Source organism: Hevea brasiliensis, chromosome 12 (assembly GCF_030052815.1).
Source record: "Hevea brasiliensis isolate MT/VB/25A 57/8 chromosome 12, ASM3005281v1, whole genome shotgun sequence".
Lineage (NCBI taxonomy): Eukaryota > Viridiplantae > Streptophyta > Magnoliopsida > Malpighiales > Euphorbiaceae > Hevea > Hevea brasiliensis.
Genome location: NC_079504.1, coordinates 36,073,907 through 36,145,995, shown reverse-complemented (window position 1 = coordinate 36,145,995; position 72,089 = coordinate 36,073,907).

Genomic DNA, 72,089 nt, shown 5'->3' with positions numbered 1-72,089 from the left:
CTCGAAATTTTAATAAATACCTAAAAGAGATCTGAGGAGGACCTCACCCGACCTCCAATTAGAATTTTAATAAATAATCCAAAGAGAGATCGGAGGAGAGTTCTTATCCGGTCTCTATTCAAATTTAATAAATATTAAAAAGAGATAGGAGGAGAGTTCTTATCCTATTCTCACACCAAATTTCAACCCGTATGCAAGATAATCCCAAAACCTGCAACAATGTAACGCCAACTCACTAAGGCTGTCTCATTTACTTATGTATCTGGGTAATCCTAATTAGTGAAAAATCAAACATTCCTTTTACCAAAAGGATTAACATTCCCACTATAGCCCTTCTAACTAATTTATAAATGACACAAAATTAAATCTACTTACCCTTGTTAAGGGACGAGGTGGGGTGCCTAACACCTTCCCCACCCGTTAATGGACCCCGAACCTAGAATCTCTGTTTTGAAGTGGTTTCATTTTTAATTTAACTCCCTAAATGGTTTTCTTTAGTTTCCTCAAAACTAAGGTGGCGACTCTCACTTTTCCCACTTCGTGAGTGATCGTCCGGCACCGCAAAATCCTGCTATGACGACAGCGACTCCACTGGGGAACATGTATCCTAACCCCAGTCTAGAGGTCCAAAAGTAGGCTTAATTTTTGTCTGATCAAATTATAGTTAGAGGGGCTCACTCGGCAATGTCTTATATGCTAATTATTATTGCTGCTAACTATTTTGTTTTGCCTGTTCTACGTCGCTGTTCTCTTCATTTCAAAGAAAAAGGAAAAAAGGAAAAAATGGAAAAATAAAATCCCCCTGAATCGGGAAGAGGTAAAAGTGTCCCTTCACACACCGAACACTTACACAATGTCCTCACACACTATAGTCCTAACCCGGGCTTTCTTACCCTTTTAGGAAAGTAGGAGGGGGTCATGTAGCGGTGCCCGTGGGTTTTACCCCGTTAGTATCCGTGAAGGCTCCTGCTCAAATTGAAACTCGTTCTATCCATTGTGATACTCGTGGAATTTTCCCGACAATATCATGGGGGTAGAATGGGGCTCTACTGCAAAGAGGGGCAATTTGGGAACCCGTGGCTATTAGAAAATTAGATCCCGAGCTAAACTGTCACAATAGCCGAAAGCCGTAGTAAATCGCCTCATAAGATAGAACCATCCGATAGGTAGCGCTACTCCAGATCGTGAGTCTCCTATTATAGGACAAAAGGGACATGTTTACTCTTACCTTACTCTCTTCGATTTCTTTTCGCTCATTTTGTGAGGGTAATCTTGAATTATCAAACACTTACACATTTTCCTACTTTGATAAATGTGTACGTGTCACTCACAACAAGATGATTCAAAATTACCCTAATTTGTCTTACTAACGAATCTTCCCGCAGGCATCACCAAACCGAGGGTCTGTAAAAGGATAGGCATCATTTTTATCATGGCATCCTCGAGTCAGTCGGCAGAAAAGGTTCAGAATGCTAAACTTTGGTCTGAATCGGCTCATGTTCCGGTACCCTCCCAAAATGATGCTTTCAAGGCGCCTGCTAGCTCGCTACCTTCACTGGATTTGGATGAAATAGAGGTCAAAATGAACAACCTCGAGGGTCTGTCTAGTAGATGGAGGTCGCTTCCCGATCAGGTCAAGGTACAGTTTGAAGAAAAGTACGGAAGGATTGCAACCTTAATGCAAGTCAAGGTCCAAATCCCGGCATTAAAAGCCATGTTGTCGGTTTGGAATCCTAAGTACGGAGTATTCTCTTTCAATGATATTGACACGGTCCCCACTATGGAAGAATATCAGGCATTGCTAGGGATCCCATACTCCTTGCAGAACCGGATCTACTTACACCTCGAGCATAGACAGACCTGGAAACGGTTGGCACACATGTTGGGTTTTCCCGTAAGAAGTAAAGTCCAGAGAAACAACAAAGGGAACACGTATGGATGGTATTGACGACCTTGAGAATCGTTTATATCATCGCCTCCAAGAGAAACGATGGGATCAAGCTTCCGTAGCACTCGCCTTTGGGAATCTATGGTCCGATCCTGCTCCCGGCCATTGGGGATCATCACTAGCAAAGGCAAGAGAGGTATTTTGGACAAGAGAAAGCGTGGATCAACCCGATACGGCAATCCTTGTCAAACCTTGTTAACCCTAACTTATCGCAGACAACAGGGAAAGGGTCCATTAAGTGTTGCTCTCGCTATTATACCGACTATCACCACATGTGTCCCGAGGAGACAAAAGGATTGACTTGGTACCTTGACCACCTCCCATTGAGAAGATGATCCGGTTAGTGATAAGCCCAAGAATGAAAAACAATGGCGGAACGGATTCGAGTTTCAATAGCCATGATTACCGTTGGAGGAAGTCAGTGGACGCCAAGCCAACCTGCCTTGATTGGTACAGAGGTATTCACTCGGTGTCCCTAATTGGAATAACCGCATACAAATTACACTCAAATACCGTAACAAGGCGCTTTGGCTCAACACAACTGTGATCAACATTGAAGAATACCACCAAGGACACTTCTACCATGAACTCAAGGAAGAAGAAGGGTTGAAAATGGCTCGCAAGTCTTGGGAAAGCATCGCTCTGATAGAGAAATCACCCAAAGGCCCAAGTGCCTCGGACGATTATCTTAAATGGAGGACCGACAGGACCGAGAACACTCTCATCAGAATTCAAGGACGACAACCTCGCCAAGACGCCTTATTAGAGGAAGTCGATAATCGCTCGTTGACTCGCTACAAAAGGCAAATACCGAGAACTCACAATTGCAGGAACAAATAAAACAGCTGGAGGACCAACAGCAGAAACTTAAGAGAAGGGTAAGAAAGCTCAAGGAAGAGGCAAGGGCCGAAAGGATAGGGTTCGAAGAGCAAGAGGTACAGTGGGAAAAAGAAAGAAACTCTCTCCAAGCTGAGGTCAAAGAAATGAAAGGGCAGAATAGTAAGCTTCAGGAAAGGATGAAGTACCAAGAGGTGCTCGTTGAAGAGTATAAACAGGAAAACAAGAAGAAGAAGCTTGAATTAAAAGAACATGCACTCCTCATCAACGATATCTTGAAAGAGTGTGCTAAAGAAAGAAAAGAAAAAGAAAAACAAGCTGCCCTCTATCAAGAACTGAAAGAGAATGTAGACCAGCTGGAGAGGACAATAGCACAAGGAAAACAAGAATTATTACCAGAATCCGAGTACGCCCTGAAAGCATTCGATTCTGCCAGGCAAGAAGGAAGGTTATATGAGTATCTCAGAAAATGTCATCTCATTATAAAGAACCTCCCAGAGCTTAGGCCGATGTAAAAGATACGATGTACAAATTATTCAGTTAATGAAGTGATTTTTGGACCATTGTTTAGCAAAATTTGTGAATGAATAGTATGACTCCCGTAGGAACTTCCTCGCTAGGGTTATGTGAAAAATTGAAATGCGTTGTATGGACAAGTATCATAAATGCGCACTCAATCTCGTCATTCACGGTCAGACTATCGAACGATGCCATGATAAAGCCGAGGCAATTATCCTTTTTACAGATTTCAACTTGGCTCTCAAATGCCATCAGATCCTTCGCCCGCATCAGACTTTTTAGTTTCTCTGCAATAATCCAAATTTTATTTCAGATTTTCTTTTTACTCCTCCCAGGAAATCAATATTGATTCAAACAAGGCAAGTCTGACCAAGCACACAGTTCAACCCAAGCGAGTGTACTTAACAAGATCTCAACAAGAAAGATAATGGAAAATCAGAGCAAGCAGTAACCTACAGGGTGTCTCCGAATTGAAAGATCACTTTCAAATCATGAGACTAATGAAGGAAATGTCTCGTAACAAACCTACTGTAACCTAACCCACCATTACCTCCTCCGCCTCCTACAACAAATGATCCTCATCAAGCTTCAACCTCTTTACCTTTCGCCTCCCATTCCCATTCGGACAACATCACTAATCCGGTGAGCATGAATAATGACCCACCTTTCTCCTATTACCCTACTGTCTCAAATGCCGAGCCTCACCCTTCAATCCCGATCCATCCAGCTTTACTCCACCCTCGCCTCCGGTTGGAGGAGCATATCACACAATGGAAGGAGAACATAGGGCGAGAGATAACGAGAAACTATCTCGCCCTAGAAGAAAGACTGAGGGCAATAGAGGGGCCGAACATGTATGGTTCAACGATGTGTCGTCACTAAGATTGGTGCCGATGTGGTGGTACCACCCAAATTCAAGGTTCCGGATTTCACAAGTACACCGGAAACTCTGATCCTCGCATCCACCGGCAACCTACATTGCCAAAATGTCCGCTTTAACGGAAGACGATAGACTTCTCATTCACTTCTTTCACGAGCCTCTCCGAGCAGCTCCGAGATGGTGCATACAATTGACAGAGCAAGCTACACTCGGAAGGATTTAGCCGATACTTTTCTCAAGCAATATAAATTCAATTGTGATGCGGCACCCACAAGGAGGGACCTCCGTAACTCGGCATGTAAAGACCGGAAAGTTTCAAGCAAGACGCCCAACGATGGAGGGAGAAGGTCGCAGTATATCCTCCAAAGGACCGACAATGAACTTTGCTCCTATTCATCGAAACGCTGAAGGCTCCCTACTTCAACTTGATGATCGGAAATACCTCCAACAGCTTCTCAGATATCATCCAAGCCGGTGAGAGAATCGAAGCCAATCTGAGAATAGGAAGGCTACAGGAGTTGGCTGAGAACCCTGTAAAGAAAACTGCCAATTTTGGCAAGAAAAAGGAGGGTGATGTACACTCTATCACCCGTCAGAATAATTACCCCCAATTTCCCCAAAATAACTACCGTCCATATTCCCCCTCTCATGGCCAAACCATCGCCAACATTCCACCTCCTTTCCCTAATTATCCACAAACACGCCCACAATACGCCCCACCCACAAATTTCCAACCAAGACCACCTCCTCCACCAACTCAACCACGACCACCACAAAATAACCCGAGACCTCCAAGAAATCCTGATCCACCCCTTCCTCCCTCTCGTGAAATATACCGATACCTTGTCAGATAAACCAAATCGCATCACCCCTTTAGACCCAATCCACCCGCCATATCCTGTGTGGTATGATGCCACACCGTTGTGAGTATCATGGAGGAGCACAAGGGCATTCAATCGACAATCGCGGGCACTCAGAGGAGAGTGCACGCCTAATCCGAACGGGTGGTTGAACATCGAGGGGAATGGGTCCCTCCCCAATGTCACCTCAAATCCACTGCCCAACCATAATGCGGGTAGTGGTGTAAATATGATCGAATCTAAGGGAAAGGGATCAACACCTGAAGTGGATGAGCTGGTTCCATACTTTGAGGAGATTTTTGCTATAGCAATGAGGGAAGGTTATCTTTCCCCGTGCAACGGATTAGAGGAGAATACGGTGTCCTTACCATGGAGGGGCAATGATCATGAGTCATGAGATTGTGAGGGGTTCAGCAAGAGGTCCTAACTTATTGTCTTTAAGGGGTTGAGATGTCGAAGAGGTCAAAACGGAAGGGGAAGTGAACACCACAAGATTCACCAAACCGCTTCTACCTCCAAGCCTAATCACCTTCTCACCCCAAAGAGCCTCACCACCAAGAATAGCTTATTCGACTCCGCCACAACTTCCCATCACCAACACTCATGCTGTCCCTTGGAACTATAATTTCCAAGTTTTTACTCGTGGAGCGCCAAAGACATCCGCTCCTAGCCTCGCCTCACCTCCGCACTACCAAAGCCATGTTTCGCTCCTCACGAGCACTTCAGATGACTTATGCCGACTCGCCACAACATCGCTCCCCAAACAAGTCCTCACCTATTATTGCAATAAAACCCTCTCCACCGAGCAAGAAGTCAAGTTTATAACCCAAGTGGGAGGTGTTACTGAACGAGGAAAGAGAAAAGAGAAAAGGGAAAGTAAAGATGGGAGAGTCATCGAGAAACACTAAGAGGAGGTTGAGAAAGCAGGGGAAGCAGAGCCTATTGAGCATAGAGAAGATGAAGAACTGTTGCTCCAAATAATGAAGCAGAGCGAGTATGACGTGGTGGAACAGTTGAGAAAGACACCCGCTCGGATTTCGCTGTTATCGCTGATTTTGAGTTCGGAAGTGCACCGACAAGCCTTGCAGAGAATCTCGATCAGCCTTTGTCAACCCTGACATTACTCCGGGGCAGTTTGAGAAGTTAGTGGGACAAATCCAGGCATCCAGCTCTGTAGCCTTTTCTGAAGAGGAGGTAGACCCTGCAGGCTTAGGGCATAATAAAGCTCTGCATATAACGGTAAAATGTAAAGGTCAGATAGTGGCCAGGTCCTCATCGATAACGGATCAGCCCTCAATGTATTGCCTAGCGCTACCTTGGCTAGATTGCCGCTTGACCAATCGGACATACGCCAAAGTACTATGGTGGTGAGAGCTTTGACGGAACAAGGAGAGAGGTGTGGGGACGTTGACTTGCCAATCCAGTCGGTGCATGTACTTTCAATATCACGCTTCAAGTGATGAACATTGAGCCACTTACACCATGTCGTTAGGAGGCCTTGGATCCATTCTGCGAACGTCGTTCCTTCTACTTTGCACCGTAAGATCAAATACATTAAGGACGGCAAAATCATCACTGAAGGGCGAAGAGGCCATACTAGTCACCAAGCCGCAATCACTCCCTTATGTGGAAGCAGCCGAGGAGTCATTGGAAAGTTCTTTCCAGGCCCTTGAATTGCAAGATACTGGGAAGGAGGGGGCCATGGCTATGGTGGCCAAAGTAATGTCAAGAAGCGGGTATGAAGAGGGTAAAGGCCTAGGCGCCACATTACAAGGGATTGTCAAGCCTATATACCGCCATTCGTAAGATAGGCCGTTGTGGTTTGGGATATGAGGAGGATGCCTCGTGGATGGGCGATTCTCGATGAGAAAATGCTTCGGATCGTAGATTTGACCGTAAGATAGGAAAGGTGAAAGTAGTCCCGAGAATCACGGAAATCTTCACTAAACCGGCCATTCAACATCCGCAAGTACGTAAGAATCACCGATGATCCATCCATAGATGTCATCCAACCGATTCCTTGTATGAGGCCCTAACTTCGCCAATGGTCAAGAGCAGAGCTTGACAACCGACAACGGAGGATATCCCCGCACTCAATCTCGAGTAAAGTACCTCCGTTATCTACACTTGATCACTTTGTCCATGGTGACAAGTGTAATATCAGAATGGACCTTTTCTTATGGCATTAATATTAATGAATTAATAGCGCATTTTTAATTCAATACTCTTTTTCTTTCCATACTTATAACATGTTCTATTCTTTATTCCTTCAGCACAATTCATCAATTAACACCAAATAATCCAGTAGACTCGTAAATTCCTCCGGTTAATTTTGAAATCCCCATAATCGCCATTACTTCAAGTAATTCGAGGAAGACCTTACGTAAGAAAACAATGAAAAGATGAACCCTCCTCGTGCCTTGTGAAGACGAAACGTGCACAATAAACTTAGGCACTAAGAAGTAAAAAGGGAACTTAAGATAGTGGAGAGTGAGGAGTTGGAAGATATGATCGGTCCGCTTAAGGAATTTCTCGACGTGTTCTCTTGGAGCTATGATGACATGGTCGGTTTGGACCTCGATAGTGACGCACAAGATTCCTTTAATTCCGAACGATCCCGTGAAGCGTAAATCGAGGAGAATGAATACCGATACACTGCTCAAGGTTCGGGATGAATTCAAGAAAAAGAATGACGCAGGGTACTTAGAAGTGGTCAAATATCCCAAATGGGTTGCAAAAGTCGTCCCAGTAATGAAGAAAGACGGGAGAGTCATGGTGTGTGTTGACTACATGGTTCTTAATAAAGCTATTTTGATAGACGATTTCGATCTCCCCCACATTGATGTGTTAGTTGACAATGCCGCGGGTTTGGGCAGATGTTCGTTTATTGATGGGTCATCAGGGTACAATCGATCCCAATGGACGAGGAAGACAAGGATAAATCGCTTTATCACCCAATGGGGGTATTCTCGCTATCGGGTCATGCCCTTCGGGTTGAAGAATGCCGGTGCTACTTACCAACGCGCAATGGTCACATTATTCCACGATATGATGCATAAAGAAGTGGAGGTGTATGTGGATGATATGATCATCAAATCCCGGGGAGAGGAGAGCCACGCTCAGTGATAAGGAGGGTGTTTGAAAGACTCAGAAATACCAGTTGAAGTGAACCCGCTAAGTGCATATTCTGAGCTAGATCGGGAAAACGTTGGGATTCATAGTAAGCGAGAAAGGGATAGAAGTAGATCCAGACAAGGTTCGAGCTATTCAAGAAATGCCGTCCCCAAAAACAGAAAGGGAGGTGCGCAGTTTTCTGGGAAAACTGAACTACATTTCGAGGTTTATTTCTAATCTCACTGCCAAAGCTGAGCCTATTTTCAGATTACTCCGGAAAAACAACTCTACTCAATGGGATTCAGTTTGTCAAGAGGCTTTTGAGAAAATCAAGCAAGATTCACAAACCCACTCAGATTGGTCCCACTGTGGCGGTGTAGGCCTCGATCCCGTACATGGCACCAACAGAATTCCATGGGATGTGTTTTGGGACAAAGATGATGATACCGGCCGAAAAGAGAGGGCCATTTATTACCTGAGCAAGAAGTTCAATGATTGTGAGTCAAGGTACTCTTCCTTAGAAAAGACTTGCTGCGCGTTGGCCTGGACAGCAAATCGCCTTAAGCACTACATGTTAAATCACAAAACATGGCTCATCTCCAGGATGGACCCTATCAGATATGTATTTGAGAGCCCCTTCGTGCCAGGAAGAATAGCCAAGTGGCAGGTTATACTCTCCCAATATGATATAGTCTACATGACCCGGAAAGCGGTGAAAGGTAGCGTGATTGCTGACCTCCTAGCAGAAAACCCTATCCCGGATTATGAAGCTCTGAATTTTGAGTTCCCTGATGAGCATATTAATGAAGTAGATCGCAAGAAGGGAACCAGCCAATGTATGGGAAATGTATTTTGACGAGCGGTCAATTTATCCGAACGGAATCGAGCCGCACTAGTATCCCCGCATGAAAGCACTTCCCAATAGCCGCTAAGTTGGGATTTGATCGCACCAACAATGTCATGAATATGAAGCTTGTGTGATGGGTCTACATGCCGCTATAAAGATGAAAATCAGAAAGTTGGAGGTGTATGGAGACTCGGCTCTGATAATTTATCAGGTTAAGGGAGAATGGCAAACCAAGGATCCCAAGCTAATCCCCTATCAGAAGCACTTACTGGAGATGATCAAGGAATTCGAAGAAATCTCTTTCACTCATCTGAGTAGAGACAGGAATCAATTTGCGATGCCTTAGCTACTCCGCTGTTATGGCTCAAATCAAGAAGGACAGACGCTTCGCACGCTCAAGATTAAGGTAAGGGATGAGCCACCTATTGTCTCATGATTGAAGAAGAGCCCGACGGAAAGCCTTGGTATCATGACATCCCGGTCTCATCAGAGAACCGAGAATTTCTGGGGCAAGCAAGAATGAAAAGAAGATGATTCGAGATTAGCATTAGGTACTTTCCTGGAGAGACCCTATACAAGAGGAGCGCCAACGGCGACCATCGAGATGCGTAGATGCAAAAGAAGCTAAGAGAATCCTCTTTGAGACGCATGAGGGAAATTGTGCCACTCACGCCAATGGTCACATGATGACGAAGCAAATCATGCGACGGGTATTTTTGGACCACAATGGAAAAGGATTGCATCGAGTATTTCCGAAGTGCCACAAGTGTCGACGACGCAGATCCGATAAATATGCCACCTCACAAGTCGCTCAATCTCGTCTCACCGTGGCCTTTTGCAATGTGGGGCATAGATGTGATTGGTCCCATCAATCCCAAGGCATCCAATGGGCACAGATTCATCCTTGTAGCCATCGACTATTTCTCCAAGTGGGTCGAGGCGACATCCTATGCTCACATCACGCAGAACACGTTTCTCAAATTCTTCGTAAACAATATCATCCGCATGGTCTCCCGAATGAAATTGTCACTGATAACGCCAAGAACCAGAACGGTCCGAAGATTCAGAAGCTGTGTGATCAATACAGAATCCGACATCTCAATACCTCCCCATACCGTCCCCAGATGAATGGAGCGGTTGAAGCCGCGAACAAAACCTCAAGAGAATAATCCGAAAATTACAGACACATCTAGGGATTGGCATGATATGCTTCCCTACGCTCTCCACGCATACCGGACTTCCGTAAGAACCTCGACCGGGGCAACACCATACTCACTGGTCTACGGGATGGAAGCTGTATTGCCTATTGAGGTTGAAATCCCGTCCCTAAGAATTTTGAAGGAATCAGGGATCGATGAGTCGAATGGATCCACCAAGGTTGGATCATTGAATTTCTGGATGAGAAAAGGTTAACAAAGAAGATGTCACGGACAATTATACCAGAGAAGAATGGCTGTGGCATTTGATAAAACGCGCGCCACGGAATTTCAACTCGGGACTTAGTTCAAGAAAGTACCAAACCAAAACGATCCCCGGGCAAATGGTCACCAACCTACGAGGGTCCTTATGTGATTAAAAGGCGTTCGAGGAGCCTTGATCTTGACTCACATGGACGGTGAAGAATTCCCGAGACTCGTGGAATGCCGACATCACAAGAGATACTATGCATGAAAAGGAGAAAGGATGAAACCCAAAGGGCGCCTTAAAAAAAAAAAAAAAAACAAAATCTTGGGGTGAAAACCCAAAAGGGCGCCCCAAGAACCGAAGTGGAGGAATAAGGAAGGGGGCATGAAACCACGGATAGAAAAGAGACCGCTACGACATGCACTTCAAAGAACTCAAATAATGGCGCTTAAAAGACTTCAAAATTAACCATAAGGAATATGTGAGATCTATCCCTATGGCCTTTCCCTTGAAAGTTTATCTTCGTTTTTTCAAGACCATAATAAAGTTATACTTTATTCCTTCCGCTCTTATTTTTCCGATCGCCCGCTTAATATCGCTCTTTCTCTTTGTTTAATGTGCTATTAATTAGTTAAATTTTTGCCATAAGATTTGAATTCGAGAATTGATAACCTCACGCACTTTGCTATGAGATTTGCAGGAATGACGGCCTTAAAAAAAAAAAAAAAAAAAAAAACTAGAGGCGAAAACCCGAAAGGGCGCTTCTAGCCAATGGACGAAGAGAAAGTGAAAACCGCAAGGGCGCTTTCGTAGAATAAGAAGAAAGTCGGGAATGAAAAGGGGCATCCGAAAGAATGAGATCATAGGTCGTCTTGCAACTCCTCCTCCATTAATCGTCCGCCGTTATCTTGTTGAGTACACTCTTTCAGGAATAACTTCATATGCCAAAGTCGACTTGTTTTGTAAGTTGATTTTATTTTCTGCAATTCCACCATCAATCTACGGATCCTTGATCCAAGTTGATTTTATTTTCCGCAATTCCACCATCAATCTCGGATCCTTGATCCAAGTTGATTTTATTTTCTCGCAATTCCACCATCAACCTCCGGATCCTTGATCCAAGTTGATTTTATTTTCTGCAATTCCACCATCAATCTGGATCCTTGATCCAAGTTGATTTTATTTTCTGCAATTCCACCATCAATCTCGGATCCTTGATCCAAGTTGATTTTATTTTCCCGCAATTCCACCATCAACCTCCGGATCCTTGATCCAAGTTGATTTTATTTTCCGCAATTCCACCATCAATCTCCGGATCCTTGATCCAAGTTGATTTTATTTTCCCGCAATTCCACCATCAATCTCGGATCCTTGATCCAAGTTGATTTTATTTTCCGCAATTCCACCATCAACCTCCGGATCCTTGATCCAAGTTGATTTTATTTTCCCGCAATTCCACCATCAATCTCCGGATCCTTGATCCAAGTTGATTTTATTTTCCCGCAATTCCACCATCAATCTCGGATCCTTGATCCAAGTTGATTTTATTTTCCGCAATTCCACCATCAACCTCGGATCCTTGATCCAAGTTGATTTTATTTTCCGCAATTCCACCATCAATCTCCGGATCCTTGATCCAAGTTGATTTTATTTTCCCGCAATTCCACCATCAACCTCTCGGTTCCTTGATCTAAGTTGATTTTAATTTCATGCAATTTAAATTTCGTTATCAACCTCTGGTTCCTTGATCTAAGTTGATTTTAATTTCATGCAATTTACATTTCGTTATCAACCTCTCGGTTCCTTGATCTAAGTTGATTTTAATTTCATGCAATTTAAATTTCATTATCAACCTCCGGTTTATAGATCTAAGTTGATTTTAATTTTCTAGGTCATTAACTTAGGTGTGCTTTAGTTCCCTAATTTCAAATACCTAATCGCCCAAAATATGAGTCGAATCTTTACATAATTCCTATACGGAAATTTTTCCTTTAATAGAAATTACGTAAAGAGGGCAAATGTCGACACCATATTTTGGCCGATCCTCAAAATACTTTGAAACCGATCCTGCTAAGTTTCTGAGTAGCTAATCACGCTTCCGATCCTCTTTGGTAGGCGGTCACATTTCCGACCTCTCCTCGCAAAGACGTGAATCAATGATAAGTCCTACGCATCCCTTGAAACTCACCGATCTCTCAAATCATTTACCGATCCTTCAAACCCGCTGCGGATTTCGGACTGGCCAAGAATATTCCCGATCCTCGTTGATAAATGGAGTGAACTAGCACTAGATCTTTTCCTACCGCTTTATTGCCGACCTCCTTTCCGAAAGTTTAAGAGCTAAAGTTTTGGTTCGATTCCGATCTTAAGTGTTCGAGTTAAATTTTCGGTCAAGTTCTGCTCAAAGATTTCTTCCCTACCGATCTCATGTTCAGAGTGCTTTCCGATCTCTCATACTTAGATTAATAATCACATTTAGTTTTTGTTTCTTTGTGCTCATACAATCAAATACTCAGATAAATAATGGTTTAAAATTTTCCGATCACAATCATTCATTGAACAAAAGGCATTTCATTTCATGTCATAATTTGTACAAAGTTATTCGGTGGGATCACCCCACTGATCTACATTTGATCACTCCCTCTCTCCCTCTCACCATCGCCAATTAGGACCATCCAATCACCGGATCGTAAATTTTCCGTCGAGGAAAAGGGAATTCCATCTAAGAGGATCAAAACCACGCTTGTAGCCTAACTTTCCCGAATGTAGAACCAAGAAACAAGGAGAAAGAGAGAAAATCGAATGAAGGAAATGCCACTATCAACAGGGTATATATAGGGAAAATGGGCATTTAATGTCGAAGGAAACGGCGGACGCTCAAAATCGAGATGTAATTAATGCTTGGACCGAATCCAGATCGATCAAGGGATAAAAGAGATCGGAGATAGGAGATCGCATGAGAGATCGGAATGGGAGCTAGGGGAGGATCGGAAGACAAAAAGAATAAGACAAATTCGATAACCGCCGCCGTAATCGTGAGCCGAGGTAGTTAAAGCGTGGCGACGAGATCTCCACCGCACGCCTAAGAATCGCCCGCAATGCCGACAGTGCCGTGGTATGTCATGACATTCCAGACATCCCAATCCCCACCGTTGATCTCACTTGTAAGGATGAATCCGAACCCTTGGATCAAGAGAGAAGACGACAATACCAGGCGTCTTTCACTCTCCCTGCATCGCTCCGACAAAGGATTCAAGACCGCTTGATTAAAAGAGGAAAAGGACAAATATTTTGAGAAGCGATCTCACCATTCGCTTTGATTCTCTTTAATTCCCGAACATCCGATCATGTACTTCAAAATCCCGACCCTCCATCTCCTCAAAATGAATCTCGACCCTTCATGGGGAGCACCCGATTCCTATAAATACCGCATGAAAACTGCTCAAAAAGAAAGGGACGAAAAAAAGAAAGGTCATATTATAGCGAAGAACTCAAAATTTCATTCAGCTTTGTTATTCGCTACTTTGAAGTATTGATTGGAAAGACTTTTGAAACTAGTTTTCTCAAGTGTTTCTTGAAAAGGATTTTGAACATCGAACTCTACATTTCCACTTGTTCATCACCCGATCACGCCTTCACTTTCAACTCTTTATCATCTCTATTTTCATCCCTTCGTTGGAGCTCAAATCCCACTCGGTTGTTATCTTGACCTAATCACATCATAGCTAGGCTCCTCCAGTTCACGGTGAACATCAACTCTCGTGCTAATCACCGCGGGTCTTGTTTCTAGTGGCCACCCCACAATTATTCCTCTGCATTCAGCTCCTCCTGTAAGAGCTCACGTCATTGTTGTATTAAGTGTTTGCGTTCATTTCTTTCGTAGTCTCTCCGTCCTTTTACGTATGTGATTTTTCTCCAAGTTCATCTCAGGCAAAGAGACCTAAATGTTATTCTCGTGTCATCTCTTTAGTGATTAGTGTGCCTTTTATTAATCTTCGTCATTTCTGAATACAAGCTTTTCTGGTTCCTATTAGAGTGTAAATGGTCAGGTAAGACGTAGGTAACTGCAACCTAAAGATCTCTCTTAAAGGGAAAATCTGAATAATACATAAGGAAGATAGTCAAACTATTAGGTCGACGCAAACGATAGTTCGCAAAGATGCCATAAAATGGAAGTAAAAGAAGCAGAGTAGATTGGTCATAAATAAATATTGGTAAAATAAATACATGAGAGGCTCAGAATCAGTCTCATTTTCCCGTCCTAGCCGAAGGATATTGATAAGTCCTATCCCCAACCTCTTTAAACTTCGTGATCCTTATCTCTAGGTTCTTAGGGCACCAAAATTCGGAGATCTAAAAATACCTTTCGTGCACCTTTCTAATTTAAAAGAGATCGGAGGAGAGTTCTTATCCTGCCTTAACTCAAATTCTAATAAACATTTAAAAGAGATCTGAGGAGAGTTCTTATCCGGTCTCAACTCAAAATTTTATTAAATAGGATCGGAGGAGAATTCTTATCCTGTTCCCATCTCGAAATTTTAATAAATACCTAAAAGAGATCGGAGGAGGACCTCACCCGACCTCCAATTAGAATTTTAATAAATAATCCAGTAGAGATCGGAGGAGAGTTCTTATCCGGTCTCTATTCAAATAAATATTAAAAAGAGATAGGAGGAGAGTTCTTATCCTATTCTCACACCAAATTTCAACCCGTATGCAAGATAATCCCAAAACCTGAACAATTAAACGCTAACTCACTAAGGTCGTCTCATTTACTTATGTATCTGGGTAATCCTAATTAGTGAAAAATCAAACATTCCTTTTACCAAAAGGATTAACATTCCCACTATAGCCCTTCTAACTAATTTATAAATGACACAAAATTAAATCTACTTACCCTTGTTAAGGGACGAGGTGGGGTGCCTAACACCTTCCCCACCCGTTAATGGACCCCGAACCTAGAATCTCTGTTTTGAAGTGGTTTCATTTTTAATTTAACTCCCTAAATGGTTTTCTTTAGTTTCCCTCAAAACTAAGGTGGCGACTCCTCACTTTTCCCACTTCGGTGAGTGATCGTCCGGGCGACCGCAAAATCCCGTTGCGACATATATGGAGGTAGGTGTTGATCAAGATGGAATCTGTTCCTCTAAGTAAATAGAGATAAAATCCTATGTTCATTTAATTGTTCTTGATGTTTCAAGTTACTGTACAGGACATATATATTTATTCAGAAAAGAGTTTCTGATGAGAAAATCTTTTTAATCAAGAACTGGAATTAAAAGAGAACATAATATTCATAGCAAATGGAGTTTGACATAAACCATGACTCCAGCTTGAGTTGGGATTTTGTAACAGAGAGATTCTAGTGCATGGTAACATATGATTATAGGTTCATTTAAGGTAAACCTTATTACTAATTGGGTGGCCATGGCATGCTATGCTAGGTGTTAACCATGGTCTATGAGGTTCATAAAATGATTTAGAGAAATCATTTATGGTAAGAAAGAGTTCTGATGATATCAAGAGTTGATATCATTTCTCATTGCCAATTAGTGATGAGCCTAGTAAGTCACACACATACACAAGTTATCACCTAATTAAATATGATTTAATTAATTAATTAAAGAGTTTAATTGATTAATTAAATAGGTTTGGTTTGCAATTAGATTGCAAAGTCCCTAGCATGACTTGAAACCAAATCTAGATTATTGGATGTGTAGTATAAATTAAATTTATATTTAAAGTGTTTAAATATGAATTTAATTGATGAGAAATTAATTAATAGAGATTAATTAATTAATTTATATTTGATATAAATTAATTAGAAGAAGAAAATAATTATTTTGGGTTAAGAACTCAAAATTAAGACACAGGGGCATTTTGGTCATTTCACAGTATGACACGTGGCACCATGAGATGGTGACACATGACATAACACATAAGCTTGCCAAATGTTTTTTAATCATGTAAGATGATTAAAATCAAGATTAAATATAGGTTTGACACTTGGCACAATTTGATTGGGTCACTTAAACCTAGAGCTAATCAAAAGGTGACATGTGGCTAGGGTTTAATGTGTTAACCTAGCTATTTAAGTGTGGTTATGAAAAGAAAACATAACCAGCAGCCTCTCCTCTCATTTTTCACGCCACTTTGAGCCTCTCCAGCCATTCTTCTTCATCTTTCATCAATTCAAAGAGATTAGCCATCAATCTCTTGAATTAAGAACACTAGAAATTGTTTCTAGTGTCCTGTTTACATCTCTAATCTCTTAAAAGGCAGAACTTGAATTTCTAATTAATAGAAAAGGCTTTAGAAGCTGTTCAAGGGCTGCCATAGGTGTTCTTGGTGTGGACAAGCTAGAGGGACAACATCTGGTGTCCTGAAGACGAATCTCAAAGGCGCAGACACGCTGCAGCACATCAAGAGGTTAGTGTAATCGTTCTTGATTTAATCTAGGGTTCTAAAATTAATCTGATTAATTTTAAAATCTTAAATGGCAAATACAGATCCAAAAACATATTAAAAGAGTTTTAATATGTTGTTTATCATTGAAATCAAATAGATAAAAATAAATCTTGCATGGTGCATGTGACCCTAGGTGAAAATTTTTGAATTCAATGGTATAATCTTGTGTTTTTCACGCTTCCGTTCCTTCACCCTAAACCATGTTTCACCCCCCATGCTCACTTTAAAATGACCTATACGGGCCCCTCCAATGATACTACTCTCCAATTCACACCAAAACCTATCCTAACAAATGACTCACCCCTATCAGATCAAGAAGTAGAATTTATCACTAGAAGTGGGAGGTGTTATGGCACTGATGAAAAGAAAAATAAAAGGAAAGTAGAGGCAGGAGAGTCTCCCATGAATGTAGAAAATGGGGGGAAAGTGGTAGAGAAAGGAGAGTCCAGTGAAAAGAAAGAGGAAGATGAACTATTATTTCAAATCATGAAGCAGAGTGAGTATGATGTGATCAAATAATTAAAGAAGACATCTGCTCGAATCTCCTTACTGTCATTAATATTGACCTTAGAAGTGCATCGCCATGCCTTACAGAGGGTTCTGGACCAGGCCTTTATAACCCCCGATATCACACCGCAAGTGCACGAATCGCTAACAAGTAATAAAGTGATGAGTAGAGTATCATTCCCAAGAGGACCGTGTTGAGTACCAAACTACAATGATTTTAATTATCTAGACGATCGAATTATAGAGAAATAATAATTAAATGTAAGCTAAAAAAAATAAAGTCTAAAATAGTTATCTAAACTAAAATAGTAATGGATGAGAACATTCTAGAGCTAGGGGTTCACAGTTCAATCAATTATAAAATCAATCTAATTCATTCAATAATTGGGAGATTATTACTTTGATGGAAATAAACCTAAGTTATCTTAAGTCCTCTCTCAAGGCACTCAAGGTATATTTTAATTAATCTAAACCCTACTTTCGTGGTGATTAAATTAATTAAAACCCTTTAAGATCATTGATTAATTTTGGAATCCACAAAGGTCATCAGCCTATCTTTAGGTTAGATTTCCTAGGTTCAAAATCTCAATTTTCTAATATTAACCTTTATCTTTCAGTCCTTCAATTAATATCTGTAATCAATACTAAGTGGGTACCAACACATAGCATGCATTAAGATCACAAGAGATTGAATTAAATAATAAAATACCCAATGTATTAAATAAAATCAAACTAGATCCATAATGAAATTGAGAGTGTTACACCCTAACCCTAGAATAAAGAACTTACTCACCCATGGTGAGTTTTACAATCAAGTTTACAAAAAGATAAAGAGAAGACATGAGAAGAAAATAGAGTGAAAGAACCCAGAGGATAGTTGCAGCCTTGGACTTTTGGAACTTTAGCTGAGAATCCCTTCTAGCAATCTTGCAGATCTTGTTTCTCCCTTACCTCCCTTGAGCTTGATGTGCCTCCTTGAATGTAAATTGGCTCAATGCAAATTCTCCTTGGTTGTAAATTCTCTCCTCCCCCTTAATTCTTGATTTGTTATATTTATATCTGGTATAAAACCCTAATTTTAGAGTCCTAGAAGCATTAGAAGTCCATCCGGGTCGAATTGGAATGAAGAAAAGTCACATCAGAATTGCTGACAGGGTACTTTACATGGCCTGTGTAGTGTTACAAGCCTCTGCCCCGTGTAACTTTCTGCCACTCTTGTTGTTCAAGTTTTCTTTGATCAGAAGGTTGCATGGGGTCCAGGAAGTTACATGGGGCAAGTTACATGGCCCGTGTAATGTTTTTGGCACTGTATTGTTCACGTTTTGACATCCAAATCTTTTTCAAACTCGTCTTTTATTTGAGAACTACATTAAAACACCTGATAAAATATAAAAATCAATGAATTGAGTTGGATTAATATGTTTTCTAAAATAATAATGAAAACATATAAAAATAAACATAAAAGGATACTAAATGCTAACAAAATGCAATGCATGTTAACCTTAAATGTCTATGTAATTTGATGTAATCAAATACCCCTAAACTCAAACCTTTGCTTGTCCTCAAGCATATTAAAACTTTATAAAAACTCGTTGGGGTACTTAGAAACATAACAGAAAACTTAACTTGCACATAATTAGACACTTTTCAACCTTTATACCAATTCCCACTTTCAAGGCATAGGGACCTCAACAGTTGCCCGCTAGAACCTCATCCCCTTTATGGTGCCTCAACTAATTATTCCTCTATGCAAGGCCATTAATAAGTCACAAATAACTTGTTTTATCAGGATAGACTTGAGAAACACTTACTCTCCCAAATTTGCTTCTATTGTGGGTAATTGTAGTGAAGTGATTCAATTCCAACTCCACAGGCATATCTGTCACATCTTACCCCTCTGTAAGGCATAACATGATCCCGTAGTATACCTAATGAATTATCGAACTTCATCTACCGATAACCCATTAAATATACTATATGGGATTTTAAAACAATTTTCTTACTTTTCGAAGGTGGCGAGCACTTTTGGTAGAAATTAAAAACTTTTACTTGAAGTTTAAAGACCAGTTAAAATTTTTGTACATTTTTATTTTTACACAAATTTTGAAAAATTTTCGGTAGAGTGCCGTCTATATTTGGGAAAAACAGTTCTTCAAAACCTGTGAAAAACACTTCCAAATAATTCATTTCAACCCAATTGTAACCACCAAAACTCAAATCATCACAAATCCAACCAATCTCCATAATTTATGACAATTGCAAAACATTTAAGTAAATTCATTCTCATTGCATTGAAAATATTTGATTTCATTCACAATATAGTTCACAGACATAACAAGCCAAAAGATAATATTTTTACATATGACTATACAACTGCTCAATTACAAAAGAAATACATATGATTATAACATTATTTACATCAACTAATTACAAGGGTATAACTAAATACCCGTACGAAGGTCTCAGTGCAGTCCTAACAATCAGCAGCTCACTCTGCTGCCTTTTTTCTTATTTCTATCTGCGATAGCAAAAAAAGCTATCGCTGAGTATAAAAATACTCAGTGGTGCACAATAAAATATAAAATGCACAATATAAAACATTTGTTATTAATTTACAGTTCAAATATTTCACAATCACATTTCAATTTTCAAATCACATTGATCACAAATCACAATTTGAATATTTCACAATTTTCAAAGCTTAATATAATACAATTTGATCGAATCATTTAATAAATACAATGTTGCCAATCAATAACACAACTTAGGCCATGATAAAAAATTTCCAAACATGCTGTGTGTACATCACGATAAGGCATACTCACTCCACTAATCGAAATCATTGAGGGAGGTGGCTAGCTAGCTAATGAGTACTCATCCAAACTCACCTCCTGACTGGGAAGCCAGAGAGGGAGGAATATAGTCAAACTCACCCCATAAATGGAGGAGGAATATAGTGATATTGCCATGCCCAGTGTGAATCAAAAACAATTTCAAAATCATATTATTCAACATTTCATGCAAAATATTAATCAATTTTCATTTCAAATTTCCATTTACAAAGTAGGCAACACAACATTTCTTAAAGCATTGTTTAGCATAAAATGCTCCAAAGATGTATTTAAATGAATTTTCTAATAGTAAATCGAAAGTGAAAAGTTATTGTGCACAAACCTCTTTTGTCGACTCAACTTACTCAAACTTTCGTTTCTTCTTGGAAGATCCCTTTCCAACTGAAACACGTAAATTTAAAGTGCTTCAATATTCATTTCTAATACTTAAATTCCAACAATTTCTTTCTTATCCTTCCTATTACAATTTATAAATTTTGGATCTTTCACATTTTTGTGTATGGTGGCACTATTCATGTCAAAACGTTGACTTTTCTATACTTAATAGGTTTATTAGTTCTAATTGCATCCATATACTACATTTTGGGTGTCAATTTTGTTGGCATTAATTGCCAATTCAATTTCTAAGTCTCCTAAGAGAAATTACAATTTTTTCAGTTTTGGTCCCCTGTTTTCTAATGTTCCATTGGTCTGGTTCTATGAGAATTTGGCTAAGTATCCTTCATCAAAGTTGCTCCTTATTGTCTTAGCTTTAATTCCCTTTTTTAATCACTCCATTTGGAGTTTTGTAGCCCAAGTTATGCCTATTTGAATGGGGCTGGCCGGATTTGATGTTACCCAGAATTCTGGGCATTTCTTGGGTTTTGGCAATTTTTGTACACTGACTACAGGTGACTTTTTGGACAGGTTATGGTCAAAATTTGGGTTTGTTTCCTTCATGAAAGTTGTAGGGCTATGTCTCAGCTTTTTATCGGTATAAAATTCAGGTCATTTGGACCTTCATAGACCAAGTTATGGTCATTTACGTAACTACTGTTTATTTGGTCATTTTTGTACAGGTCAGTGTGCCCTAATCCGGATTTGGCCTAATTGTTCACTAAGTTATGATCATTTTCTGGGCATGATTCCTAAATGAAAAATGGTCCATTTTTCATTCCCAATTGGCCTCGCACCAATTGGGTTAGTGAATTTTCAGTTTTGTTCCTTAAAAGGGACCTAGGTCAAGCTGCCTGCATATTGACCCTAACCAATCCGAATTGAAACTTATTTCTAACAATTCACACACACCACAAATGGTCACAATTGACCATTTCTCAACTCAAATAAGGTCAACTACATCAATTAACTAATTCTCAAATTTTTCTCTAATTTTTGATAATGCTCAAAACCCTAATTACATAGAATTAAAATCTAATGCATTCAAAACATATATCCATACTTCATATACACAACTCAACCTAAACAACCATTCAAACACCTCAAAATCATTCATATCAAACCCTAACTAAGGCTAGCTAAAATTTCCTTTTTGATCCTCCAACAATTATTTTCTTTTGATTTTAAATTAAGATCTAAGTTAATTGAGTCATAAACACAACAAATAAACTTAAATTTCTAAGTACAAGTGCTTACCTCCACTAGAATTTTCAATTCTTCCCTTTCTTCCTTTTCTTCTTTTCTTTCCTTCTTTTTAAGCTTCCTCAAGTTGATCTAACAAGTTCTTATGGACTAGTTTGGGGCCAAAGTAGGGTTAAGTGGTTGGAAGCAAGCTTAAAGCATGCTTTAATGGAGGTTTTTGGTGAGAAAAGAAATGGGATAGAGAGAGCTATGGGAATTTAGAGAAGAAGAAGAAATTTGTTTATTTAATTTTGTTTTTATCCCTTTAATTGACTTAGTCAAATAGAATAATTAAATGGTAATTATTTATGAGGTAATGCTTAGGTCATGTAGGTGATGTCATTATTCTAATTTTCTTTTCTTTTTCTTTTTCCTTTATTTTTCTATAGCTTCTTAATTTAATTCCCGATTTTGAAATTTTCTTTTCTTCAATTTTATTGGACAGTTAGGTCAGGAGTCAGCTCTATGGGTGAATTGACCAAATCGCCCCTCGCCGGTTCAATTCGGTTTGCAAGTTATTCGATATTTCTTCCAGATCTCTTACCTAATTATTTGACCTGCCTAACAATTCTTTTATGTGATTTTCTCTTTTCCACTGTGTTCGCAATAGTCTTAAGGACCACAACGTCACATTTTCTAGTTCGAAATTTGAGTTTAGACTGACCTCACAGTCATTTCTCGAGAAAATCACCCATCACTGTGACTCTCGGCTCATTTAACTTCTTGTGCTTTGATTTTCTTCTTTATACTTAACTATTTGGCAATTACTAATTATTTTTATTCAGGGCTTTTCTAGGTGTCTTAAATATGGTTCTAATCCCTTTAATTATCCAGACCGATACTGGTCGCCAGAATAGTAACATATACTAGGCTATGCAAATAGGGGTGTTACAATATCTCAATTTTCTATCTCCACTACTGTAGCATACACTTTTCAAAAAATTAAAAGGTCTTTAAAAGGGTTGTAATGGGGCTAAAGGGATAATGATTTGGTTGTCAATGAAAGGTTTTTAGGGAATGCAAATATGAGGATATCATTTATGTATAAAATATCAAGTATACTAAGTTTATTATATTGATTTTGTATGGAGAGGAAGGGCTTTTAGTTTTTATAGTGCCAAGCATGCTTCCATGATACTTTTCTTGGGACTTCTTCTTCTTTTTGTTTTTTTTTTTCTTTTTTTTTTTATTTATGTCCCTTTTGTCCTCTCCCCAAACTCATTGCTTTTGCTGGGTTGGAAAGGCAATTTTTTTTCTTATTATTATTTTCAATTGCACACTTGCGCTCTTTCTTGAGTTCTACATCCTCTCTCAATTTTTTTTTTGTTGCACTTAATATACTTTTTACACATGCATTTAGCTTCCTCAAAAGGGTAGGGTAGGTGTTTAGGCTAGGGGTTAGGTAAATAATATGGGTAAGTAATAAATTCTAAGGGATAAGTATAGGCTTTAAGTTGGCTGCAAGGAACATATATATTTTAATTAAGGGTGGCTAAGGCTTAGTGAGGCTATATCAAAGAATGCCTTAATCATCTCTTCATCAAGCATATACTAGGATTTCACCTCGATAGGTCCAAAAGACATATTCTAGAGTTGGTGAGGCATTTTTAGGTTTGCTTGTATCTCAAAAATTTTCTCCTAATTTTGCAAGTTAAATGTGACAAATTAATGGCTATGAAGAGGTTTAACTAGTTTAACTCCACTTAGGTGATTAAGTTATTCATAAACAACATATTGAAGCCTTTTTGCCCATTCAATTACTTTCATTCCTCTTTCCCAGAGAGTCCAATCATTAGCTCATCAAGATTTTAGTTATAATTCTAAGTTAAAAGCTTTTTGAAAAAGTCTAGAATTTTCAAAATTTGCAAAAATTTTCTGGATTTTTATTGCACAAATAAAATATAGACATATGAAATGCAATATATGAATGCAATGCATGAAATGCAACCCCAAACTCAAATTTGACATTGTACTCAATGTCATCAAGATATCATAATTAGGTCAAGAGCAACATCATAAATTTAATAATAAGGAAAACTAATGGATATAGAATACTCCCCTTCGAAGCGTGCTTTCCCTTGAAGATTTGTGAGTTTGATCTCCATTACTCCTTTCAAGTGCTTCTTGAACCTATAAAGTGAACAAATATCGAAATCAAGTTTGGGAGGGTGATAAAACAAAAGAAATAGATAAATAAAAAGACTAAATTTAAAACTTGGGTTACCTCCTAAGAAGCGCTAATTTAAGGTCATTAGCTTAACCCCTTTTAGAATTGTTGATCAAAAAGTGGTTTTCGCCCATAGTAGCCGTCATATAAGACTACATATGGGTCTTGATTTGTGGTACCCTCAAGATTGGCATGATTTGGAATAAGATTGCACATAGCACGAACAACACATGGTTTAGAGTTATCTGCTTAGGAAGAGGACTGCTTTAGCTCATGGAGGACATGTGATGATGTAGGAGGTGTCCATGATAGAAAAGGGTCTTCTGGTGATGTACGTGTGAGCATCATTAATGAACTTAGACCGATAGTCTCATCAATTTCTTCATCCACCACTTTTATCTTTGATTTGTCTTTATGGAAACACTCTTCCAATGATCCCCCAACTATAAAGGAGTTATTTCCTTCAGCTCTAGGTTCCACTTGTTCTTTATGTAACTCCTATTCTTGTGGGAATTCTACTGGTAATTCATCTTCAAACGAATTTTGTTCTTGAAGTTCAACTTCTTCTATAGGTTCAAATTCGCATGAAGCTTCTTCATTTTCCTAACCTTGTTCATTTAGTTCCTCTTCATAAAGTGATAGCTCATTGTTCACCATTAGTTTATCAAAATTTTCCAATGGAGCTATCGCCTCTTCAAGTCCCACTCTATTCTCTAATTGTAGCTCAAATGGTTGTTGTGGAATGTTAGGCTGATAAATGTATGGGGGATATTGATGACTCCAACCCTGCAGTGAAGGATCCCAATACCAATGGTAATCAAAATCTGCCATGTCATTCAACAAGTGAATGGCATCCTCATGGTCTCTTTGAAGAACATGATCACCGGTAGCCTAAGCTCCATAATCTACCTAATTCCTTATTGCTTCATTCAAACCATTGTAGAAATTGAAAGTGAGTTCATAATTTGAAAGATTATGATTGACAATCGCTCTACCAATTCATTAAATCTTCTTTAAGCATTATGAAAAGGTTTGTTTTGTTGTTGAATAAAGCTTACGAAGACTTGTTGGTGAAACATCTTAATGATCCTCACAAGAAAAACAAATAAAATTAGATAAGGAATAAACTATAAAAGAAATCAGAATGTCTAGAGTAATCAAATCACTAATCATTCAATATCAAGTACTAATCCCCGGCAACGGCGCCAAAAACTTGTTTGCTGGTTTTTCAACCACCGCAAGTGCACGGATCACTAATAAGTAATAAAGTGATGAATAGAGTATCGTTCCCACGAGGACCGTGTTGAGTACCAAACTATAGTGATTTTAATTATCTAGACGATCGAATTATAGAGAAATAATAATTAAATCTAAGCTAAAAGAAATAAAGTCTAAAATAGTTATCTAAATTAAAATAGTAATGGATGAGAACATTCTAGAGCTAGGGGTTCACACTTCAATCAATTATAAAATCAATCTAATTCATTCAATAATTGGGAGATTATTGCTTTGATGGAAATTAATCCTAAGTTATCTTAAGTTCTCTCTCAAGGAACTCAAGGTGTATTTTAATTAACCTAAACCCTACTTTCGTGGTGATTAAATTAATTAAAACCCTTTAAGATCCTTAATTAATTTTGGAACTCCATAAAGGTCATCAGCCTATCTCTAGGTCAGATTTCCTAGGTTCAAAATCCTGATTTTCTAATATTAAACTTCACATTTCAGCCCTTCAATTAATATCTATAATCAATACTAAGTGGGTACCAACACATAGCATGTATTAAGATCACAAGAGATTGAATCAAATAATAAAATACCCAATATATTAAATAAAATCAAACCAGATTAATACTGAAATTGAGAGTGCTACACCCTAACCCTAGAATAAAGAACCTACTCACCCATGGTGAGTTTTACAATCAAGTTTATAAAAAGATAAAGAGAAGACATGAGAAGAAAATAGAGTGAAAGAACCTAGAAGGAGAGTTGCAGCCTTGGACTTTTGGAACTTCAGCTGAAAATCCCTTCTAGCAATCTTACAGATCTTGTTTCTCCCTCGCCTCCCTTAAGGTTGATGTGCCTCCTTGAATGTAAATTGGCTCAATGTAAATTCTCCTTGGATGTAAATTCTCTCCTCCCCCTCAATTCCTAACTTGTTATATTTATATCTGGTGTAAAAACCCTAATTTCAGAGTCCTAGAAGCATTAGAAGTCCATCCAGGTCAGGTTGGAATGAAGAAAAGTCACATCTGAATTGCTGACAGGGTACTTTACATGGCCCGTGTAGTGTTACACGCCCTTGCCCCGTGTAACTTTCTACCACTCTTGTTTTTCAAGTTTTCTTTGTCTAGAAGGATGCACGGGGTCCAAGAAGTTACACAGGGCAAGTTACATAGCCTGTGTAATGTTTTTGGCACTATATTCTTCATGTTTTGACCTCCAAATCTCTTCCAAACTCGTCTTTGATTCGAGAACCATATAAAAACACCTGATAAAATATAAAAATCAATGAATTGAGTTGGATTAACATGTTTTCTAAAATAATAATGAAAACATATAAAAATAAATATAAAAGGATACTAAATGCTAACAAAATGCAATGCATGTTAACCTTAAAATGTCTATAATTTGATGCAATCAATCGCCATGCCTTACAGAGGGTTCTGGACCAGGCCTTTATAACCCCCAATATCACACCGAGGCAATTTGAAAAGATAATTAGACAAACTCAGGCATCCAATTTTGTCACTTTCTCAAAAGACGAAATAGACCCAGTTGGCTTGAAGCATACCAAAGCTCTGCACCTGATAGTTAAGTGTAAAAGAAGTATGGTTGCTAAAGTCTTGATTAACAATGGCTCGGCACTCAATGTCTTACCTAATGTAACCCTGGCAAGACTCCCAGTAGACCCATCTGGGGTGCACCGAAGTGTCATGATTGTGAGGGCATTTAATGGTATGAAGAGAGATGTACTAAGAGACATTGACTTGTCACTTCAAATTGGGGCATGTACTTTCAATGTTACATTCCAAGTAATGGATATTAAACCAGCATACACTATGCTGTTAGGAAGACCCTGGATCCATTCAGCAAATGTGATGCCTTGAACTCTGCACCAGAGGATCAAATATGTCATGAATGGCAAAATCATCACAGTGAGAGGAGAAGAAGCTATGCTAGTCACTAAGCCACAGTCAATTCCTTATGTAGAAGCAACTGAACGATCCTTAGAGAGTTCATTCCAAGCATTGGAATTACAAGGAACTGCCCTGGGAGATGGGAGAGCTGCAGCCATGGTCGCAAATGTGATGTTGAGAAATGGCTATGAAGAGGGCAAGGGATTAGGCACCACCCTACAAGGAATTATCGAACCAGTGTCAGCTACTCAGAGAAGTCATCACTCCGGGTTAGGATATGATGAAGATGCCTTGACTGACAAAAGGTTCTGGATGAAGAACATGCTCTCAGGGATCGGAGATTTGACAAATCACTCAGAATGATGAAAAAAATTTCAAAAATCGCAGATGTTTTTACTAAGCCAATCATTGAAAACAAAGGAGAAGAGGATGGAGAATCTCCCTCAGAGCTATCTATCAATGTCCTACACCTAGATCCCATGTCAGAAGTGCTGATCTCACCGACCGCTGAGGGGTAAGAGCTTGATAATTGGGAAGCCGAGGATATCCCTATGCTTTATTTTGAGTAAAGTATATTTTGTTACCAAGACTTGATTACTCCGTCCATGGTGTCAAGTGTGATTCTGTAAATGGACCTTTTCTTATGATTAAACGATTAACAAATTAATAGCGCACTTTCCTAAGCTCTGTGTCCAATATTTTCTTTTAAAATTTCATTGTTAAAATATATTCTTTAATATACTCCATTTTCATTTCTTTAGGACCATTGACCAACCCAGCCATAATAATCTAATCAACTCTCAAATTCCTTGTGTTAATTTTGAAAGTCCCATAATCGCCATTGACACAAGTGATTCCGAAGAAGAGTCTATGAAAGAGCAGGGGGAAGCAAATGAACCCACGCTGGTACCCTGTGGAGATGAAATGAATACCTTAAATTTGGGGACAAAGGAAAATAAAAAAGAACTCAAAATAGTGAATAACGAAGAATCAGAAGACATGATTCAATTGCTAAAGGAATTCATCGACGTATTCACTTGGGGTTACGATGATATGCTGGGACTGGATCCCCAAATAGTCACACATAAAATTCCCTTAGTTCCTGGGACAATCCCAATTAAATAAAAATTGAGGAGAATGAACCCTAACACACTGGTCAAGGTCAGGGATAAAGTTAAAAAGCAATATGATGCTGGATTCCTAAAAGTGGTAAAATACCCTGAATGGGTCACTAATGTTGTCCTCATAATGAAGAAGGATGGTTGGGTAAGGGTATGTGTTAACTACAGGGACCTTAATAAGGCAAGTTTGAAAGATGATTTTCCTCTTCCACATATAGATGTGTTAGTGGACAATGCTACTTGATTAGAGAGATGTTCATGTATAGACAGAGCCTCATAATCATATTTTAATGGACAAAGATGATAAAGAAAAGATTGCCTTTATCACCCAGTAGAGAGTCTTTTGCTAATGGGTGATGCCCTTTGGGCTAAAGAACGTAGGGGCAACTAATGCATAGAGAAGTGGAAGTTTATGTGGATGACATGATCATTAAATCCAAAGGGACTGAAAGCCATGTACGGGTATTAAGAAAAGTATTCGAAAGGCTCAAAAAGTATCAATTGAAGCTGAACCCGACTAAATATGTGTTTAGAGCAAGATCAGGAAAGCTATTGGGATTTATAGTGAGTGAGAAATGAATAGAAATGGATCCAGACAAAGTTCGAGCCATTCAGGAAATGCCATCCCCAAAGACGGAAAGGGACGTGCGTAGTTTCCTGGGGAAATTGAACTACATCTCAAGATTCATCTCCAACCTCACAGCCAAAGCTGAACCCATTTTCAAGTTACTCAAGAAGAACAATACCGCCAAGTGGGATCAAGCTTGTCAAGAAGCTTTTGAAAAGATCAAGCAGTATTTATCGAATCCGCCAGTATTGGTTCCTTCAGTGATGGGTAGGCCGTTAATTTTGCACATAGCATTTCAGCAATGCTTGATGGGTTGTGTTTTAGGACAACATGATGACACTGGGAGGAAGGAAAGAGCCATTTATTATTTGAGTAAGAAATTCAACGAATGCGAGTCAAGATACTCATTCCTGGAAAAAACCTGTTGTGCGTTGGCATGGACAGCAAATTGACTCAAACATTATATGTTGAATCATAAAATGTGGCTCATTTTCGGAATGGATCCAATCAAGTACATATTTGAAAGTCCGTTCATACCTGGAAGAATAGCAAAATGGCAGGTCATACTTTCTCAATATGACATTGTCTATATGACAAGAAAGATAGTAAAAGGAAATATGATAGCTGATCTCCTGGCTGAAACAATCAATGATTACGAGGCTTTGGATTTCAAATTCCCGGATGAATATATTAATGCAGTAGGCGATGATGCTGAGGGACCGGATGATGTGTGGGAAATGTATTTTGATGGAGCAGTCAATTTATCCGGTGATGGGATTGGAGTAGTGCTAGTAGCCCTAGATGGTAAACATTTCCCAATAGCTGTTAAGCAAAGATTTAGCTGTACTAATAACATAGCAGAGTATGAAGCTGCATGAGTGGCTTACAGGCTGCCACTGAAATGAAGATAAGGAAATTAGAGGTGTATGGGGATTCAGCTTTGATCATTTACCAAGTCAAAGGGGAATGGCAAACTAAAGACCCGAAACTGATCCCGTATCAGAAATATCTCCTTAAACTGATTAAGGAATTTAAAGAGATTTCTTTCACTCACCTGAGCCATGACAAGAACCAATTTGCTAATGCCTTAGCTACTTTAGCCGTGATGACCCAGATGGAGGAAGGGTAGATAACGTAATTATTACAAATTAAAGCAACGAGTGAGCCAGCATATTGATTTATGATTGAAGAAGAAACAGATGGCAAACCCTGGTATCATGATATTCAGGTGTACATCAAAAATAGGGAATACCCTCTTGGGGTAAGCAGAAACGAAAGAAGAATGATAAGAAGATTAGCAATGGGATACTTCCCCAGTGGCAGAATCTTGTACAAGAGAAGCTCCAATGGTGAGTTGTTGAGATGCGTGAATGCAAAAGAAGCAAGGAGAATTCTTTTTTAGTACATGGGCTGTGTGAATTGCCCCATGTAACTTATTTATCTCCATGTAACTTGTTATCCACCCTCAAGTGTGAAGCATGAAGTAGTCCAAAGAATTATATGGGTTAAAGCCATGTAGTATCACACGGGCTGTGTACCTTGCACCAAACATACTTTTATTTCTACCTAGATTATGCTACACTCATTCCAAATAGACTTCTAAGGCTTTTGGGACTCTGGAACATGGCTATTAAGCCCCTAATATAAATATTAGAAGACTAAAGCAGGCAGGGGAGTCTGTTTTACTTCCAAATCCTAGTTTTCTAAGCAATTTGGAGACAATCTGCATCAAAGCTCTAGAAGAAGGACTTTCAGCTAAAGTTCCAAAAGTTTAAGACTACAAATCTTTATTTCGAGTTCTTTTATTTTAATTTCACTATGAGTGAGTAGTTTATTTAATTCTAGGGTTAGGAGAGTAGCACTTTCAATTTCTATTATGGATCTACACTAAAGTTATTTAATAGATTTGAGTTTTGTTCTTTGATTCAATATTCTGCGTTCTTAATGCATGCTGTGTGTTGGTACCCACTTAGTCATGATATAAGATACTAATTGAAGAACTGAAAGGTGAATATTAGTATTGAAAATCAAGATTTTGAACCTAAGAAATCTAACCTAAAGATAGGATAAAATCCTTTATCGAGTCTCATAATTAATCAAAGAGCCTAAAGGGTTTTAATTAAATTGATCACCACAAAAGTAGGATTCAAGTTAATTAAAATACACCTTAGGTGTCTTAAGAGAGGAGTTAAGTTATCTTAGGATTAATTTCTATTAAAGTAACCATACTCAATTTGTTAGATAGGTGAGGTTAAGTCCATAATAAGATTGAATTGTGAACCCTTAACTCTGGAATGTTCTCATCCATTGGTATTTCAGTTTAGTTAATTGTTTTAGATTTTATTTCTTTTAGTTTTGATTTAATTACTAATTCTCTAAAACTCGATCGTCTAAATAATTAAAATTACTATAGTTTGGTACTTAACACAGTCCTCATAGGAACGATACTTTACTCATTACTTTATTACTTCTTAATGATCCGTGCACTTATGGGGTTGTAAAGCAGCAAACAATGGTTAACCCCTGTAAGTGCACAGATCATGAATGAGTAATAAAGTGATGAATGAAGTATGGTTCCCATTAGGAATTTATGAGTACCAGACTAAATAGTAGCTTTTAACTATCTAGACTACCGAATATAATGATGATGAGAATTAAAACTAAAATTAACTAAAACTAATAAGAGTAATGAAAATAATGCAATAAAATAAACTTAAGGAAGCAACTAATGAAAACAATTCAAGAATTAGGGGTTCACATATAAACCTATTACAGATCTAATCTCTCCTATTCACTAAATTGGAAAATTATTACTTTGATGAAAATTAATCCTAAGATATCTTAATTCCTCTTTCAAGGCACCTAAGGCGTATTCTAAATAACCTAAACCCTACTTTCATAGTGATTAATCTTAATTAAAACCATTTAAATTCTTTGATTAATTATGAAACTCCACAGAGAATCTCAGCCTATCTTTAGATCAGATACTTCTAGGTTCAAAATCCTGATTTCCAATATTAATCTTCACCTTTAAGTCCTTCAATTAATATCTTATGTCATGACTAGGTGGGTACCAACACATAGCATATATTAAGAACACAGAAGATTGAATCAAAGGACAAAATCCAAATTTATTAGATAAAATTAATGTGGATCCCTAATAAAAATTGAATGTGCTACATCCCTAATCCTAGAATTAAGAAAACTACTCACTCATGGTGAGTTTAACAATCAACATAAAAATAAAGTAAATGAACATAAACAATTGAAGAAATAAAAAGTAAGCAACCCAAAATGAAGATCTGCAGCCTTGAACTTTGGACCTTCAGCTATGAATCCCTTCCTAAAGCCTTGGTGTGACTCTTTTCAAATTGCTAAAAAACTAGGGTTATGATGTAAAAATGGCTATATCTGGCTTATTTCTAACTTCTATGTTTATATCTAGCATCAAAAAGCCTTATTTTAGAGTCCTAAAAGCCTTAGAAGTTTGTTTGAGTTGTGTGAAATAGAGTTAAAATCGAATAGGTAACTTTTCTGGTGCATTTTACATGAGGCGTGTGGTACTACACGGGGCAGGCTATGTAAGTCTCTAGACTGCCTTAAAACTTTAAATTTTTGGTGTAATAAAAAGTTATATGGGGATCAGGCAGGTAGACAAGTCCCAGTACATGGGCTGTGTAATTTGGTTCCTATTGTAGCAAGTTGAAAGGACCATAATCCTCAATATACAGGTTGTGTACTTTGTGTAGCAATCCAATTTGAGTTCTCTAACATCCAATCCTATTTAAATGTCTTCTAAGCCTTAAAACGGTACCAAAACACTTGATAAAACATAGAAAACATGCAATTAAGCCAAGACAATAAAAAATGCCAAAAAGTAAAGAAATTAACTAAAAACTATGCAATTAACTGCCTAAATATAATGAAATGCAACATAAAAGTGCCTTAAAATACCTATATAATACAAGTGTATCAAATACCCCCAAAATAAAACATTTGCTTGTCCTCAAGAAAATTAAACTTGAAAAATAGTAAGGGTAATTTGTTTTCCTAAAATTACAACCAAAGGTCCAAATTGCGTACTAATTAAACTCTCATGACCAAAATTCAATTTCTTTACCTTCAAGGCATATATGCATCAATAGTTACCTGTTAGAATCCTTTATGAAGTTTTAACCAATCAATCCAATAATAAGAATCATTAATAAGTTACAAAAACTTATTTGTCTTGGATAGATTCAAGAAACATTTACTAATTTAAATTGCTTCTAACATGCATAATGATCTATATAATGAAGGAATATGTTATCTAACCCCATAGGCATACCCCAATTCTCTGTCTCTACTAATGTAGCATACATTTTTCAAAAGATCAAAAGGTCTTTAGCAAGGTTGTAATGGGGTTAAGGGGATAATTATGTGGCTACTAATGAAAAGGTTTTAAGGAATTCAAATTTGAGGAAAGACATCAGACAAAGATCAAAGTACACTAAGTTTTCTTTTTTTCTTCATATTTTTGCATGGTTAAAAAGAGTTTGCTACAATTTTGGTCCTGGTGCTAAGTGTGCCCTCTTGATGCTTGAGTTGAGACTTTTTGCTTTTGATTTGACTTTGCATTGTATTTTTCATTCCTTTTGGGTGCCTACCCCCAAACTCATTCTTTTTGGTGGTTTGGAAGGGCACTACTATGATTCATTGTACTAACACACTTGCACTTTTCTGCTTTTGCTCCTTTTTCCATTTTTGCTCCTTTTTCCATTTTTTTTATACACACCTAGTGTACCATTCATATTTTCATTTTGATTTCCTCATAGGGTTGGTTAAGTGTTTAGGCTAGTGGCGAAGTAATTTAGTAGGAAATAAATTTTTCACAAGCAATTTCTTAAATCTATTTTCCTATCTAGTATATCATTCTTGTTTAATCAAGAGTAACAATTGTTTGCTTATTGAAGTCTTGGTCATACTTTTAAGGAAAGTTTGAAAAAAAAAATTTGTTTTGAAAAATTTTGCAAAAAATTTGATATTTTGGTATTATGATACACAAGTAAGATAAAGGTATAAAAGGCACCGCAAAAATGCAAATGCAAAATGAAAATGCAAAAATAAGCTAACAATGCAAAAATGTATGAAATTGTATACACCCCCAAACTCAAACTTGTCATCATCCTCAATGGCAATAAATACAATATGCAAGCTATATAAAGAGAAAGCAAGACAATAAACACATAATTTAGACAAAGCATATGTATATTAAGGCAAGCAAAATGGATGATAAAGTAGAGTTTGTACAAAATAAACTAAATGGACTAGGTGCTAGGCTAAGAATAAGGCACAAACTTATACAATGTTACAAAATATATCCTAGCTAACTCTCCTAATCTAAATGGTCTCTGATGGCAAAGAAGGTTTACCCTCATCCTGACTCTCCAAGATCATATCCAATTTGTTGTGGGACTCCTGGAAACTATCCTTTAATGCTCTTATCCTTTCAGATAATGTGTTCTCCAAGCACCCTAGTCGATTATTGATCATGGTCTCCATCCTTTGCAAGTATGCAAGGAAGGGGTTTATCGGTGGTCGAGTGAATGGTGGAACTTAGGCAAGTGATGATTGTAGTACTAGGTTGGTCTCTTCCTACTACTCCTCCTCCTAAGGCTATCCCTATGCATGAGACGGCTCTCTTTGTTCCTGTGCGGTAGTCCTAGGAATAAAGTCACCATTTGCATATACCAAAAAGCATGTATCCTCAACCCTCCTGCACAATCCCATGGATACGCATATGATTTAATCTATCCGGGTTGTGCCTGTGATGGGGCATATTTTGACATGGGCTAGCACAAAGCCAAAATGCAAACCAATGGCAGTGACAAGCCCACCTACCACTATGTGTCTCGTGGCCTGGTAAGAGATCCTCTTGAAGTGTTGGCAAAGGAAGTACCCAATGCTGCATTGTATTCCATTTACCATACACCAAAGGAAAAATAACTCATTGGTGTTTACCACGCTTAGGCTGTCTCCTCTTCCCATAATGGTATAGACTGCCAGTCTATGTAGATATCTCAGTGTGGGGTTCACTAGCCCTGAGGAGTTTGAGTAGCCAGAGTTATATAGTGATGTGTTATGTGTAATGGACATCTAGAATGTTGTGCTATCATATACCAGCCTATTTTATGGGATCACTTGCAAAACCCTTGCTTTCAAACCTGAATATGGCATTGAATTGATCTATGTTGAACACCTTATCTACTCCTAGAAGCTGAAACTCTATCCTACCTTTGTCCTCTCTATCTGTGGCCTAGAGCGTCGCTTGGAAACTACCCAAAAACTCTAATGTCAAATCTTTATAAGTTATGTAGCACAGTTGGGTGAACCTCATCCACCCGATGTTGTCCAAATAGTGGTTCACCTCTTCTTTCATTTGAAGTTGCTCTAACAACTCTATGTCTAGGTATTTGGTAGGTATTATCTTATGGTTTGATAGCCTAGTGCAAATGTCCCTGTGGGCTACATTCTTAAAGGGTCATGCCAAAGCAAATTGAATTTTTCTTGTGGTGCCCGTGATTGCTATTATGGCCATGGCTAAGGTTGTGGCGATAGTGCAGCAGGTGGTGCATCCTTTTGTCATGTCTATCTTGTTCTTGGGTGGAGTGGTGGTGAAGGTGTATCATTTCTAGCGTGGGATGAAGTGGCACGGGCTGCGGATCATATCTATGGACCATAGGTTAGTAAGAACAAGAATTAGTTAGGGTTTGAGAGAGAGAGAGATCTTAACAGGGAGAGAGTTTTCAAGAGATTCTTTTAAGAGCAAGAGTTATATTTGATGTCTAATGGTGTCCAGAAACATTTAAATAGGAATTGAAGGGTGGGTGCATCTTTCACATGAAGGATTGTGCCTTTTCATACTCAATTTGCAAAATGTTACACAAGGCCATGTAATACTAATTGAGTCACCCTATGTAACTTACTGATTCTCAATTTTTGGCCTTGTGAGTTACACGGCCTATGTGATATTACACGGGTTGACCCATATAGCTCACTGAACCTTGCAAAATGTTTTTTTTTTTTTTTTTGAACTTGGAGTTACATGGGCCTAGAGTGTAATTTTTAAGCCTTTTTTAGTCTCTCAAGGTACACTGGGTGTGCTTCAATGCATGGGGTGCCCCATGTAACCTTTTGGACCTTTTTTTCTAAAGGTTTTTACGGTCCCTCCTGTGTTCCAGGTAATTTTTTTCACTACCCATGTATTGAAAATAAATTTTGCACTTCAGATGCATAATGTACCCTATTTGGCTTTAATTCTTAAGGCTAATTTGTTCCTAATTTTATCAATATATCACAAATTAGCAAGTTAAGTGACGTCCCTAGTATATAATTCACTTCTCTTATGTGGTTTTGTGTCTTTATTTCTAATCTTTCTTCTCTCCACTTCTTATTATTCCTCTATTTTCCTACAATGACACAAGGTTAAAGTTTGGACAGAGAAGTGTACAAAGAAAAGTAAAATGTAGAAAATTAAAAAAAGGAAAAACTTAAAAGCATTAAAAACTTGGGCCTCCCAAGAAGTACTTATTTATAGTCTTTAGCTTGACTGTACTCTAGGCTCAATGAGGGGTTGGTGGATCAAAAAAGAAGTGTGTTGCTCCTTTCCTGATATGCTCTCCAAAAAAGTATGGCTTCAATCTTTGGCCATTGACATTGAAGGCTCCTAGTATCTATCTTACTCCACACTTCTACCGCTCCATGAGGGAAGACTTGCAGGACCTTGAAGGGTTCAAACCACTTAGACCTTACCTTTCTAGGGAATAGCTTCAATTTGGAGTTCAATAGCAAGGCAAGGTCTCTTTCTTTTATCTTTCTTCTTATGATGTGCTTGTCATGGCAATTTTTGTCCTTTCCTTATATATCCATGCATTTTAATAAGCATCTTGCCTAATCTCTTTCAATTCATTGAGTTGTAAAAGCCTCTTTTCTCCGATAGCTTTCAAGTCAAAGTTTAGGGTCCTTATTGCCTAATAAGCCTTGTGCTCTAGTTCAACTGGGAGGTGGCATGATTTCCCATATACCAAGCAGAAGGGAGTGGTTCCAATAGGTTTCTTAAAGGCTATATGGTAGGCTCACAATACATTATCTAGCTTCAAGGACCAATCTTTCCTTGAATGATTCAGTGTCTTCTAAAGTATCCTCTTCACTTCCCTATTTGAAATTTTCACTTGTCCACTTGTTTGAGGATGGTATGGTGTCACCACTTTGTGTGTCACTCCATACTTTCTAAGTAGTGCTTTGAATTGGCTATTGCAGAAGTGACTTCCCCTATCACTAATAATGGCTTTTGGTGGACCACTTCTTGTAAAGATGTACTTTTTAAGGAACTTGATAACCACCTTTGCATTATTGGTTGGTGAGGCTATTGCTTCTACCCATTTTGATATATAATCCACACTAACTAGGATATACTTATTTCTGAATGAATATGGGAATAGACCCATGAAGTCTTTTTCCCATATATCAAAAAGTTTAATTTCAAGTATTCCATGAAGAGGCATTTTGTTCCTTCTTAAGATGTTCCTGGTCCTTTGACATTCACCGCATGTAAGCACATAGTTTCTTACATCTTTAAACAAGTTTGGCCAATAAAAACATGATTGCATAATCTTTGCTGCTATTTTTGAGGTGCTAAAGTGTCCTCCACATGGTGTTGAATGGCAATATTGAAGTGCACTCTTAACTTCTTTCTCTAGTATGCATCTTCTAATGAGACCATTATTGCATCTCTTATAGAGTCGAGGCTCTTCCCAAGTGTAGTCCCTTATGTCATGAAAGAACTTTTTCTTTTATTGGTAGGACATGTTTGGTGGTAGCACTCTACAGACAAGGTAATTTACTATGTCAGCATACCATGGGGTTTGAGATATGGATAAGAGGTGCTTATCTGAAAAGGAGTTATCTATGGGTAGTTCATCTATGATGCTCCCCCCTTGTTCTTGCCTCAGCCTAGAGAGATGGTCAGCTAGTACATTTTTGCTTCCCTTCTTTTCTTTAATTTCTATGACAAATTTGTGTAAAAGAAGTATCCACCAAATCAGCCTTGGTTTAGCTTCCTTCTTGTTCAATAGTGCAATACCTATCATTTTTCAATGTTAGAATATCTGTCCTTGATGGAATATTTTGATGAAAAGTAAAACTTCACTGACAAAGGAGTGGTGGCAATGCATGAAAGTATGCTCATGTATGTGGGTTTGAAATATTCAAAATGTATTTAAGAATGAAAAATGTTTTAAAGGTTTTATTTTAAAAAATTTTGAGTGTTTCTGGCAAAAGGAGTTTTAGCAACCGAAGTATTGACTTTCGGTAATTGAAATCCCGTTTCTTATTCAAAAGCTCTTTTGGATAGAATATACTCTGGCAGCAGAAAGCTAAACTTTTGGTAGCCAAAAGTCCCTCGACAGAGAGGATAAAAAAAGGATCCAAAGCTTATTTTCTTGCCAAAAACACTTAGGATTTTCTTTTTTCCTCTCTCTCCTAACTTTGGGGCATACAACAAGCTCTTTGAAGAGATTTCCTTGAGTTTTTGAAGACTTGGAGGTGGAATATTCGATTTTGAAGTGTAGAAGAGTAGATTCAATCTTTAAAGTTATGGTTTTCTCACGTTCAAGCTCCAAGAAAAGAGGTAACCTTCTTTTCTTCTTGATCCAATAGTTAAATCTAAGAAAATTGATGAGGAATTAGTTTTTTATATCTTTAATTTCATGAAAAGTTGCTTTAAGTTAAGTTTTTTAGGGAATTTATGCATGTTAGGTTAGGGTTTTGTGATTTTTAAGGAAATCTCATGTTTGGTTGTTAGAATATTTATGTTTAAGTGTTATAGGCCTTAAATGGCTAGTTTTTATGATGGATTTGAAGAAATCTATGCATATGCTATTTTGGATTTGGGGGAAACCTAGGATTTGAGTTTTTTTATGAATGTAGGTGGGTTTTGAGAATGTTTTCAAATTGTTTTAGGCCCCATAGATGTGTAAATGTGATGGGATTGTGTTTTGAAACTTTGAAATGAGTTCGGGTGTTGATGGAGAAGGAATCTACAGATTTTAGACCTAGGAATTCTAGAAATTCCCAGGTTTGCCTATCGAAAGCCAAAGGTTCAGTAGTCAAAGCATGTAGTTTCTCAAAAAGTCCAGAAAATTTCGAAGTTCAATAGCTGAAGTTTAGGACTTCGGTAACCAAAGTCAGCACTGGACAAAAGTGTTGTCTAAAGCCTAAGACTTCGACAACCAAAGTGGGTTCTTCCTTACTTTTTCTCCCTTCTTTTCTAAGGTTCCGAAATATGGTTCCATGGTTCCTAAGGGCCTAGAATAGTATGCTTATGATATGTATAGATTTTTAGAACCTTGTATAACACTCTAGGGTCTGATTTTATAGGATCGGGCTTGAGGGCCTCGGAAGGATAAGGATTCAAGGATAGCTTCCATTTAAGTAAGGTGGTTAATATGCTACAAAAGGTGTGTAACTCTAACCTTAATAGAGTGGAAATTATTTATAGGTAATTAATGAGCATCCTCATGCATCATGTCATATTTATTTAGGAAGTATGCATCTAGAACATGAAGTTGTTGCATAATTGTATAATTTATTATTGGTGCATGGATGGATGTTGGATGACCCTTAACTCTCCCCATGTTATAACTGTGTAATGTTATGTATATTATGGATCCATAAGTAAATCCCATGGGGAGATCTTTAAGTTACCCTTTAAGGGAGATCTGTAAGACACATTTCATGTTTAAAAGGAAAAGTTTGGAGAGTTACTGGTAATAATGTCCATCTTACATGACATGTTTGTGATATGAAAGCCCATGTGAATGATGCATTGCAGATGTGTGAATGAATGATACAATTAATGATGGTTAGTTTACTCACTAAGCTTATGTAAGCTTACCCCATTCTCCTAACTCCCAGGTGTAAAGTTACAGGACTAGAAGAGTTCCTTGAAGAAAGAGAATTGGGGGTAGCCTTAGCCCTTCCTTTATGTATGATGTATGGGTAGATGAACATGTAATTTATGAATGGATAGGATTGTGCTGGTGATTAAGGAAATTGAAAATATGTAATATTTTTTAAGTATGATGATGTATATATTATGCTAATATCTTTTGAGGGTGTGCTTGTTAAACCATTACACTTTGGATTTTATATATGTTATGGTTCAAATTGTGAACCATTATTACGTTATGCATATTTATGTATGAATGAAAAGACTAAGGTGTAATAGTTTGAAGTATGTTTAAATGGTGAGATGTAGGAATGTATGTATGTTTCTCATATTTTAGGCTTGCTATGAGTTTCGGCAACCTTAAGCTGACCTGATCCCTAGCACCGGTAATGGCCTCTAGTTTGGGTCACTACAAAGTTGGTATCAGAGCTACGGGTTAGATGAGTGGACCTAGATGCTAGTCAAAGTATAGAATAGAGGTGAAAGGAAGTATGTTGACTAGAACAGTTAGGAAAAATACATGTCCAATAGGGTTGAGTCCCCATATGTTATGTGATGAATGTTATGCACATGTTAGGTTTCATGTTATGTTTGATTATGTGTTGTGTGTTCATGTGAATGCACATGAACTTTTTATGTGCTCAACACTTCTTCTTTACTTTTAGAAATGTGAAGTTCAAAATGGTTTGCTAAGTTAACTAGCGTTCTGCCCAAGAATGAGGGCATTGGAGCATTACCCGCCAACCCTATTTTCAAGAAGACAACAAGCACAGGTGAAAGGAGAAAATCTTTGAGAGGTCCTACAAGGTCCTTTAAAGTTAGCAGGGAGACTGCACAGGCACCTAAAATGTATAAAGGAATTCTTATGGCTTCTCGCAACAGCATGTGAATCCTAAGCCTTCTGGTGTGGGAAGGATCAGAGAAGACAATTTTAAGGAAGGAGGAGATGAGTCAGAGTTTGTATCTCCTCCACAGTACGTGTTTGGGTACCAATACCTATAACAGGGGAGTTTTGGAAACCCTGAGTTTATGGGCTACCCCTAATATCCTCCTTTTATGCCCTACCCACCTTACTTCCCACCGTACAACCTATATCCCATATACCCCCCAAAATAGTACCCCCAAAGTTCTCCCATCACCATAGGAACTCAAAATCTCATGGAGGGAGTTATAAGAGAGCAAGTACTACCACCACCCCCCTGCAGCTCTAATAGTTCCTACACAAGAAACTAGGATAAGTAGTTGAAGTAAAGCAAAGATCACAGACTACTTAAAGTTGGATGCTCCTAAGTATAAGGAAGGAGATGATCCTTTTGTTTCGCTGGTTTTATAACCCCACAAGTGCACGGATCGCTAACAAGTAATAAAGTGATGAGTAGAGTATCGTTTCCACGAGGAATTTGATTAGTAAGTACCAATCTACATAGTAATTTTGACTGTCTAAGCTATCGAATACTTAGGGAATGAAGTTTGTTAACCTTAAACACTAGAATGGTAAACTTAAAACGAAATAATTTATTTGAAACAATTCTGGAATGAAGATTTCATACTTGAATCTTACTAGGGATGTTATCTCATTTATTTACTGGATTGAGGATCATTTTCCTTGATGGAAATCAGTCCTAAGTTATCCTAAATCCTCTCTCAAGGCACCTAGGGTGTATTCTAATTAACTCAAACCCGACATTCGTGGTGATCAAATTAATTAAAATCCTTTAAGATCTTTGACCAATTTTGAAGTTCCACAAAGGTATCAGTCTATGCTTAGGTCAGAATTCCTAGGTTCAAGATCTTGATTTTCTAATATTAATCTTCACATTTCAATCCTTCAATTAATATCTACAATCAATACTAAGTGGGTACCAGCACATAGCATGCATTAAGATCACAAGAAATTAAATCAAGGAACGAATCTCAAATCCAATAAATAAAACTTAGTGTTCATCCATAATAATAATTACAAGTATTACTCTCCCAATTGCAGAATAAGAAAACTACTCACTCATGGTGAGTTCAGCAAACATCATGATAAAAGGTAAAAATAGTAAAAAGAAAATCATGTAGAAGAAATTAAATAATAAAAATCTTTCTAAGGAGATCAAATGAAGGAATCGATGCAGCTTTGATCTTGTGAAGCTTCAACTGGAAAACTCCTTTGGTACTGATGTTCCTCTCCTCGAGACGGCTGGAGAGAGTGCAGAGTGTGGGTTTCATGAAGGAACGAAAGCATGAAAAACATAAGTTTAGATCATTGAATTCAAAATTTTTCTTCTAGGGTCTCATACATCATGCAAAATTCATTATTTATCTATTTGATTTCAATGTTAAACAGCATATTAAAACACTTTTAATATGTTTTTGGATCTACATTTACCATTTAAGATTTTAGAATTAACAGATTAATTCATTAGAACCCTAGATTAAATCAAAAACAAGTGCACTAACCTTTTGATGCACTGTAGTTGCGTTTGGTACCTTTGGGTTGCACCTAGGATACCAGATGTTGTCCCTCTAACTTGTCCACACCAAGATCACCAATGGCAGCCCCTTGAACAGCTTCTCAAGCCTTTTCAATCAATTAAAAATTAAGGTTTTGCCTTTAGAGATGTTATAGATGTATATAGGACACTAAAAACGATTTCTAGCAATTTTAATTCAAGAGAATATTGGCAATTCTCTTTGAATTAATGAGAGATGAAGAAGAAGAGAGGGGAGAGGCTCAAAGGTGGCAGCACCAAAGAGAGAATAGCATATTGCATTTTGTTCTTTCATCCTTTCCCTTATATAGCTAGGTCATCACTTAAAACCCTTGCCACATGTCATCTTTTCATTGGCTCTTAGTTTAATTGACCCAATCACATTGTGCCAAGTGTCAAACTTAGATTTAATCTTGACTTTGATCATCTTACATGATTGAAAGACAAATGGCAAGCTATGTGTAGTGCCATGTGTCACCATCTCATGGTGCCACATGTCACCCTGTGAAATGACCAAAATGGCCTTGTGTCTTAATATTGAGTTCTCAACCCAAAATAATTATTTCTCTTCTTCTAATCAATTTATATCAAATATAAATTAATTAATTAATCTCTATTAATTAATTTTTCATAATTAAATTCAAGCCATGCTAGGGACTTTGCAATCTAATTGCAAACTAAACCTATTTAATTAATCAATTAAACTCTTTAATTAATTAATTAATTAATTAACATTTAACTTGGTAATTACTTGTGTATGTGTGTGACTCACTAGACTCATCACTAATTGGCAATGAGATATGATATTAACTCTTAATATCATCAGAACTCTTTCTTACCATAAATGATTTCTCTAAATCATTTTAGGCACCTCATAGACTATGGTTAACACCTAGCATAGTATGCCATAACCACCCAATTAGTAATAATGTTTACCTTAAATGAACCTATAATCATATGTTACCATGCACTAGAATCTCTCTGTTACAAAATCCCAATTCAAGCTGGAGTCATGGTTTATGTCAAACTCTATTTGCTATGAATATTATGTTCTCTTTTAATTCCAGTTATTGATTAAAAATATTTTCTCATCAGAAACTCTTTTCTGATTAAATCTATATGTCCTGGCCAGAAACTTGAAACATCAAGAATAATTAAATGAACATAGGATTTTATCCCTATTTACTTAGGGTAACAGATTCCATCTTGATCAACACCTACCTCCATATATAACTAGTAGGAGCCAACACATGCCCATATATCCATACACAGTACAAGTATGAAAGCAGTATCTAACTCAAACCACCTATATACAAGATAACTGTGCTATCTCAGGCCTAAAGATTATATGCACTGATATGATTTATGATAATACATTGATAAGAGTAAACTCCATGTGCTTGTCATAAATGTCACTGGCTCGGCCTACTTATCATGCATAAGTGCCTATCATGTTTGTTATATGGCATGAGACTCACCATTCCATCTTATTTACATCTCATATAAATAACTTGAGAATAAACATGATTACAATCTTTCTGGATAAGTCATGTCCTTATTGTGAAGTATCCTCGATTATGAACCAATTTATGATATTTTATGCTAGAAATGATGTCACTCATATTCTTAACAACTTAAGAATAAAATTTCTAATAAAATATTAATGGACCTTTTCTATTACACAAATATATTATGTAAATAGAAAATTGAAAATGCCTTTTGTTAATAAAACATGTACAAGATGCATACTAAATGATATGCTCTAGGGCATACTACTAACATTTCTCTCCTTCAAAACTCCTCAAAAGTGCTGTCAAAAGATAAAAGAGAGCCCCCCTTCTTTCTGATATTTTCTCTTCTATTTATAATGGTTGCTCTAGGGTTAGGTCATTTTTTAGTCCAAAAGGCTTTAGGAGTCTCATTTTAATCAGAAAACAAGAGTGGGAATTCGAGTTATAAAACTGGCTGCCGCATAGTACACGGCCCGTATGTCACTACACGGCCCAGTGCCGTGTAACTTACTGGAGTGGAATTGCGGAGTCTTGCATTGGCACAGAGACTTACACGGGTCTGCGCCAACTACACGGGCCGTGTACTTTTGTTCCCTTAAGGTTCTTCAAGCTTGTGCCTGGCAGAGACTTACACGGGTCCCTACAGACTACACGGGTCCAATTACACGACCTGTGTACTTTTGTTTCTCCATTAGCTCTCTGGCTTTCTTCTAGCAGAAGGTTACACAGGTCTGGGGCTTGGCTTACACGACCTGTGTACTTTGTGTCAGCAGCAATACTCAGTCTCTTGACCTCTCCAATCTTCCTTTTGCACTCCTATACTGTGGGGCTTCACCCAAACACCTGAAATGATGCAGAAAATATGGGATTAAGGGCTTGACAATAGAAATTATAAAAACTAATGAAATCAACTACTATGCATGAAAATACTTGTCTAAATGCTATGAGATAGTATACAAATGTGCTTAAAAACATCTGTACAATTCAAGTGTATCAAATACCCCCAAACTCAAACTTTTGCTTTTCCTCAAGCAAAGCTAAACTCTGTTTTAAAACATATTTTAAGGGATACTTAGGAATATAATCAATAATTTAATAAGCATAGAATTGAACTCCTCCAACCTTCATACCAATTTCCCTCTTTCAAGGCATAAGGGTTCTATTAGCTGCCTGTTTGGAACTTCACCTCATTTCATGGTGTTTCAACTAATTATTCCTCTAAATAAGACCATTAATAAGCCACAAATAACCTGTTTTATCGAGATAGATTTGAGAAACACTAACTCTCCCAAATTTGCCCCTATTGTGAGTAATTGTAATGAAGAGATCCAATTCCAACTCTATAGGCATATCTCAATTTTCTATCTCCACTAATGTAACATGCACTTTTCAAAAGATCAAAAAGTCTTTAAAAGGGTTGTAATGGGGCTAAGGGGATAATGACTTGGTTGCCAATGAAAGGTTTTTTAGGGAATGCAAATATGAGGATAACATATATGCATAAAATATCAAGTATACTAAATTTATTCTATTGATCTTATATTGAGAGGAAAGGCTTTTGATTTTTTATAGTGCCAAGCATGCTTCCATGATATGTATCTTACGACTTCTTTTCTTCTTTTTTTTTTGTGTCCCTTTTGTCCTCTCTGTCGCAAGGTATTTTGCGGTCGCCTGGACGAACACTCACCGAAGTGGAAAAGAGTGAGGAGTCGCCACTTTAATTTTGAGAGAAATTAAAAAAAACCATTTGTGAAAATAAATTAAAATGAAACCACTTCAAAAACAGAGATTCTAGGTTCGGGGTCCGTAAACGGGTGAGGAAGGTGTTAGGCACCCCACCTCATCCCTCAATGAGGGTGAGTAGATTTAACCTTACACTCTTTATTAAAATCGATAGCTAGGGGGGGTTAGGATGAAGATGTTAATCCCTTTGATAAAAGAAAATATTTGATTTTTCACTAATTTGGGTTACCCAGATACATAAATAAATGAGACGACCCTTAGTGAGTTGGTGTTGCGTATCAGTTTTATTTAGGGGGTTACTTTGCGTATTGTGCTGTCTTAGTTTGAATTTGAGAAAATCTAGGTAAAAGCTTTTTCGATCTCTGGGGATACTCTATTTAAAGTTTGAATGATGGATCTCGGATAAGAACTCTCCTCCGATCTTCACATATTTATTAAAATTTTGGTTGAGAATCAGATAAGAACTCTCCTCCGATCTCTTTAAATGATTATTAAAGGTTTTGATTGAAGATCTGATAAGAACTCTCCTCCGATCTCTTTAAATGATTATTAAAAGTTTTGATTAAAGATCGGATAAGAACTCTCCTCCAATTTTTTTTTTAATATTTATTAAAACTTTTAATTGAGAATCGAATAAGAACTCTCCTCCGATCTCTTTAAATGTTTATTAAAACTTTTAATTGAGAATCGGATAAGAACTCTCCTCCGATCTCCTATTTGGTTTGGATGAGGATCAGGTAAGAACTCTCCCCCCACCTCCTGAACTTTAATTATGTTCGTGTCGCGCAAGGACCTTAGGCTAAGGGTTCTGGCATCCGAAGACACTGGGAACCCGGATTAAGCTTCTTTTAACTCATCGGTACCTTGTGACTAGATAGGGGAAACCAGACTTAATTTTTACCGATCTCCTATGTGATCGCCTTACCAGTATCTTTCGGCAAGCAATATTTGCTCTATTTCATTTGCTAGTCTGAAATTCGATTTTACTTTGACTCCCCACCTCACCCAGTCACCTTCTTGAGCTAGTCTAGTGGCTCATCTTTATAATTTTCTCTGATTTATTATCTGAACTTTTATTTAAAGAAACTCTTAAGTTAAGATACGGTTACCAACATTTTATCAGACTACCTATACGCTACCCGTAACCAGAACATCTACATTAAGAGATAATAAAAGACCAAGAACAAATAAATAACATGAACTTATGTATCAAAAGATAAACTCAAGAGAATAACCACCTACGTGGGACCTTCTAACATAAGGCAAACTTTAATGAAAATTATGAGCATAAAAAAAAAAAAAGAAAATAGAGGCAAACATTGAATAGGGCAACGGTTCAGACACTCACCTGTAGGAAGTTGAACCTATTAAACTAACTATGGAGTCACGAATGTTGCAGAGTTGCGTGCTAATAATCTGGGGACTAATGTTCGCCTTGGAATGAAGAGTACCAAGTTAAAATGCAGTCAAACCGAAATGACAACAACCGAGTTTGAATGAGGTTGAGCTTGGAAAATGAAAGTGGAAATGAAGGCAGAACTGAAACTAAGAAAGGATATCACAAAGTAATGAACGAACTGAAAATGGAGAGTTTCAGTATTCAATACTTCTTCAAGGAAAATACTTTAGAAAACTAGTTTCTGAAGTTTTTCCTATTTTTGAAAGCTTAAAAATAGCAGAGTAACAAAACTGAATTAAGTTTCAGAGCCTTTCCACTATAGTCACCACCCTTTTCTTCGTTTCTCCTCTTTTTTTAATAGTTTTCATGTAGGTATTTATAGGGACTGGGTGCTCCCAATGAAGGGTCAGGATTTTCTTTGAGGGAGATGGAAGGTTTGGATTTTAAAGGACATGATCTGATGCTTGGGAATTAAAGAGAATCAGAATGAACGGCTGAGATCCTCTTCAGAATATTTGTCCTTTCTCCTTTCTAATCTGACGGCTCAAAATTTTCTTATCAAGGGCAATCCAAGGGCTGGGAATAAAAAGGGCCGGTCTTGTCGCCTTCTTCTTTGATCCAAGGGCTCCAGGCTTGTACTTATAACTAAGATCAATGGTGGAGATTGAGATGTACAGGACTGTCATGACATACTCTGGCACCTGTCAGTAATGTGGGCGATTCTGCAAATGAGGCGTGCGGTGGAGATTTGATCTCGTCTGCAACGCTTTAACTACCTCGACTCTGATTATGATGATAGTTATTAGAAGTTGTCTTATTCTCTTTATTTTCCGATCTCCCCTCCCTTTTGATCTTTCTAATATGATCCTTTTCCGATCTCTCATGCTGGGCCCCTCTCCCGATCTCTCCCATTTCAGCTCCTTCCCCTCTGTCTGGGCTGATCCGGTCAAAGCATTTATTACTTCGATTACCGAGGCACCCGCTTTGATTTTCGCTAGTAATAAATGCTCAAACCCTTCCTATATATATGTCTTCGATCAGAAATTTCTCCCACATTCTATTTCTTCCTATTTCCATCCCTTTTTCCTGCTGTTCTAATTCTCCGGTAACATTATGACCACGGTGACTGCTTTTGATCTTTTTTCGGCTATTTTCTCTGCTTTCCGACTGAAGATTTACGATCCCAGTGATCAAAAAATCACAATAACCACCTTTGATGACAATAAGAGAACTGGACTAATTCACCGATCTAGATCGAGAATATCGATCGCGTTGAACTCTAGTCGAGCGACCGATCTAATCGGTGAACCGATTTCGGGCGAGAAGACTGCTAATTTCCCTCCTATTATCCGAAGTTCATTTGGCTTCTCACCACATTGAGTGTCCCGACAACGGCTTGGTTCGGAGCGATAACATTGACGATAACCTCTCTTATCCTCATGAGAGTCATAGGCCTTTACTTGATAGGATGTACTGCCGATCTCTAGAGATCGCCCAAATGATGTAATCTGACCTCTGATATAATCCGATCTATAGAGATTGCCCAAATGATGTAATCTGACCTCTAATGTAATCCGATCTATAGAGATCGCCCAAATGATGTAATCTGACCTTTGATGTAAATGAAATTTTGTTTTGACAATTATCATTTTATTATTATTGCATTGGTTATTTTCCGATCTCTGATATGTTTATCCGATCCGATTCCCAACTGAATAGCCCTTAACCGATCTGTAAAACATCTACCTCAATCTGTCGGTCTTTAATTAGCTGATCCCCCCCTCATTTAATTATGGAGTTTCCGAAATATTCGTGAGACGTGTCAGAAAAAGCTAGTGAATCCCACTAACCGATGCGCCGCTTGGGACACTGTGAGCATTAAATGCCCAGACGGGTATAAATAAGGGATGGGTCAGCCAGTTGCCCCCTTATTTCATTTTCAGCATCTCGCGAGTGATTCCAAAATTATCTCTATTTTTCAAGTTCTTCCAACACCGATCACACTCTGGTAAGGGTTTTGATCTTTCTTTTAGTTTAAATTTTCTCTTTTCTTTGAAAATGAGCGGTGCCGAGGGTCAGAGAGTGGCGAGCCCCCCTTCCGTTCACGTCTCGTGGTCATCAGATGAAGTTTAGGTGGTCGGACCAAGTGAGCAATCTGAACTTCCAACATCCTCCGTTCCATCCCGTGGTCAAGTGGGACCCTCGAGGCAAACGCATTCTTCAGGGAGAGAAAGCCTTCCTGTGGACGAGCTGCCGTCAATCCTTCAAGAAACCGATCTGCAGTCGTTTAGCCAAGAATATAACCTTCGGCCCGATTCACACGAACTTATCAGATGCCATGGCGATCTCCGAGCTGATCACTTCTTCGAAGATAATGATATGATCATGGTATATGAAGAGCAATTAAAAGCCGGGCTGCGGTTTCCTCTTGATGACTTCTTCAAGGAAGTTCTGAAATTCCACCAAGTCTGCATAGCTCAAGTTCACCCGAACTCATGGCGGATCCTGGTAGCCTTCAGAGGTCTCTGCCGAGCTAAGGGACTCAGTCCTACAACGAAGGTGTTCGCCGAGCTACACAGGCTAACTCGTCAAAAGGACGATAAATATTGGTTCTTTCAGGCGAAACTACATTGTGGGCTTTTTACCGACCTGCCCTCCTCCCTGAAGAATTGGAAGAATCGCTTTTTTATTCTGACGAGCAAGGTTCCGAGCGGTTTTAAGGGTTTCCCGTGTAGCTGGCTGCATGAGGGCCCATGTAACACCCTCCCGGTAGCAACTCCGTACATTCTACTGTTCCGGTGACCGGTGTCGGTCCAGACAGCTAGAACGTCCGAAAAAATATTTAAACTTAAGTGAGGAACCATAATTAACTCAAATATTAATAAGAAAAATTTAGTAAAAATTTTAGAAATGAAATACAACTAAGTAAAATGAGCCGGTGCCCAAGCGATGGGTAACCCAGAGGGAAGTTGCGGTTCTCGCAACGAGGAGCCCTAGACCCGGGGAAAAAATTATAAAATAATTTTTGGGATTCCAGAGAAGGGTCATTGAGGTTCCTATGGCATTAGAATTCCAAGAAAATATTTAGAAAAATTTTTCAATCGGTACAGACAATTTTGACCCATTAAGCCAAACGGAGGGCATTTTGGTCATTAACCTTCAGAGACAATTTTTGACCGACTTGTCCAGTTAAGTAAATAATTATTATGATCTAAAATATGAATAAATATTACTAAAAATTAAAGTGAAAATGAGTAGAGAAAAGAAGAAAAGAAAATGAAAGAAAAACCTAAATATGACATCACATGATGTCATTTGGAAGGCTTCCACCAATCACAACCCAACAAGCCAAATTAAAAGAGATAAAAACTAATTAAAAAGAGACAAAATGAAAGACCAAATCTGCACTCCCATCTTCATCCTTGGGCAGCCAAAACGTAGAGAAAGAGAGGAGAGGGTTTCCACCATAGTTCAAGCTTCCAAGCTTGGAAACCTTGCTTATCTTGCACCAAAAACCCTAGATCCCTTCAATAAAAATTACCCCCACACCTTGTAGGAGTGTTTGGCAGCCAAGAAAAGCCAAGAAAGTGAAGGAATTGCTTGGGAAAATTCTGCTAAAAAAAAAAAAGGTTAGTGCTAACTCTTACATTTTTCTTTTTATTCCATGTTAGGAAGTTCAAGTGAATAAGAAATTGTTAAGAAATTGAATAAAACACTTATGTAGGAGTATGTATGAATGGTGGCAGCCAAGAGAGGGTTAGGGTATTGATGGTTTAATTGCAATTAAGTTGGTATATTAATGTCAATTAATGCATATATATGAATTGGAGTTTAATGGAGTTGAATTTTTTGAGTTTGTATGAGAATGAGATTTGATCAATTAGGGTTAGTATGAAAATTGGAGATATTGTGTTTAAATGATTAATGGACATTCTAGTGGTCAATTAGTGACCATTTAAGGCAAGTTAATCATAATTTGAAGTGAGTTAATGCATGGAAAAACTGAAATGGAAGGCTGCCCAATGAGTGCAGCAGGGTGACTGAAATTTCAGTCCACTTGGACTGCCATATCCTTGGCTGTGTTGGTCCAATTGGTGTTTGGCCAATTGGACATGAAACTAGGCTTATAATGGCAAATTTTTGCTGAAGAAACCATGCCCAAAAGACCAAAGCAAGAGGACCAAAAATTGGCCCCAATCCGGACACCCTGCAACAACACCTGCAGAAATGACCAAATGAATAGTAACTGTTCATTTGGCCATAACTCACTGTAGATATGGTCAATTGACCTGAAATTTTTAAAGAAACAAGTTAAGACATAGAAAAACAACTTTCATGAAGAAACCTACCCCAAATTATGATCAGAACCAAATCAAATCATTGAGCAAAGTGAAGTTTACTGTACTGAGATTTCCAGAATTTTCATTTGAGCAGTAATGTTTGGATGGCTATAACTCTCTCTAGAAAACTCGGATTTAGGCGATTATTGAACCGATGGAAACCTAAGGCATAGTAGAACATTTCATATGAAGAAAGTTAGACCAAATTATGAACTTAACTTGGTCAAATTACTGACCAAAGTTGGACCAAAATCTGCCAAAACCCAAAATTTCAGCAGGAACAGTACACGTGAACAGTAAACTTATTTTGGCCATAACTTGAGCTAAAAAACTCCAAATGGAGTGATTCAAAAAAAGAAATTCAACTAGACAAAATAAGGAACATTTTCTATGAAGGAAGTTTTGTCAAATTCCAACAGTAAATCGACCAATGAAACAGTGCAACTTCGGAGCACCAAAACCGAAAATTGGCAATTTTGCCAAAATGACCTAAGCTTTGAGAAAGTGACCAAAACCAACAAGTTTTAAATGAAAAATGTAGTATGTTTGAAGTGCCAAAGTCAATGTACATATTTTCTATGCAAAAGTCAACATTTTAGTTGACTAATGAAGTGAATAGTAACATGAAAACTTGAAATAAGCTTGGAAATGGATTTGGTAATTGATTCCAACAAGTTTTAAATGTAAAATGTGGTACATCGGGAGTGTTAAAACCAATGTACCTATTGTCTATGCAAAAGTCAACATTTTTGTTGACCAATGGGGTGAATAGTGACACCAAAACTTGAAATTCAAAATTTGAAATTAGAAATGCATCTAGGGGACTTTAAATTGCAATTGGCAATTAATACTAGTAAATGTAAAACTCAAAATGTGGGATCTTGGTGTAATTAGAATTAATATATCCATTAAGTATAAAAAGGTCAACATTTTGGTTGACTAGCAACGTGAATAGTAAACAAAATGACACATATTACATAAGTAATACAACTTGAAATATAAAATAACACAAATTATATAAAAATGATTTTGAGATTTATGCTTCTACTATAAATAAAATTAAAATACTATGACGATAATTGGAACATAAAATGAAATAAATAAAACTTATGAACATTTACTTTATGCTGTATTCATGGCTTTATGCCCGTATTCATGGCTTTTATGCCCGATTTCATGGCTTTTATGCCCGATTATGTGATATCATGGCTTTTAGCCATACCGATGCATACATGGTAGGCGTTCTGCGTCCCATGGTATGACGGCCCGAGGCACGCGGTGTCCAAAGGCCAACGACCCGTTATCGATCGATCGTCTAGTATAGGTTACTTGGGCATCAATTAAAGTATTATTCAATTCAGCGACTAAGTTAAGTTAAGTATAATGAAAATCCAGTACAATTAAATTAAGTATTGAATGAATAAGCAAAAGAGATTAGCAAAAGAAACATAACAAAAATATAAATTGCAGGACCATACAGACTTGAAATACAATACAGATAGAATAAATTATATACCTGCTAGTATTACTGAAAAGTTATAAACTAAGCACTTCCAAAGAGGAACAAACTAGTATATAAGATCGTTGATACTAGAAAATCCATACCAAATTAAATTGATTCTTGAGTATCTGAATTATCATTTATTTCTTTCTTTACTTGTATATATTATTTCTGGTTATATTATTGCACCACTAAGCAGAAATGCTTAGCGCGATGGAATTTCTTCCTAGCGCAGTAATCAAGGTAAAACCAGAGATGGTCGATCGAGATTTTGGAGTCCAGATCTGCGAAGTGTTAGAAGAGTTCAAGATTGTCACCTCCTCAAAGAATGCATGTAGATAGGGCTCATTTTATACATGTTATGTATATTGTTCATTCCTAGCACATTGTAAATTATTTGTATATCTTGTACAAAATAAACTCATGTAATTAACCTATGAATTATGGAAGCTATTCAAAGTAAGTATTTTAGTATGTGAATTGAATTTGAGTTATAATGAGATTATACTTGTGAATATTGAGATATTGAAAATCTAATGAGATTTATGAGAAATCTGGATACTTTATTGAGATACATTATGTTTTAAAAAATTTGATAATATTAAGTTTGATAAATTGAGTATATATTGAAATTGTCTTTGGTGTTCAAGAATCATTAGTCCAAATTACAGCCGACACTTTGTTGGATTATCGTTAAAATTTTTGAAATTTCCAATTTAGTTCGATTTTGATAAAAGTAAAAATAGCCTAAATCTTCAATAAAGTTTTTGAATAAATAAATCAAGAACTGTAATGAAATCAGATAAAATAGAGTGCTCCGGCACACTGAGTGGCATAACTTGCTCGGCTACACTGTAGTCGGGTAAGGGGTGTCACTTTTAGTGGTATCAGAGCACGGTTTAGGCGTTTCTGGACCTAGATAGATTGCATATCATGCATTGCATTCATAAGAGTCGAGGTGACACTATTGCAGATTTGTATGTCCTGTTTATTTTAGGTTAAGGTATGGAATAAGAGAGTGAAGAGACAATGAGGTAGTGAATGGAGATGAGAAGGAGACTGTATTTAAGATGAAAAAGGATGAGTACATAACTGTTTGAGGATAGGATTGAGACTAAGGAGAAAGTGAAGTAGGATAACACGGAAAGGTGAAGAAATAAAGAGGTATTAGCTCCTTGGCTATTTACATTGGGTAAATTTCGAGGACGAAATTTAAATTAGAGGGGAAGAGTTGTAACACCCTCCCGGTAGCAACTCCGTACATTCTACTGCTTGGTGACCGGTGTCGGTCCGGACAGCTAGAACATCCGGAAAAATATTTAAACTTAAGTGAGGAACCATAATTAACTCAAATATTAATAAGAAAAATTTAGTAAAAATTTTAGAAATGAAATACAACTAAGTCAAATGAGCCGGTGCCCAAGCGATGGGTAACCAAGAGGGAAGTTGCGGTTCTCGCAACGAGGAGCCCTAGACCCGAGGAAAAAATTATAAAATAATTTTTGGGACTCCAGAGAAGGGTCATTGAGGTTCCTATGGCATTAGAATTCCAAGAAAATATTTAGAAAAATTTTTCAATCGGTACAGACAATTTTGACCCGTTAAGCCAAACGGAGGGCATTTTGGTCATTTCGCCTTCAGAGACAATTTTTGACCGACTTGTACAGTTAAGTAAATAATTATTATGATATAAAATATGAATAAATATTACTAAAAATTAAAGTGAAAATGAGTAGAGAAAAGAAGAAAAGAAAATGAAAGAAAAACCTAAATATGACATCACATGATGTCATTTGGAAGGCTTCCACCAATCACAACCCAACAAGCCAAATTAAAAGAGATAAAAACTAATTAAAAAGAGACAAAATGAAAGACCAAATCTGCACTCCCATCTTCATCCTTGGGCAGCCAAAACGTAGAGAAAGAGAGGAGAGGGTTTCCACCATAGTTCAAGCTTCCAAGCTTGGAAACCTTGCTTATCTTGCACCAAAAACCCTAGATCCCTTCAATAAAAATTACCCCCACACCTTGTAGGAGTGTTTGGCAGCCAAGAAAAGCCAAGAAAGTGAAGGAATTGTTTGGGAAAATTCTGCTAAAAAAAAAAAAGGTTAGTGCTAACTCTTACATTTTTCTTTTTATTCCATGTTAGGAAGTTCAAGTGAATAAGAAATTGTTAAGAAATTGAATAAAACACTTATGTAGGAGTATGTATGAATGGTGGCAGCCAAGAGAGGGTTAGGGTATTGATGGTTTAATTGCAATTAAGTTGGTATATTAATGTCAATTAATGCATATATATGAATTGGAGTTTAATGGAGTTGAATTTTTTGAGTTTGTATGAGAATGAGATTTGATCAATTAGGGTTAGTATGAAAATTGGAGATATTGTGTTTAAATGATTAATGGACATTCTAGTGGTCAATTAGTGACCATTTAAGGCAAGTTAATCATAATTTGAAGTGAGTTAATGCATGGAAAAACTGAAATGGAAGGCTGCCCAATGAGTGCAGCAGGTGATCAAATTTCAGTCCACTTGGACTGCCATATCCTTGGCTGTGTTGGTCCAATTGGTGTTTGGCCAATTGGACATGAAACTAGGCTTATAATGGCAAATTTTTGCTGAAGAAACCATGCCCAAAAGACCAAAGCAAGAGGACCAAAAGTTAGCCCCAATCCGGACACCCTGCAACAAAGACTGCAGAATGACCAAATGAATAAGAATCGTTCATTTGGCCATAACTCACTGTAGATATGGTCAATTGACCTGAAATTTTACAGCAATAAGTTAAGACATAGACAAACAATTTTCATGAAGAAACCTACCCCAAATTATGATCAGAACCAAATCAAATCATTGAGCAAAGTGAAGTTTACTGTACTGAGATTTCCAGAATTTTCATTTGAGCAGTAATGTTTGGATGGCTATAACTCTCTCTAGAAAACTCGGATTTAGGCGATTCTTGAACCAATGGAAACCTAAGGCATAGTAGAACATTTCATATGAAGAAAGTTAGACCAAATTATGAACTTAACTTGGTCAAATTACTGACCAAATTTGGACCAAAATCTGCCAAAATCCAAAATTTCAGCAGGAACAGTACACGTGAACAGTAAACTTATTTTGGCCATAACTTGAGCTACAAAACTCCAAATGGAGTGATTCAAAAAAAGAAATTCAACTAGACAAAATAAGGAACATTTTCTATGAAGGAAGTTTTGTCAAATTCCAACAGTAAATCGACCAATGAAACAGTGCAACTTCGGAGCACCAAAACCGAAAATTGGCAATTTTGCCAAAATGACCTAAGCTTTGAGAAAGTGACCAAAACCAACAAGTTTTAAATGAAAAATGTAGTATGTTTGAAGTGCCAAAGTCAATGTACATATTTTCTATGCAAAAGTCAACATTTTAGTTGACTAATGAAGTGAATAGTGACATGAAAACTTGAAATAAGCTTGGAAATGGATTTGGTAATTAATTCCAACAAGTTTTAAATGCAAAATGTGGTACATCGGGAGTGTTAAAACCAATGTACCTATTGTCTATGCAAAAGTCAACATTTTTGTTGACCAATGGGGTGAATAGTGACACCAAAACTTGAAATTCAAAATTTGAAATTAGAAATGCATCTAGAGGACTTTAAATTGCAATTAGCAATTAATACTAGTAAATGTAAAACTCAAAATGTGGGATCTTGGTGTAATTAGAATTAATATATCCATTAAGTATAAAAAGGTCAACATTTTGGTTGACTAGTAACGTGAATAGTAAACAAAATGACACATATTACATAAGTAATACAACTTGAAATATAAAATGTAATTAACACAAATGGATTGTTTAGAGTATAAATGAGATAAAGTTATCATTAGGATTTACGTCTTTGTTTCAAATAGGATTATAATACCTTGTACAAAAATTGGTACATGAGAGGTAATAATGTGAATACTAATTCATATAAATATTGTAACGATTAGATGAATCACATGGATGTGTGAATGGGATTAATTGCTCTCATCATGAGAGAAATGGAAATATTTCGATGTACAAATGGTACATGAAAATCGATTGATGTAAATTGCAATTAACGTGAATGGTATGATGAATGCATAAATTATATAAAAATGAGATTTGAAGATTTATGCTTCTACTATAAATAAAATTAAAATACTATGAACGATAATTGGAACATAAAATGAAATAATAAAACTTATGAACATTTAATGATATTATGTGCCCTAGTATACCTAACAAGATTGGTTTGGATAGTTTGGCATGCCAATAGGGTATTGTTTTAGCAGTACTGCGAAAGGCTTTATGCCTGTATTCATGGCTTTATGCCCGTATTCATGGCTTTTATGCCCGATTTCATGGCTTTTATGCCCGATTATGTGATATCATGGCTTTTTAGCCATATCGCAGATACATGGTAGGCGTTCTGCGTCCCATGGTATGACGGCCCGAGGCAATCATGGTGTCCATGCCAACGACCCGTTATCGATCGATCGTCTAGTATAGGTTACTTGGGCAATCAATTAAAGTATTATTCAATTCAGGCAGCTAAGTTAAGTTAAGTATAATGAAAATCCAGTACAATTAAATTAAGTATTGAATGAATAAGCAAAAGAGATTAGCAAAAGAAACATAACAAAAATATAAATTGCAGGACCGTACAGACTTGAAATACAATACAGATAGAATAAATTATATACCTGCTAGTATTACTGAAAAGTTATAAACTAAGCACTTCCAAAGAGGAACAAACTAGTATATAAGATCGTTGATACTAGAAATACCATACCAAATTAAATTGATTCTTGAGTATCTGAATTATCATTTATTTCTTTCTTTACTTGTATATATTATTTCTGGTTATATTATTGCACCACTAAGCAGAAATGCTTAGCGCGATGGAATTTCTTCCTAGCGCAGGTACTGAAGGTAAAACCAGTAGACTGTCGACTGAGATTTTTGGAGTCCAGATCTGCAGAAGTGTCAGAAGAGTTCAAGATTGTCACCTCCTCAGCAATGCATGTAGATAGGGCTCATTTTATACATGTTATGTATATTGTTCATTCCTAGCACATTGTAAATTATTTGTATATCTTGTACAAAATAAACTCATGTAATTAACCTATGAATTATGGAAGCTATTCAAAGTAAGTATTTTAGTATGTGAATTGAATTTGAGTTATAATGAGATTATACTTGTGAATATTGAGATATTGAAAATCTAATGAGATTTCTGAGAAATCTGGATACTGTATTGAGATACATTATGTTTGAAAATTTTTGAGACTATTAAGTTTGAGAAATTGAGTATATATTGAAATTGTCTTTGGCAGGTTCAGAAGAACTGTTAGTCCAAATTACAGCCGACACTTTGTTGGATTATCGTTAAAATTTTTGAAATTTCCAATTTAGTTCGATTTTGATAAAAGTAAAAATAGCCTAAATCTTCAATAAAGTTTTTGAATAAATAAATCAAGAACTGTAATGAAATCAGATAAAATAGAGTGCTCCGGCACACTGAGTGGCATAACTTGCTCGGCTACACTGTAGTCGGGTAAGGGGTGTCACTTTTAGTGGTATCAGAGCACGGTTTAGGCGTTTCTGGACCTAGATAGATTGCATATCATGCATTGCATTCATAAGAGTCGAGGTGACACTATTGCAGATTTGTATGTCCTGTTTATTTTAGGTTAAGGTATGGAATAAGAGAGTGAAGAGACAATGAGGTAGTGAATGGAGATGAGAAGGAGACTGTATTTAAGATGAAAAAGGATGAGTACATAACTGTTTGAGGATAGGATTGAGACTAAGGAGAAAGTGAAGTAGGATAACGAGGAAAGGTGAAGAAATAAAGAGGTATTAGCTCCTTGGCTATTTACATTGGGTAAATTTCGAGGACGAAATTTAAATTAGAGGGGAAGAGTTGTAACACCCTCCCGGTAGCAACTCCGTACATTCTACTGTTCCGGTGACCGGTGTCGGTCCGGACAGCTAGAACATCCGGAAAAATATTTAAACTTAAGTGAGGAACCATAATTAACTCAAATATTAATAAGAAAAATTTAGTAAAAATTTTAGAAATGAAATACAACTAAGTCAAATGAGCCGGTGCCCAAGCGATGGGTAACCCAGAAGGAAGTTGCGGTTCTCGCAACGAGGAGCCCTAGACCCGAGGAAAAAATTATAAAATAATTTTTGGGACTCCAGAGAAGGGTCATTGAGGTTCCTATGGCATTAGAATTCCAAGAAAATATTTAGAAAAATTTTTCAATCGGTACAGACAATTTTGACCCGTTAAGCCAAACGGAGGGCATTTTGGTCATTTCGCCTTCAGAGACAATTTTTGACCGACTTGTACAGTTAAGTAAATAATTATTATGATCTAAAATATGAATAAATATTACTAAAAATTAAAGTGAAAATGAGTAGAGAAAAGAAGAAAAGAAAATGAAAGAAAAACCTAAATATGACATCACATGATGTCATTTGGAAGGCTTCCACCAATCACAACCCAACAAGCCAAATTAAAAGAGATAAAAACTAATTAAAAAGAGACAAAATGAAAGACCAAATCTGCACTCCCATCTTCATCCTTGGGCAGCCAAAACGTAGAGAAAGAGAGGAGAGGGTTTCCACCATAGTTCAAGCTTCCAAGCTTGGAAACCTTGCTTATCTTGCACCAAAAACCCTAGATCCCTTCAATAAAAATTACCCCCACACCTTGTAGGAGTGTTTGGCAGCCAAGAAAAGCCAAGAAAGTGAAGGAATTGTTTGGGAAAATTCTGCTAAAAAAAAAAAAGGTTAGTGCTAACTCTTACATTTTTCTTTTTATTCCATGTTAGGAAGTTCAAGTGAATAAGAAATTGTTAAGAAATTGAATAAAACACTTATGTAGGAGTATGTATGAATGGTGGCAGCCAAGAGAGGGTTAGGGTATTGATGGTTTAATTGCAATTAAGTTGGTATATTAATGTCAATTAATGCATATATATGAATTGGAGTTTAATGGAGTTGAATTTTTTGAGTTTGTATGAGAATGAGATTTGATCAATTAGGGTTAGTATGAAAATTGGAGATATTGTGTTTAAATGATTAATGGACATTCTAGTGGTCAATTAGTGACCATTTAAGGCAAGTTAATCATAATTTGAAGTGAGTTAATGCATGGAAAAACTGAAATGGAAGGCTGCCCAATGAGTGCAGCAGGGTGACTGAAATTTCAGTCCACTTGGACTGCCATATCCTTGGCTGTGTTGGTCCAATTGGTGTTTGGCCAATTGGACATGAAACTAGGCTTATAATGGCAAATTTTTGCTGAAGAAACCATGCCCAAAAGACCAAAGCAAGAGGACCAAAAGTTAGCCCCAATCCGGACACCCTGCAACAGCACCTGCAGAAATGACCAAATGAACAGTAACTGTTCATTTGGCCATAACTCACTGTAGATATGGTCAATTGACCTGAAATTTTACAGCAATAAGTTAAGACATAGACAAACAATTTTCATGAAGAAACCTACCCCAAATTATGATCAGAACCAAATCAAATCATTGAGCAAAGTGAAGTTTATCAGATCTTGAGATTTCGAATTTCATTTGAGCAGTAATGTTTGGATGGCTATAACTCTCTCTAGAAAACTCGGATTTAGGCGATTCTTGAATCGATGGAAACCTAAGGCATAGTAGAACATTTCATATGAAGAAAGTTAGACCAAATTATGAACTTAACTTGGTCAAATTACTGACCAAATTTGGACCAAAATATGCCAAAATCCAAAATTTCAGCAGACGATTACACGTGAGCATGAAACTTATTTTGGCCATAACTTGAGCTACAAAACTCCAAATGGAGTGATTCAAAAAAAGAAATTCAACTAGACAAAATAAGGAACATTTTCTATGAAGGAAGTTTTGTCAAATTCCAACAGTAAATCGACCAATGAAACAGTGCAACTTCGAGCACCAAACCGAAATTGGCAATTTTGCCAAAATGACCTAAGCTTTGAGAAAGTGACCAAAACCAACAAGTTTTAAATGAAAAATGTAGTATGTTTGAAGTGCCAAAGTCAATGTACATATTTTCTATGCAAAAGTCAACATTTTAGTTGACTAATGAAGTGAATAGTGACATGAAAACTTGAAATAAGCTTGGAAATGGATTTGGTAATTGATTCCAACAAGTTTTAAATGCAAAATGTGGTACATCGGGAGTGTTAAAACCAATGTACCTATTGTCTATGCAAAAGTCAACATTTTTGTTGATCAATGGGGTGAATAGTGACACCAAAACTTGAAATTCAAAATTTGAAATTAGAAATGCATCTAGGGGACTTTAAATTGCAATTAGCAATTAATACTAGTAAATGTAAAACTCAAAATGTGGGATCTTGGTGTAATTAGAATTAATATATCCATTAAGTATAAAAAGGTCAACATTTTGGTTGACTAGTAAGGTGAATAGTAAACAAAATGACACATATTACATAAGTAATACAACTTGAAATATAAAATGTAATTAACCCAAATGGATTATTTAGAGTATAAATGAGATAAAGTTATCATTAGGATTTACGTCTTTGTTTCAAATAGGATTGTAATACCATATACAAAAATTGATACATGAGAGGTAATAATGTGAATACTAATTCATATAAATATTGTAACGATTAGATGAATCACATGGATGTGTGAATGGGATTAATTGCTCTCATCATGAGAGAAATGGAAATATTTCGATGTACAAATGGTACATGAAAATCGATTGATGTAAATTGCAATTAACGTGAATGGTATGATGAATGCATAAATTATATAAAAATGAGATTTGAAGATTTATGCTTCTACTATAAATAAAATTAAAATACTATGAACGATAATTGGAACATAAAATGAAATAATAAAACTTATGAACATTTAATGATATTATGTGCCCTAGTATACCTAACAAGATTGGTTTGGATAGTTTGGCATGCCAATAGGGTATTGTTTTAGCAGTACTGCGAAAGGCTTTATGCCTGTATTCATGGCTTTATGCCCGTATTCATGGCTTTTATGCCCGATTTCATGGCTTTTATGCCCGATTATGTGATATCATGGCTTTTTAGCCATACTGACTGCATACATGGTAGACGTTCTGCGTCCCATGGTATGACGGCCCGAGGCACCGCGGTGTCCAGTGCCAACGACCCGTTATCCAGTCCAGTCGTCTAGTATAGGTTACTTGGGCAGTCAATTAAAGTATTATTCAATTCAGGCAGCTAAGTTAAGTTAAGTATAATGAAAATCCAGTACAATTAAATTAAGTATTGAATGAATAAGCAAAAGAGATTAGCAAAAGAAACATAACAAAAATATAAATTGCAGGACCGTACAGACTTGAAATACAATACAGATAGAATAAATTATATACCTGCTAGTATTACTGAAAAGTTATAAACTAAGCACTTCCAAAGAGGAACAAACTAGTATATAAGATCGTTGATACTAGAAAATCCATACCAAATTAAATTGATTCTTGAGTATCTGAATTATCATTTATTTCTTTCTTTACTTGTATATATTATTTCTGGTTATATTATTGCACCACTAAGCAGAAATGCTTAGCGCGATGGAATTGCTTCCTCGCGCAGGTACTGAAGGTAAAACCAGTAGACTGTCGACTGAGATTTTTGGAGTCCAGATCTGCAGAAGTGTCAGAAGAGTTCAAGATTGTCACCTCCTCAGCAATGCATGTAGATAGGGCTCATTTTATACATGTTATGTATATTGTTCATTCCTAGCACATTGTAAATTATTTGTATATCTTGCACAAAATAAACTCATGTAATTAACCTATGAATTATGGAAGCTATTCAAAGTAAGTATTTTAGTATGTGAATTGAATTTGAGTTATAATGAGATTATACTTGTGAATATTGAGATATTGAAAATCTAATGAGATTTTTGAGAAATCTGGATACTGTATTGAGATACATTATGTTTGAAAATTTTTGAGACTATTAAGTTTGAGAAATTGAGTATATATTGAAATTGTCTTTGGCAGGTTCAGAAGAACTGTTAGTCCAAATTACAGCCGACGCTTTGTCGGATTATCATTAAAATTTTTGAAATTTCAATTTAGTTAGATTTTGATAAAAGTAAAAATAGCCTAAATCTTCAATAAAGTTTTTGAATAAATAAATCAAGAACTGTAATGAAATCAGATAAAATAGAGTGCTCCGGCACACTGAGTGGCATAACTTGCTCGGCTACACTGTAGTCGGGTAAGGGGTGTCACAGCCCATTACTTTCGAAGTGCATCACCCTGAATAGGGAAGAGGCATAATGGTGATGGAGTTGAAAGATCAGGCGGCCACTCAGAAATTCTCCTATTTAGATGCGGTGACGGCCAAACTGCATCATTGGACAATGCAGCTGATTACCGGTGAAGAACGCGGGCTTCAGCTCTCTGACCACGGCCTCAGTACTTTCTATATCTCTGATCTTTGGGCCCTAGCGAACTCACTGACTTTTTCTTTGTGCAGGCATGGCGGGCAGCGAGGCTTCCAAGGAGAGCCGAAAGCGAAAGAGAGAGGTTTCCAGAAAAGTACGAGAGATGAAGCGCGCTGAGGCTTCTCAGACGCCCAGGCATGACTCAGTAGAGATGCAGGGAGGCTCATCCCGGCCCTCAAGACCGCCGGTTCCTGAAATAGAAGTGGTTCGGTCTCCTCCTCGTCAAGAAGAGCTGCCACCACCCCCTCCAGTTGCTTCGAGTGCGAAAGGGGGTCCTTCCCAACCTACCTCGAGGACCCTCTCCCACGGCGCTCAAGTACTGATCCATTCCTTGGAGAAGAACCAAACTGTTTGGGAGAATCCAGGTTTGGCTAAGGTTTTGGGGGCCTCCATCTGCCTTCGGGAGGATCGGGATAGGCTAACCCCGAACAGTCTCGATGATATCCTGACCCAGACTATGAGCCTGAGTGTGGAGAGTTTGGTGAACCAACATATCGTCCGGGAAAAGGCTCATAATTTAAAGCAAGAGATCCAGAAGGTGGGTCAGGAAGCCGCTTCCCTCCGATCCCAACTTTCATCCACCCAAAACTACATAGCTGAAATTGAGGGGCGGATGAAATTCTACGAGGATAAACTGGCCAAGCAAGCTCATGTTCTTGAAGAGGTTCGGGCGCTCCGAGCTGTTGATGTCGCTCGCCTCACTGAGGAACTCAAAGCAAAAGAAGAAGAGGCAGTGACAAGGGAGGCCGGTGCTTATGTGAACGCCCATGGGGATCTCTTGGCCGAGCTCAGAAAGCGTTATCCCGAGGAGGACATTTCCTGGATGGTGGACCTAGCTCCCCAAGACGAAGAGGATAGCGAGGAGGAGGCTGAAGGTGATAAAGGGGGTGAACAAAATGTAGAACAGACTGGGGGTGATCCTCCAGCCGAATGACTTGTATATATTTTAATTTGAAATGAAATGAAGTTCCTTTTTTTGTTCCATGACTGGATGAGATCGGAAAGTATCTAAGTTGCATAAGTGCCTGATTGTCTAAACATATTAGAATAACTTGAAAGCAATTATTAATCTATGTATGAGAGATCGATAAAACATTGTAAACATGAGATCGGCCTAAACTGAGAACAAACACTGAACGAAACTTTAGATTATTAAAATTGGAAACCTGATCTGAACACTTAAGATCGGAAGCACCATTAAGTCGAATTAAAACCTTAACTTTATTGAACAACTATCCACAATATTTATGAAAGGGGGATCGGATGGCATGAAGACCTAATGTTGGTTCAATTTCGTTTGACAAGAGATTGGATGTGTGATTGAATGGCCAGGAAACTTGGTAATTGATTTGGGAGATCGGTAAGGATGGAGACCTGGTACTGGTTTGATTTCTTATAAAGAGAGATCAGAAATGTGATTAGTTGGCAAAGAGACTTGACTTTGGTTTGATCCCAAGGAAGAGAGATCGGAAATGAATTGAATGACAATGAGGCTCGGTGCTGGGGGTCGATTTCAAGGTTTATTGTTTTCGGGGATCGGCCAAAATATGGTGTCGACAGCTGCCCCTCTTTACATAATTTCTATTGAAGGGAAAAATTTTCCTGTGTAGGAATTATGTAAAGATTCAGACCCATATTTTGGACGATTAAAATTTTTAAACTCAAAATTAAAGTTAGGAAACTAAAACCTGTTTAGGTCAGCGACCCTGAGGTTGGTAGCAGGAATTTAAATGCTGAAAAATTAAGATCAACTTAGATCAAGGAACTAGAGGTTGATAACAAAAAAAACAATTTAAATGCTAGAAAGTTAAAATCAACTTAGATCAAGGAACCAAAGGTTGATTAACAGGAATTTAAATGCTGGCAAATTAAAATCAACTTAAATCAAGGAACCAGAGGTTGATAACAGAAATTTAAATGCGGGAAAATTAAAATCAACTTAGATCAAGGAACCAGAGGTTGATAACAGAAATTTAAATGCGGAAAAATTAAAATCAACTTAGATCAAGGAACCAGAGGTTGATAACAGAAATTTAAATGCAAGAAATTAAAAATCAACTTAGATCAAGGAACCAGAGGTTGATAACAGAAATTTAAATGCTGGAAAATTAAAATCAACTTAGATCAAGGAACCAGAGGTTGATAACAGAAATTTAAATGCTAAAAGATTAAAATCAACTTGGATCAAGGAACCAGAGATTGATAACAAGAATTTAAATGCTGGAAAATTAATATCAACTTAGATCAAGGAACCAGAGTTTGATAACAGGAATTTAAATGCTGAAAAATTAAAATCAACTTGGATCAAGGAACCAGAGGTTAATAACAGGAATTTAAATGCTGGAAAATTAAAATCAACTTAGATCAAGGATCCAGAGGTTGATAACATGAATTTAAATGCTAGAAAATTAAAAATCTTATAAAGCAAGTCTAACCTGACACAAGAAGTTCTTCCGCGATGAAGTGTACTTAACAGGATCCCGAAGGTCAACGATTAATGGAGGACGAGTTACAAGACTTGACCTAAAACTTCCCCGAATGCCCTTTTTCTATTTTTGACTTTCTTCTTGTTTTGCGGAAAGCGCCCTTGCGGGTTTTCACTTTCCCTTCCGTCCATCCAGCTAGAAGCGCCCTTTCGGGTTTTCACCCCTAGTTTTTTTTTTTTTTTTTTTGCTCTTTCACCCATTCCCTGCAAGTTTGTTAGCAAAGTACGCGAGGTTATCAACATTCAAATCCTAATCTTATAATAAAATTTTAACAAATTAATAGCGCAGGGAAAATAGCATTAAAGTATGAGCAAAAAGATAAATGCAAATGTGCGAGGAAAGTAGATCAAAGTGAAAGGATGACTTTATTATGGCTTTATCATGGCTAAGGAATAAAAGGCACAGTTTCGAAGAAAAACAGGATACAAGGATAGATCTCACAAATTTCTTATAGTTAACTTTGAAGTCTCTTAACTGCCATTATTTCAAGTATTCTACTGACGGGGATTCATGTCGCGATGATTTATTTTCCTTCCCTGGTCCCATATCTTCTTCCTTATTTCTCCATTTTCTGGTTCTAAGGGCGCCCTTTCGGGTTTTCACCCTTAGATTTTTTTTTTTTTTTACTCGCTCTTTCAGGGTGCCCTTTCGGGTTTTCACCCTTCACTCATTTTACAGAAAGCGCCCTTCCGGGTTTTCGCCTCTTCACGCATTTCGCTAGGGGCGCCCTTTCGGGTTTTCAGCCCTACCCTTTTTTTTTTTTTTTGCTAGGCATAATATCTCCGGATAGTGTCGACATTCACGGGTCTTGGGAATTCTTCACCATCCATACGGGACAAGATTAGGGCCCTACCAGAAAACGCCCTTTTGACCACATAGGGTCCTTCATATGTTGGTGTCCATTTACCCCGGGCATCATTTTGATTGGGAAGCACCTTTTTCAGGACTAGATCCCTGAGTTGAAATTCACGTGGGTAAACGCCTTTATTAAATGTCCGAGCCATTCTTCTCTGGTATAACTACCCATGACATGCTACCACTAGCCTTTTCTCGTTTAGCAAATTTAATTGGTCGAACCTTGACTGGATCCACTCCGACTCATCAATCCCTGATTCCTTCAGAATTCTTAAGGAAGGAATTTCCACTTCAATAGGTAATACAGCTTCCATCCCGTAAACTAGTGAGTATGGGGTTGCCCCAGTTGACGTCCTTACGAAAGTCCGGTATGCGTGAAGGGCGTAGGGAAGCATATCATGCCAATCTCTATAGGTGACTGTCATTTTTTGAATTATTCTCTTGAGATTTTTGTTTGCAGCTTCCATTACTCCATTCATCTGGGGACGGTATGGTGAGGAATTGAGATGTCGGATCTTGTATTGCTCACATAATCTTTGGACCTTCGGACCATTCAAATTCTTGGAGTTGTCAGTGACGATCTCACTAGGGAGGCCATATCGGCAAATGATATTATTTCTGAGGAATTTGAGGAATGTGTTCTGCGTGATGTGAGCATATAATGTCGCTTTGACCCATTTAGAAAAATAGTCAATAGCTACCAAGATAAATCTATGCCCATTGGATGCCTTAGGGTTGATGGGACCAATCACGTCGATTCCCCACATTGCGAAAGGCCATGGTGAGACGAGGTTGAACAATTGGTGAGGCGGAACATTTATCGGATCCGCGTAGATTTGACATTTGTGACACTTTCAAAAGTATTCGATGCAATGCTTCTCCATAGTAGTCCAGAAGTATCCTCGTCGCAAGATTTGCTTAGCCATCATATGTCCATTAGCATGGGTAGCACAGTTCCCTTCATGAGTTTCGAAAAGGATCCTCTTTGCTTCTTTTGCATCCACGCATCTCAACAATTCGCCGTTAGAGCTCCTTTTGTATAGAATTTCTCCACTTGGAAAGTATCCCAAAGCTAATCTCCATATCATTCTTCTTTCATTTCTACTTGCCCCTGGAGGGAATTTTCTGGTTTTGATGTAGACCTGGATGTCATGATACCAAGGTTTACCATCTGTTTCCTCCTCGATCATGAAACAGTATGCCGGCTCACTCCTTGCTTTGATCTGCAATTCCTGAGTCATCTGCCCTTCTTCTATTTGAGCCATAACAGCTAGGGTGGCTAAGGCATCCGCGAATTGATTTTTGTCCCGACTGAGGTGAGTGAAACAAATTTTTTCGAATTTCTTGATCAATTCCAGTAGATACTTCTGATATGGGATTAACTTCGAATCCTTGGTTTGCCATTCTTCCTTGACTTGATAAATGATCAAGGCTGAATCTCCATATACCTCCAACTTCCTGACTTTCATTTCGATGGCGGCCTGTAAACCCATCACACAAGCTTCGTATTCTGCGACATTATTGGTACATTCAAACCTTAACTTGATGGCTATTGGGAAGTGTTTCCCATCGGGTGATACCAGTACTGCCCTAATTCCATTACCAGACAAATTAACAACTCCGTCGAAATACATTTCCCACACATCAGCTGGCTCTTTTTCTTCGCTGTTGACTTCATTAACATGCTCATCAGGGAATTCAAAATCCAAGGCTTCATAATCCTGGATTGGGTTTTCTGCTAAAAGATCAGCGATTACGCTGCCCTTTATTGCCTTCCGGGTCATGTAGACAATGTCATATTGAGAGAGTATGACCTACCATTTGGCTATCCTTCCCGGCACAAATGGGCTTTCGAATACATACTTAATAGGATCCATCCTAGAGATGAGCCATGTCTTATGATTCAACATGTAGTGTTTAAGTCGATTTGCCGCACAGGCTAATATGCAACAAGTTTTCTCTAGGAAAGAGTACCTTGACTCACAATCATTGAACTTCTTACTCAAATAGTAGATGGCTCTTTCCTTTCGACCGGTGTCATCATGCTGCCCCAAAACACATCCCATTGAATTCTGTTAGACAGCCATGTATAGAATCAATGGTCTTCCTGCCACCGGAGGAACCAATACTGGTGGGTTTTACAGGTACTGCTTAATTCTCTCGAAAGCCTCTTGGCAAACTGAATCCCATTGAGCAGTGTTATTCTTTCGGAGTAATCTAAAGATAGGCTCAGCCTTAGCAGTGAAGTTGGAAATAAATCTTGAAATGTAGTTCAGCTTTTCCAGGAAACTGCGCACCTCCCTTTCTGTCTTTGGGGATGGCATCTCTTGAATAACTCGAACTTTGTCTGGATCTACTTCTATTCCCTTCTCACTCACTATGAATCCCAACAACTTCCCAGATTTAGCTCCGAACACATATTTGGCAGGGTTTAATTTTAGCTGATACTTCCTGAGTCTCTCGAATACTTTTCTTAGCACCTGCACATGGCTTTCTCCTTCCCTGGATTTGATGATCATATCATCCTTGTACACCTCCACTTCTTTGTGCATCATATCGTGGAATAATGTGACCATAGCATGTTGGTAGGTAGCGCCTGCATTCTTTAAGCCAAATGGCATGACCCGATAACAGAATACCCCCCACTGAGTGACAAAAGCGGTTTTCTCCTTATCCTGTTCATCCATGAGGATTTGATTGTATCCGGACGCTCCATCGATACATGAACATCTGCCCAATCCTGCGGCATTGTCTACTAACATGTCTATGTGCGGGAGAGGGAAATCATCCTTCAGGCTTGCTTTATTAAGATCCCTGTAATCAACGCACACCCTGACTCTTCCGTCTTTCTTCATTACCGGGACAATGTTAGCTATCCATTGAGGATATTTGACTACTTCTAGAAACCCAGCATCATACTGCTTTTTGACTTCATCCCTAACTTTGAGCAGCGTGTCAGGGTTCATTCTTCTCAGCTTCTGCTTTACCGGGATCGTTTCGGGAATTAGGGGAATCTTGTGTGTCACAATCTGGGGGTCTAAGCCGATCATATCGTCATAGCTCCATGAAAATACGTCCAGGAATTCTTTAAGTAGGCTGACCATATCTTCTAATTCTGCACTCTCCACAACTTTAAGTTCTCTTTTTATTTCTTCTGTGCCAAAATTCACGGTGTGCGTTTCGTCCCTGTAAGGTACCAGGGAAGGTTCATCTCTTTCATCCCTTTCTTCTACGAGTTCCTCCTCAGAATCACTTGAAGTAATGGCAGTTATGGGGATTTCAAAATTAACCAGAGGAATTTCTGAGTCTATTGGATTATTAGGTGTTAATTGATGAATGGTCCTGAAGAAATGAAAGCGGAATATATGATAAGAATGGATTTCAAAAGGAAAGGAAAAGAGAATTGGATATAAAATGTGCTATTAATTCATTAATATTCATATCATAAGAAAAAGGTCCATTTACAGTATTACACTTGTCATCATGGACAAAATGTTCAAGTGTTGATAACCAAAAGTACTTTACTCGAAATTGAGCACAGGAATGTCCTCTGCCGTCCAGTTGTCCAATTCTTGCCCTTCAGTTATTGGTGAGACTAGAGCTTCATACAAGGAATCGAGATGGATGACATTAATGGATGGTTCATCAGATGATTCTTCAGTTTTTGCCGGATTTTCAATTACCGGCTTGGTGAAAGACCTCTGCGATTTTCAGGACTACCTTCATTTTCCCGATCTTCTGATCAAATCTCTGATCCCGAAGCATACTTCTCATCTAGAATCGTCCATCCATGAGGGCGTCTTCCTCATAACCTAAACCGCAATGACCAATCTTTTGGATAGCTGGTATAGGTTCGACAATACCTTGCAATGTGGCACCTAACCCCTTGCCCTTTTCATAACCACTATTTAGCATCACCTTTGCTACCATAGCTGTAGCCTTTTCATCCCTCAGGATAGTTTCTTGCAACTCTAGAGCTTGAAAAGAGCTCTCCAATGGTTCCTCAGCTGCTTCCACATAAGGAAGTGATTGCGGCTTGGTGACCAGCATGGCTTCCTCCCCTTTCACCATGATGATTTTGCCGTCCATAATGTATTTGAACTTCTGGTGTAAAGTCAAAGAAACAGCATTTGCTGAATGGATCCAAGGCCTCCCCAGCAACATAGTGTATGCAGGTTCAATGTTCATCACTTGGAACGTGACGTTGAAGGTGCATGCGTCGATTTGGAGTGGCTAGGTCAATGTCTCCTAGTACCTCCCTCCTTGTGCCATCAAAAGCTCTTACCACCATAGCACTTTGACGTATGTTTGACCGGTCAACCAGTAGCCTAGCCAAAGTGGCATTAGGCAAGACGTTGAGTGCGGATCCATTGTCAATGAGGTCCTTGGCAACTATGCAACCTTTACACTTTACTATTACATGCAGAGCCTTAGTGTGCTTTAGGCCTGCCGGGTCTATCTCTTCTTCAGAAAAAGTGACAAAGCTGGATGCCTGAATTTGTCCCACTATTTTCTTAAATTGCCCCGGTGTGATGTCGGGGTTTACGAAGGCCTTTCCCAGGATCTTCTGCATGGCTTGGCGATGTACCTCTAAGCTCAAAATCAAGGATAATAGTGAAAATCGAGCAAGTGTCTTTCTTAACTATTCAACAACGTCGTATTCACTTTGCTTCATTATTTGAAGCAACAGCTCCTCCTCTTCATTTGATCCGGCAGGTTCTCCTCTCTCTATTTTCTCAACCTCCTCTTCTGTATTCTCTTGGGGCTCTCTCATTTTTACTTTCCCTCTTTTCTTTTCTTTCTTTTCACCCTTGTAACATCTCCCACTTCGGGTTATAAATTCAACCTCTTGCTCAAGTGGGGAGGATTTTGTGGCAGCGACGGGCTGGGGGTTTGATTGGGGAGTAGCATTACCAGAAGGTCTAGCGTAAGTCATCTTGAAGTGCTCGTGAGGAGCGAAGCACAGTTTAGGAGGTACTGAAGGTGAGGCAAGGCTAGGAGCCAGTGTACTGCTCGATGCTCCTTGAGTGAAGACTTGGAAATCATAATTCCAGGGTACAGCACGAGTGTTTGTAACTGGGAGCTGGGACGAGGGTCGGATGATTGTTACTGGTGGTGATGATGTTGGGACAGAGAAGGTCATTTTGTGATTAGAGGCATTTTGGCCGAATCGGGTTGCATCTACTCCGCCCTCCATTTTCGACCTTGCTTGGCATCTTAAGACCTTGAGGGACAGTAGGTTATGAACCTCTTGTTTGAACTCCTCACAATTTTGTAGCTCGTGGTCAACTGCTCCTCCATGATAGGGGCATCCCGCATTATTTCCAGGCTTTAGTGTTTGAGGGTAGAGGTAATCTTCCCTCATTGCCATTGTAAATATTTCCTCAAAGTGAGGAATCAGTTGATCTATCTCCAAAGTTGACCTTTCTCCTTCTGAA